This window comes from Papaver somniferum, chromosome 2 (assembly GCF_003573695.1).
Source record: "Papaver somniferum cultivar HN1 chromosome 2, ASM357369v1, whole genome shotgun sequence".
Classification (NCBI taxonomy): Eukaryota; Viridiplantae; Streptophyta; class Magnoliopsida; order Ranunculales; family Papaveraceae; genus Papaver; species Papaver somniferum.
Window position 1 is genome coordinate 141,004,398 of NC_039359.1, and position 72,089 is coordinate 141,076,486.

The 72,089-nt window shown below is 38.1% G+C and overlaps 4 protein-coding genes across 4 annotated transcripts; 2 read left to right on the top strand and 2 right to left on the bottom strand.

Moving 5' to 3' along the window:
* Nucleotides 1-10,692: 10,692 nt before the first annotated feature.
* On the top strand, nt 10,693-15,661 carry LOC113349294 (ATP-dependent 6-phosphofructokinase 6-like). Its single transcript, XM_026593237.1, has 13 exons — nt 10,693-11,078; nt 11,528-11,574; nt 11,667-11,706; nt 11,891-11,953; nt 12,039-12,176; nt 12,683-12,841; nt 12,949-13,002; nt 13,367-13,435; nt 13,679-13,808; nt 13,920-14,173; nt 14,370-14,418; nt 14,507-14,661; nt 15,289-15,661. The coding sequence occupies exons 1-13, from the start codon at nt 10,965-10,967 to the stop codon at nt 15,466-15,468; spliced, it is 1,452 nt and encodes a 483-aa protein (XP_026449022.1). The 5' UTR covers nt 10,693-10,964; the 3' UTR covers nt 15,469-15,661.
* A 487-nt stretch (nt 15,662-16,148) lies between these two features.
* Nucleotides 16,149-22,185, bottom strand: LOC113352095 (MKI67 FHA domain-interacting nucleolar phosphoprotein-like). The gene is made up of 9 exons (XM_026595966.1): nt 22,120-22,185; nt 21,137-21,331; nt 20,936-21,041; nt 18,004-18,059; nt 17,887-17,934; nt 17,698-17,795; nt 17,131-17,200; nt 16,891-17,001; nt 16,149-16,342 (listed from the first exon to the last, which is right to left on the bottom strand). Exons 1-9 carry the CDS (start codon nt 22,183-22,185, stop codon nt 16,292-16,294), a joined length of 801 nt encoding a protein of 266 aa, XP_026451751.1. The 3' UTR covers nt 16,149-16,291.
* Nucleotides 21,981-26,700, bottom strand: LOC113349295. The gene is made up of 7 exons (XM_026593238.1): nt 26,513-26,700; nt 26,315-26,359; nt 25,326-25,727; nt 25,123-25,196; nt 22,959-24,933; nt 22,665-22,872; nt 21,981-22,500 (listed from the first exon to the last, which is right to left on the bottom strand). The coding sequence occupies exons 3-7, from the start codon at nt 25,705-25,707 to the stop codon at nt 22,386-22,388; spliced, it is 2,754 nt and encodes a 917-aa protein (XP_026449023.1). The 5' UTR covers nt 25,708-25,727; nt 26,315-26,359; nt 26,513-26,700; the 3' UTR covers nt 21,981-22,385.
* A 150-nt stretch (nt 26,701-26,850) lies between these two features.
* On the top strand, nt 26,851-29,414 carry LOC113354038 (AP-4 complex subunit sigma). The gene is made up of 4 exons (XM_026597489.1): nt 26,851-27,029; nt 27,253-27,339; nt 28,848-28,916; nt 29,045-29,414. The coding sequence occupies exons 1-4, from the start codon at nt 26,889-26,891 to the stop codon at nt 29,177-29,179; spliced, it is 432 nt and encodes a 143-aa protein (XP_026453274.1). The 5' UTR covers nt 26,851-26,888; the 3' UTR covers nt 29,180-29,414.
* The last annotated feature ends 42,675 nt before the right edge of the window (nt 29,415-72,089 follow it).

A 72,089-nucleotide genomic window follows, 5' to 3' on the forward strand; every position in this document is an offset into this window, starting at 1 on the left:
ACCTTCTTCTTCGTATCCATCCATTTTTGTAGTGATAAAATGGGTTTTCTCTTTTTTTCCTTCACCTGCTTCTCTATAACTCTAACAACTCAAAAATTAAAAAGAAATGGAAAAAATGAAACACAAATCATTCTAATACTGCACCGACTACAATCGGAAGTATGGGAAAGATTTTGGCTTCCGATTGCATTCGGATGGTAACAATGTTATCATATCCTCCGAATATATAAGGGTAATTTCGCCATTACTAATTATGCGAGATAAGGGCTGGCTACATTTTCCCTTTGGGTGACCTTTTTTGTTTTATTGTTGGCCCCTAAATCCTTTTGAGTGGCCCCTAAAAACACCAGGAAATTTTTTTTTCCCCACACTGCATAAAATATATGATATTTGATAGACACACTATTAGTGATATTTGTGCTATAAATTTTCCCGTTACAAGTTCTGATATAATTAGATGGAAGCCGACTAAAAATGGACTATTTACAGTTAAGTAAGCCTATAGGGTTATAAGTCATGCAGCTTCTGGCGGTATTGTTTTTTTCTTTTCCGTGGAAGAAGATGTGGAAGTCTAGTTTAGCACCTAAAGTCATGAATTTTATATGGAAAATAATAAATGATTGTGTTCATGTGAGGGACAAACTTTCGAGATATGCTCGTACAATTGAAAACGTCCATCCTTTATGTAAACAACATAACGAAGCTATTCAGCATTTGTTTATAAACTGATCTGTCAATTAGAGAATATGGTTTGCACTTGAAGCTTTTTGCAGGTAACCTATATGGGAAAGCAATTAAAGACGGGATTACCAGTTGATTCATTAATGCGCCTAACTCAATTGCTAGTCAGGTAGAGGTAATTGTGTTTGAAGGGTTTTCTTTATGGCATATATGCACTCCCTCTATTTCAAAATAATATGCCGGTTTTATGTAAAATTTACACATGAAACCAGCCTATTATTTTGAAACGGAGGAAGTACATGGAAAATGAGATGCGTTGTTGTTTTTTAGAATGCTTTATTGCAAGTTGATGCCTTGGTTAGGAAAATCAACCAAGAAATAATTGTACATGAAACAACATATTATTTTAAATCGGAGGGAGTATATGGAAGATGAGGTGCGCGGGTGTTTTTGAGAATGCTTGTTGCATGTTGATGCGTTGGTTAGGAAAATCAACCAAGAAATAATTGCACATAAAATCAGCATATTATTTTGAAACAGAGGGAGTATATGGAAGATGAGATGCGCCAGTGTTTTTGAGAATGCCTAATTGTATGTTGATGCCTTGGTTAGGCAAATCAACCAAGCAATTAATGAGTGGGTAAATGTTAATATAATGCATTCAAAATCGTTATCGGAAACCAAGGTAACAACCAATATCGGTTGTAACAACCAATATTATAGGTGTTTATCATATATCGGAAAAAATCGTTACGATATCTAAAATATTGCCGATACAAGATGTGAACAATAAAACGCTCATATCGGCCGATAAAAACCGATATAGGTCATCGATACACTGATAATATAAGTAAGGGTAATTTGGTAGAACAAATTATTTATATTTGACAATTTGTAAACAAAACCCTTACTACGAATAATTTTCTTTTTTTTTGTACCCTTGAAAACTCAATCCATTTAATAAAACATTTCCAACTAATTCATTTTTTAAGGAGTTTTTTATCCTTGAAACAATTGTGGTTCTTTATTGCTCATTCTTTTTCTTCTGAAGATTTGTCAAATGAGGATTCCTTATCGGTGACGCTTTTATCTTGAAACCTAATACAAGGGCTTCACATTTCAATAGAGGGGATTCACTAATAAGACAAAACTAGGTCACCAATCCATTTATCTAAATATTTTCCATAATGGCTAAACAACTCTCATTTAATTAGTTTTAATCATATAATTATATTAGGTAATCTACCAATAGCTATTAGATTAGATTTATGATTTTGATTCATAGTTAGAGAAAGAAAATTAAATTTAGTGTTATGGATTTTTGAAGGGAAGAGAAGCAAAAGAAATAAAGAGAAGATTTTTTTTTTGAAAAACCCTAAATTTTGATTCACTCAACTAAAATACGTGACGAAATTTCAGCTATATGACAAAGGAAACCAAATTTGTTAAAGCACGTAAAGAACTGAATTTTTTAGCCAGTTTAGAGTTGGTTTTTATCTTCGTAACCAACCGTAAGATAAACTTACGTTTAGGTAAAGATGAACTCCTAACCGTAACTAAGGAATATTAGAAAAATCCAATTTGGAAAAAAACCAGTTACGGTTAGGTTAATGAAAAAACGAACCGTAAGTTTGCTTACGGCCAAGTGTGGTTGTTATATTACTGTTAGAGCACTGCTATCTCAAGCTTGTTTGTCAAGTTTAGGTGATCAAAACTAGAAGTCTTGATTTCTAGTCTACTTATAGATATGTCTCGGATTATGATAGAGTGTGTAGTTGAGCTTTAGACTTCACGACGTTCATCGATTGAAGACGAAGATATACTGAGGAGAGCTTGGAGGAACTTCATCAACAAAAGGTATGTGGAGACTAAAACTTATCTATCACTCAGAAGTATATTCTATTCTATCTCCTATTGAGACTAAGTTGTATAACTATATAGATTTTTACATTATACACATTTGATATTTCGAGCTGAGTTTAACTCGGTTATTAATTTATTGAAATATGTGTTGGAAACTTTTTGCTTTAGCTATGTTCATCATTATTCTTGACGAGTTTAGTTGGAAACAATTTATTTGTTGGAAACTAAATAATAAGTCAAAAGATGATCATGTGAAAATTGCCTTGAAACATCTTACATGATTTGTGTGAGAAAGTCATTTGATGTCTACTGAGGAGAGCTTGGAGGAACTTCATCAACAAAAGGTATGTGGAGACTAAAACTTATCTATCACTCAGAAGTATATTCTATTCAATCTCCTATTGAGACTAAGTCGTATAACTATATAGATTTTTACATTATACACATTTGATATTTCGAGCTGAGTTTAACTCGGTTATAATTTATTGAAATATGTGTTGGAAACTTTTTGCTTTATCTATGTTCATCATTATTCTTGACGAGTTTAGTTGGAAACAATTTATTTGTTGGAAACTAAATAATAAGTCAAAAGATGATCATGTGAAAATTGCCTTGAAACATCTTACATGATTTGTGTGAGAAAGTCATTTGATGTCTACTGAGGAGAGCTTGGAGGAACTTCATCAACAAAAGGTATGTGGAGACTAAAACTTATCTATCACTCAGAAGTATATTCTATTCAATCTCCTATTGAGACTAAGTCGTATAACTATATAGATTTTTACATTATACACATTTGATATTTCGAGCTGAGTTTAACTCGGTTATAATTTATTGAAATATGTGTTGGAAACTTTTTGCTTTATCTATGTTCATCATTATTCTTGACGAGTTTAGTTGGAAACAATTTATTTGTTGGAAACTAAATAATAAGTCAAAAGATGATCATGTGAAAATTGCCTTGAAACATCTTACATGATTTGTGTGAGAAAGTCATTTGATGTCGACTCGGAATGTTTCGTATTGATCATTTGATAACTTGAAAATTACTTATAAGCTAATAGTTTGTGTGAGACAGCTATTATCGTCATCTTCTAAGGATGTTTCAATAATTGAAATTGGAGTTTAGAACAATTAACCTTTGTATGGATATATCACAATATACATACCAGTATGCAAACTGTTTTGGTATGATTCAGGTCCGCAAACCAAGTTTGCATACCAGTATGCGAACAATTTTAACTGTTAAAGTCTATGAACCAAGTTTGCATACCAGTATGCGAACGGTTCTACCTAAGTTACGGTCCGAGACGGAAGTATGCATACCGGTTTGCAAACTACTGGAAAAGACCAAAGTCTGGAACTTAAGTTTGCGTATCTGTTTGCATACTAAGTGGTTAAAGTTCTAAAATCGGTTTAGTATGATTTCATACTCATGAAAAAGTAATTTTATAAATTAAGGAATGCAATCTTTGCAAATCGTGGCTTAATGTTCATGAATTGATTCTTGAATAAGTACTTTGTACAATCATGAATCAAATCCGATTTTACTTAAATTGTGTCTTGTATACTTATATGAGAATAAAAAAAATTGAAAAACTCTATGAATAACACAATTAGATTCACTTGATTATCATTCATGCTTGATTGATCATCATATTTGATCTAGAAGTGTTAGATGAATGTGGATAATACAAAATTGTTCATATGGCTAACTTAGGTTAACTATTGTTGAGACAACTTAATATACACATTTACGTATGGTTACCCATATATAAATGAAGGTATATTTCATTTGTGTGTAACAAGCTAAGACCATCTAACGGTGGAGAGATATTGCTTTGATTTAAGCAAATTTAGCTTGAATCTGAAATCAGGTTTTCATCTAACGGTGAATATTGATTTCTTTGTTTTTAAGCTATCAAACCTTGATTTGAAGACGATATAAGAGAGAACTCTAGAAAGAGAGAAACCTAATCCCCACACCTCATGTGTGATACTAGTTGTGACTAGAGTCGATTCTCCTTTAACCTAGGGTTTTTCTAAAACCATTATATGTTAACGACTTAAAGACTTCATTGGGATTGTGAAGCCAGACCCAACTATTTTCTATGTAGTTGCATGTTCTGATCTTACTTGTTCTATCGTATTGAGTACTATCTTCTCTAGGATTTTCTCGAGATTTATCTCTGATAGGTAAGGTATAACAAATAATCACAAAGATCTGCGTCTCATTCTTTGTGATTCCACAATAAGTTCTTCTACTACCATATAGTTAAGTTAGTATGAGGTGGTTGATATTTCTAGGTTGTTCTTCGGAAATATAAGACCGGATTATCAATTGGTTCTTGTTCACCTTGATTTATCAAAAGACGAAATAAAACTTCATAGGTACTTCTGTTGGAGAAAGATTTGTTTGTCTTCGACTTTGGGTTGTAGCAACTCTTAGTTATGGGTGAGATCATCTAAGGGGATCAAGTGCGTAGAGTCCTGCTGGTTAGAGACGTAAGGAACGCGACTATACCTTAATCGGTGAGACTTTGTTAGGTATCAACTACATTCCATTCTGAAGTTAACTTGTAGTAGGCTAGTGTATGTAGCGGATTAATACAGTGTGGTGTTCAAAAATGGACTAGGTCCTGGGGGTTTTCTGCATTTGCGGTTTCCTCGTCAACAAAACTTCTGGTGTATGTGTTATTTCTTTTCCGCATTATATTTGTTTACATGATTGAAATATCACAGGTTGTGCATAATTCAATCAATTGGTAAATTCAACCTTTAGTTGTTGATAGAAATTGATTGACACTTGAACATTGGTCTTTGGTATCGTTCAAGTGTTTCTCATACCAATCAGTTCACGGATTCCATCTTGTTGATCTGCTGATTGATTTGAGAAAGAGATATAACACTTGGATATCTTTCCTTGATTGAGTTTGACTGTCTAGTTGATTCTCTTGGAATTATATTGGACTTAGTCCATACATATTGCCCAACGAAATATTCGGTGTGGTTGTTAGACCCCTGCTTTTTCAATTACAATAGTAAATATTTTACCATTTTTAATCGATTTCAAGCATTAAAATTAAAATGTGTGCTACGATATTTGACATGGTTAACGTTTTTAAGTAAAACGTATCTACTTAAGTAATTAAAGATCACATTTTTGACTAAAACGTGTTTAGTTTTGTAATTAAAGATAACAATTTTGACTAAAACCTGTTTTGTTAGTTATTAAAGATTCTTATTAGTTTGTTTAGGGGAAATCTCATGAACTAAAAATGAGTAAATCTTGTTATTTATTGTTCATAAAATATCTCACCAAATATCCGTTCATAAAGTTTTAGAGACTAATTACTTTCCCTATTTATTCATATAACACTAAAAGAATCTTTAAGGTTAGTTAAAAGTACCTAAAACCCAACCGAAATCCATTTAAAATTTATAAAAAAAATTATAACTTTGGAATTTTTACGGTTAGGTTTTATGAGAGTGAACACATTTACGGTTACATACCTAACGGTAACAAAATAAAAAAATAAAATAAAAATCGATTTACGGTTAGGAGTTCTTAGTAGCCTAACCGTAATAGCTTCAAAAAAATTAAGAATACCTAATCACAAGTGAAATTACGATCCTAATTTTTTCATAATTTTAACCAGTTTAACCAAAATTTCCCAAGATCTTAATGACTAGTTAATTGATTATGGTTATAGAGATTTACATCGATGATCATAACTTTTTCGAATCGTCAATTAATCGAAGACAAAAACTCTATGAATAACACAATTAGATTCACTTGATTATCATTCATGTTTGATTGATCATCATATTTGATCTAGAAGTGTTAGATGAATGTGGATAATACAAAATTGTTCATATGGCTAACTTAGGTTAACTATTGTTGAGACAACTTAATATACACATTTACGTATGGTTACCCATATATAAATGAAGGTATATTTCATTTGTGTGTAACAAGCTAAGACCATCTAACGGTGGAGAGATATTGCTTTGATTTAAGCAAATTTAGCTTGAATCTTAAATCAGGTTTTCATCTAACGGTGAATATTGATTTCTTTGTTTTTAAGCTATCAAACCTTGATTTGAAGACGATATAAGGGAGAACTCTAGCAACAGAGAAACCTAATCCCCACACCTCATGTGTGATACTAGTTGTGACTAGAGTCGATTCTCCTTTAACCTAGGGTTTTTCTAAAACCATTATATGTTAACGACTTAAAGACTTCATTGGGATTGTGAAGCCAGATCCAACTATTTTCTATGTAGTTGCGTGTTCTGATCTTACTTGTTCTATCGTATTGAGTACTATCTTGTCTAGGATTTGCTCGAGATTTATCTCCGATAGGTAAGGTATAACAAATAATCACAAAGCTCTGCGTCTCATTCTTTGTGATTCCACAATAAGTTCTTCTGCTACCATATAGTTAAGTTAGTATGAGGTGGTTGATATTTCTAGGTTGTTCTTCGGAAATATAAGACCGGATTATCAATTGGTTCTTGTTCACCTTGATTTATCAAAAGACGAAACAAAACTTCATAGGTACTTCTGTTGGAGAAAGATTTGTTTGTCTTCGACTTTGGGTTGTAGCAACTCTTAGTTATGGGTGAGATCATCTAAGGGGATCAAGTGCGTAGAGTCCTGCTGGTTAGAGACGTAAGGAACGCGACTATACCTTAATCGGTGAGACTTTGTTAGGTATCAACTACATTCCAGTCTGAAGTTAACTTGTAGTAGGCTAGTGTATGTAGCGGATTAATACAGTGTGGTGTTCAAAACTGGACTAGGTCCTGGGGGTTTTCTGCATTTGCGGTTTCCTCGTTAACAAAACTTCTGGTGTATGTGTTATTTCTTTTCCGCATTATATTTGTTTACATGATTGAAATATCACAGGTTGTGCGTAATTCAATCAATTGGTAAATCCAACCTTTAGTTGTTGATAGAAATTGATTGACACTTGAACATTGGTCTTTGGTATCGTTCAAGTATTTCTCATACCAATCAGTTCACGGATTCCATCTTGTTGATTTGCTGATTGATTTGAGAAAGAGATATAACACTTGGATATCTTTCCTTGATTGAGTTTGACTGTCTAGTTGATTCTCTTGGAATTATATTGGACTTAGTCCATACAGATTGCCGAATGAAATATTCGGTGTGGTTGTTAGACCCCTGCTTTTTCAATTACAATAGTAAATATTTTACCATTTTTAATCGATTTCAAGCATTAAAATTAAAATGTGTGCTACGATATTTGACATGGTTAACGTTTTTAAGTAAAACCTATCTACTTAAGTAATTAAAGATCACATTTTTGACTAAAACGTGTTTAGTTTTATAATTAAAGATAACAATTTTGACTAAAACCTGTTTTGTTAGTTATTAAAGATTCTGGTTAGTTTTTTTAGGGGAAATCTCATGAACTAAAAATGAGTAAATCTTGTTATTTATTGTTCATAAAATATCTCACCAAATATCCGTTCATAAAGTTTTAGAGACTAATTACTTTCCCTATTTATTCATATAACACTAAAAGAATCTTTAAGGTTAGTTAAAAGTACCTAAAACCCAACCGAAATCCATTTAAAATTTATAAAAAAAATTATAACTTTGGAATTTTTACGGTTAGGTTTTATGAGAGTGAACACATTTACGGTTACATACCTAACGGTAACAAAATAAAAAAATAAAATAAAAATCGATTTACGGTTAGGAGTTCTTAGTAGCCTAACCGTAATAGCTTCAAAAAAATTAAGAATACCTAATCACAAGTGAAATTACGATCCTAATTTTTTCCTGATTTTAACCAGTTTAACCAAAATTTTCCATGATCTTAATGACTAGTTAATTGATTATGGTTATAGAGATTTACATCGATGATCATAACTTTTTCGAATCGTCAATTAATTTAAGATCATAAAATGATTTCAATTTATAAAAGGAGGGGAGGGATTGATGGAGAAGAGGAAGTTTAGAAGACAAAAAAGAGCAGATTTTTTATTAGAATTAGGTTTTGGTTTTTGATTTCTTTTAGTTGGAGGGTAACTTAGAAATTTGCAATAGCATCAAGACACCCCATAGCCAATCTTTCAGTCACTAGGAATCCATGTGAAGCCCCTTTATTGAAATGTGAAGCCCCTATGTTAGGCTTATTTATCTTGGACATCATTAATTCACGTTAGTAGCAACGACAGGGTCATCAGAAATAGGAGTAGCAAATATGGGACAAAAAATGGAATGGGATTGAATTTGTACTCTGAAGCTTTTGATGAGAATTGACATATCATATGGCACAAAATTTTATAAGTTGAAACATTTATAAATATTTAAAATTTTGATCTTAATGATGTATCATCGATAAAGACCGATAATTTTTTCTTGTAGGTGTATCGGACCCAACCGATACGATACACGATATTAACTATTTTGGTTTAGGCAGCGCAACATAATGGCAATGTGAATGTATGGAAATTCCCATGTGGGAGATTTGTTAAGATAAATTTTGATGGATCTTTTGTAAAAAAAAACAAAAAAGAATGGGAGTAGCAGGACTAATTATGTTTGATGATACATGTTTATGCAGAGGAGCCGTATGCCTCTCAGGGCTAGCCAATGATGAGGAAAAAGCTTAAACAAAAGCAGCATTTTAGGCAATCGGGTGGACTAGAGAAAAAGGAGTTCCAATGGGAATGAAGATTCTCTCGATGTTATTATTGTTATCAGAAGTAATACTAAATCTATTAGGTCCTGTTTGGTATAGTTTTCAAAAACAGTTTTCTGTTTTTAAAAACAGAGAAAACAGAAAACAGGAGAAAACGCGTTTGGTAAGGACATTTTCAGAAAATGTTTTCTATCTGTTTTCTGTTTTTAAAAACAAAAAAATGAAAACAACAAATTATTGTTTTCTGTGTTTTCTCTTTTTTTCTTTTCTTTATTCTTTTCTTCTTTTCAGAACAAAGTAAGAGATGGGGAATGACTGCAAGTGAGTCATGGCTAATATCACTATCTCTTAGACGAATCTTTACATTTGATCCGATTTAGTTGGTTTTCCTTGTTTTCAAAAACAGTTTACCAAACAATTTTTAGAAAATGAAAACAAGAAAAAAAGGGTATGTTTTTAAAACAGTGGAAAACTATTTTTGAAAACTGTTTTTCAAAACTGTACCAAACAGGCCCTTAGTTTATCTTGTAAGCTTTTACTTAAGGATTTTGAGAAGTAGAAACGCTTACACGTCCACAAAGAAGGGAATACTATGGCTGATTATCTGGCTAAAAAGTGAAGACAGAGTATGCATCCTCTGGAATGGGATGACCGTTTTCCTCTTTGGGTTAAGCAGTCTTGTTAGAGAGAACAACGACTTACAATAATACTTGTGCACTCATGCACAAGTTAACAAAACCCTTATAGCGTGTTTCGATACAAATCTGTTTATGATTTTCGCCGCTTCTCCAAAAGTCGAAATCAGAAATAAAACTATTCTGCTTCACAAAAAGTTAACTTTTCTATTTCAAGAAGTCATTTTGAAATTTGACAACTAAACTGACTTCTAACTTTCGAAACACTACTTCTATCCAAACAAGCAATTAAACTTTTAACATTTCTCCTTACAGTCTTTGTTAGAGTCTTGCTGTAAATGTCGGTGGCCATCCTTCCTGCCTATGAGAAACGAAACAAGAGAAAAACGTACAACATACCAACAATCATAATCCAGTGGGAGGAAGTGGAATGCATAGCCGCCGTCTCCCCTATTGGCCAGATGCAGAATTCATACCTTTTTTTGTGAGTTAAAAAGTGATTGTCACAAAAATAAAATAAAATGAAAAACCAAATGATTCCCACTTTCATGTCGACAGTCATTTTTTTTAACAAGTAAAGAAAAGTACTCAGTAGAAAACCACTCTCGCCAAAACAATGGATGGATTTCCAGAAGGTCCAACTTTGTTGTCTAGTCCAGAACTCCTGGTACCTGGTTTTCTAAGAAAATCAAAAAGATTATCTAATTGCTTCTGACGAAAATATGACACGTGGAACCTCAGACTTGAACCTTTAGTGCACAGCGGCGAGTTTTTTTGGCACAGTCTCCTACTTTCCAGAATCCAGATCGTAGTCGAAGAATCATAATACTTTATTTCACCTTTTAGTCCCTGAAAAATTCTTCTATAATCCTCAGTTGCTTACGTTTTAGCCCCTAAAGTATTTATTAAATCTGTTTCAGATCCTCTCTCCGACTCCCCCCTGTAATAAAGCGGTTCATCTTTTTGGTTGTCGGGCTTTTTGTATTGAAACGCTCTTCTGAAAAGAAAAACCAGAAACGAAAACATAAATAAAACCAGAAACCTCTAAAACTTGATCGATTTTGATCAAAAACGTTAACCCTTTTCCGTTTTGTTGTCAGTAAGTATGGGTGATTCAACGACAGAAAACCCAGAGATTCATCCGAAGTTTGTTACTGGAGAAGCAGGATATATTCTTGAAGATGTTCCTCACTTGTCAGATTACATTCCTAACCTCCCTGTAATTACTCCTCCCCCTCCTTCTGTTTCTTGATCTCTATTTCTTACTCATTATGAATGTGTAGATTTTTGTGAATTTTTGAAGCAGAAATCAGAAGATGTTCCTCACTTCTGTTCAGATTTTTCGTGTTTGTTTCCATTCAATATTGTTGTTACCTCCATTTTTTTGGGTAGAAAGTTGGTTTAGATGAATGGGTTTTTTGGCTAAGTTGAAAATGAGGGTTAAAAGGTGGTGATCTGAATTAAAGTTGTTGTGAATTCTTAAGTCGGTTCTTGGATTTGTGTAGTAGCATGATAGTGATTTTGATTACTGAAGCAAAAGATAATACGGAATGTGTATGTGATTTTAAGGTTTTGCAATGATTTTGGTGAATTTGGATTGTTGAAAATTTAGAGGATGAATGTACTATTTTGAGGATTGATATGTTGGATTTTTTGTAAATTTTGCAGACATATCCCAACCCATTGCAAGATAATCCAGCATATGCTGTTGTAAAGTAAGTTATTGAGTTCAATTTGTTGTATATATCCTCAAAAGTTTCTTAGTATTGCTGATTATTCATTAATGTGATTCTTTGTTGTTTTGTAGGCAGTATTTTGTTAATGTGGATGATACGGTTTGCCAAAAGGTGAGTAGTTTAATTTTACATTATTTCAGTATGGGAAACCATTCTGCTAATATTAGATATTTATAAGAGAATGAAATCGTCACTGGTTTTGTGGATTTGTTTGATTTAGTGCGGACTTATGATACTACGTAGTAACTTTTGTATTGATTATCATTACTTACTTCATTCATTGTTTATTTTGTAGATTGTTGTGCATAAGGATAGCCCAAGAGGGAAACATTTTCGACGTGCTGGTCCACGTCAGAGGGTATGTGTAGTTGGCTAATAAATGCATGCAAACTTTATCAACACTTCAATCTGAGACTAAAACAGATGTTCTGGTACAATGACAGGTGTATTTCGAGGCAGATGACGTGCATGCATGTATTGTAACATGTGGTGGATTGTGCCCTGGGCTGAACACAGTGATTAGGGAGATTGTTTGCGGTTTGTACCACATGTACGGTGTCACGAAAATTCTTGGAATAGATGTAAGTAATCATTGTAAAATCTCTCCATCCAATAATTTACTTGAAGTATAGCTTCAAAAAAAAAAATCTGGTTTGCTTTTACTGGACACCTATATAAGCCTATCTTTGTGCTGGCGTTTGTTTTATGCTATGATCATTTTGATTAATGTGCATCCTAGGGTTGAGGCTTCTTGGGAGTGGTCACCGTGCAATTGTATGCACATATTTCATGATAATAATATGCTTTGGCACCTAAGATGTGTAACAGGACTGTTGCATGCCTTTGGCAATAATTTTCATCACCTTTTCTGCTCCTTTCTCATTCTTTTTCTTTCCGTTGCATGCACTGTATAGCCAAGCAATCGTATATTGTATTGTAATTCATTTCAGTAGCCAACTTGATTCTGTTGAAAGATAGATTTAGTTGTTTATTTGCTCATTCATTGTAATCATGGTTAACGCCAGGTTGGTAAGCTTGTCTCGCATTGATTTATTTATCTAACTGGTTCTGGTACTGGCATCTGTAGGGAGGATACAGGGGTTTCTATTCTCGAAATACCATTCCTTTAACACCAAAGGTTGTAAATGACATCCACAAACGTGGTGGCACTATCATAGGAACCTCACGTGGCGGCCATGATACCTCAAAAATAGTCGACAACATCCAGGACCGAGGAATTAATCTGGTATCTAAATAAGGGTTCGTTTATTTGCAGGTTTTAGCTTTACAAATAGGACTCTGTATTATATAATCTTGCCAATCTAAATCTTTCTCTTCACGTTGTCCTGTCAGGTCTTCATTATTGGAGGAGATGGAACTCAAAAAGGAGCATCTGTGATTTTTGAGGTAATATATTCTCTTAAGTAAAATGGAAAGTATAAAGTGTTCTGATCTAAAATCTACAAATGTACACCTATTGCGTCCAGGTTATGAACTTTTGATGGCATATAGCGCATTAAAAACGTAGTAGTGAAGAATATGATGTTGTTTGAACAACCATACTAGAGGATCAATCCATTCTAAAGGAAACAAGCAGTTTAGTCATCTCGTTCTTTGGTTTTACGTTTTTGTTTAAGCCTTAAGAGCAATACGCAAGTTACCTTTTTGATTATCTTGTCAAAGATTCTGCATTTTTTTATTTGATTATTGGGATGACGGTTGCATCACATCTATTTAATGTTTCCTGCTAACACTATTCTTCATTATGCAGGAAATTAAAAGGCGAGGTCTCAAAGTTGCTGTTGCTGGAATTCCAAAGACCATTGATAATGACATTCCGGTAGTTCTTTTAGCACTGAGCAATCTTTATAAAATTCCTTTTGGGTTGCATATGATCAATTTGGACATATAGTGTTGGTAAGGGCAGATCTGGAACTCAGAATTTGAACTCAGATCTGTTCTTACTCTGGGTTATTATATGCAAAAGTTGGTCAGAATAACTCATTACGTGGACTATCATCAATGTCAAAACTGTGAGACATCTTACGAACATTTGTGTCTAATTGGTATCTTCTTTAACTAGGTTATTGATAAGTCCTTTGGTTTCGACACTGCTGTTGAAGAGGCTCAACGGGCCATAAATGCAGCACATGTTGAATCTGTTAGTCAGGAGAATGGTATCGGTCTTGTCAAGTTAATGGGTCGCGACAGTGGTAAGATTGAAACCCCTATTATGGGTGAAATTTCATCCACAGGAGTTCAATTTAATTCTGGTACTATATCTTGGTCTTGATTTTAGTAATTTTGTTGGACTTCTGATGCAGGGTTCATTGCAATGTATGCTACTCTTGCCAGCCGAGATGTGGACTGTTGCTTGATTCCAGAGTCACCTTTTTATCTTGAAGGACCCGGGGGACTCTTTGAATATATTGAAAAACGTCTAAAAGAGAATGGACATATGGTTATTGTGATAGCTGAAGGGGCAGGACAGGATGTTCTTGCTAAATGCATGGAGCATGATGCTTCAGGAAACAAAGTTCTCCAAGATGTTGGACACTGGTTATCCCACAAAATCAAGGTAAATAATTTTGATTCTTGGGTTCCTGCCTCTACTATTTTCTATTGAAATCAACGACATACTTTCACCTCTCGTTGGTATGGGTTTAAGGTAGCTGTTTGGTCATTATAATATTTTCTCTGTTCAGAGTTTTCCTTGGCGGGTCTTCAATAGTTTTCGTCTGATGATGTAACAAATTTTTCTTTTGTTTTTGTAGGATCATTTTACAAAAAAACACAAGATGACCATAAACCTCAAATACATAGGTTAGTCTCATGTCTGCTTGACTTTCTTCCTGCTCTAGCGTTTTAATTTTATCGAATAATTGATGTCAGTGCACTTATTATTTGGCAGATCCAACATACATGATCCGTGCTGTTCCTTCAAATGCATCTGACAATGTGTACTGCACGCTACTTGCTCACAGTGCTATTCACGGTGCGATGGCAGGGTACACTGGTTGTATTACTGGACCTGTTAATGGCAGACACGCTTACATACCGTTCCAAGTATGTTATCACATTACCTTAACACTTTCTTACCCCAGGTGTTCATATATCGTTAAAAATCGAATGTTAGGGTGTCCATACTCTAGCTAAACGTCCACGTTTCACTTGTAATTTGAGTACCCACATCTTGATATATTTCGGCATGGTTCAGTATGATGTGTCGAAAAGAAACAAAGTGATATATATGTTGAGTGCTATCAATTCAGTTCTGGTCCTAGCTAGACTCCAAAACCTCAACTTGAATGTTCAATGGCTTTAGTTCTTGGCAGAACAGGCTCCTAAGTAGTAAGATCCAAACATGGGGTGACTGTTAATTGCGTCCCTGCTTCGAACTGTGTTTTTTGCGTTTCACTTGATATTAAGCTGTCCTGCACTGTGCTGATGGGGTGGAGAGATGAGTGACAATTACTGTTGAGAAAAATCTCGTCACTTGGGATGAAATACATCTTCTCTTTGGGGCTTGAGGAAATGAAACTTTAACAAAAAAGGATGGACAGGCTGGAGAATCATGATCGTAGACCATAGTGCGGAGTTGCTGGTTTCATTATATTAGTCGCTGCATCTTCATTTGTTTTTGGCTTATCTTACATTTTCTCATTAAATCATTAACTTTTTTGCTTTGACCAGCGAGTAACGGAGATCCAGAATAAAGTTGTGATTACCGATAGAATGTGGGCAAGGCTACTGGCTTCCACAAACCAACCAAGCTTTATGAGCACACAGGATATCACGGAAGAGAAGAAAGTGGAAGAACCAAGACCAACACAGCTTTTGGAGGGGGAAAATTGCCAGGATAGCAAGTATTGAGTAGACTTCTAGAGAATTGCTGGGTTATGTTGAGTGTTTGTGTTTTTTTTGTTTTGTTTTTTTGTGTAGAAAGGTTAAACTTGTATTAGGAGAAAAATAGTATCAGTTACAAAGATTTGAAGTCCCCTGAAAAACGGAAAAAGCAATGAACTATCTACAATCTATGATGACTTTTAACCATTTTTCTACAGAACCCCATTGGTATCTTTATGCCTTTACTTCTTTTATCAAGGTTTCCCCACTTCTAGTGTATCTTGTGGAGTACCCACCTACTCTTTCTTTGGTTAGACTGATAAAGGAGCAAATTGTTTACCAGTCAGCAATATCCATCTCAACCAGGTGATTTTCTTTCCTCTTCTTCAATTTCTCTTTCAACCCACACTTTCTCTTCTTAAGATATATCTTATCATCCAATTGGAGCCTTGCAGGATGATTGTCTTAAAAGAAAGTCTGAAAGTAGTTTGATATTTCTTGTTTAATGTCATCTTGGCAAAAAATGACCAGCCACATGCATAATACTAGTCAAGATCTGCGGATTCTTAGTTATTTCAAAGTGGCGCACACAAGTGTTGGACATATTCTACATGCATATATAGATGAAAAATTGTTTTGAACTAAATAGTGACTTCCAAAACGATCAAAATCGAATATTACGAAGAATTTTCATGCTAATTCTATCACAGTTGCATAACTATTGGGTGTTCAGGAAACTAGGACCGACTCATACCAACATAGAACAGAGCCAAGGAAAGGAAGAAAGAGATTGGTAGGGTGTGTGTCCGCCACAAGTCACCAACACTGAATGATTTTGTTAGTGAAAGTCCTAATCTTCGGCAAACTTGATCTTCTTTGGAACAGCCTGGACGCTACCCACCTGAAAAAATGCAAGGTCACACACATAAGAAAAAATACGGCTAAATATACTGGGTCAAGTCAAAGCTTAAAGCCAGGTTACTTTGAACTTTGAATTGCATCTGAGGAAAAAATTATATTTGGATATCCAAACTAGCAGATATACATTTGGTCCCGGATAATCAGCTTTGTATCATAGCTAACTTAACAGACTTGAATACATTAAAGTAAAAGTAATCCAAGGAAGACTATAAAATTCAAAACAATTGAGAGTGATCCAACTCAGAAAATCAATTGTTCAGATCATCACAATGCTTGCTGCATGCAGTAGTTAGACATAGTAGGTTGAATGACATAATGTTATGATTTTGACATTAGTAGCTGAGATTATGATTTTGAGGCAAAAAACGAAGTCAAGCAATTAAAACGAGATAAATAAGGTCATTAGAGGCGAGTCTAATTTACTTTCATTTACCATGCAATAGGAAAATAGAGTATTGATCTATTAATCCCAATGAAACGCAAAACGAGAAAGAAAAAAACTAGCAAAGCAAATAAAGTGATTCTTACAATTTCTGGGCATTCGTAATCAATACCAGCAGCCTCTATCTTCAGTTGTCGTTTCTTGTCTCGCTTCATGATTCGCTCCACCAATTTTCTATGTTCTTCCAATGTTCTTTCCTGTACGCAAATCATGATAAAGCGATAAGAGTGACATGAAAATACAGTGTGAAGTCTGCTTTGGTAGTGTTAAGCTTGGTTGGATACTAGTACTTGCTGTCAACAATGTGTAGTTCAAAATTACAATACCTTGTTATGGTGGTTGCGTTCAATTTGAGTCCAGTTCAACGGTTTGTATCGGTGGGTTACACCATACCATCTATAAAAGAACACCACAAGATTGGCTTTCCAGTAACGCAAGAAAATTATTGGTTCAACCCAAAGTAGGGCCTTGCTAATATAAGACTCGGGGTAACCAGATATGGCATGGGCGATGGTCATGAAGACAGGCAAACAAAGTTATGTGTGACAGTAAAATAACACATTTCAACATTGCAAAAGTTTTATGACAAGAACAACAACAACCGAATTCCAAGGTTCTTCTCTCATTTTCACCAATAAGATAGTTTCACATGCTTACTAAGATTGGTAGTATTATGATGTCTAACAACACAGGACCCAAGCCATGGGTTGAGCTCTCAAAATAAGGATCCAGACCTCATAGGTCATGTGTAGGTTCTGCTATTCAGGGGCTTGTTACATAACATCTTAGATAACTCAGTATCTGATACTCTTAACGCACAACGTAAAAGCTTCATACCCAGCACAACATCTTGTTTTATAGCCAATACCAAATAAATCGTAAGAATTGCTTACAGTTTAGGATGAACTTTCTCTGTTGGAATAATATGAACTTGCAACGAGTGCTCAAAGAGCAGATAATTATGCATACATTCTGCAACAATCTTCGCCACCTACATTTGGCAACAGTTACAGTCAGTTCCAACAACACAAAGTTGAACAAGTTATAAATGGAAGCGAAACACATCAAGTACAAGTACAAACCTCAGGAGATTCAAACTCGATAAACCCAAAATGCTTAGACTTTCCTGCCTGTAAAACACCCAAAACTCAACAATCACCCAAATAATCAAAATCCCTAAACTTATAAACCGAACAAACCTTCTTATTCCTCGCGATTCTCAACCGCTTAATAGAACCAAATTGCTTAAAAAACTCTACAAAAATAAAATAAAGGGTTAAGTGGCAAAATGCCCCAAAATAGACCTCAAGGTTGTGAAAATGCCCCGGACGTTAGGCAAAAGATGAAAATGCCCCAATCCGTTACTTTATAGTAAAATGGTCAAAATGGAGCCTTTTGACTAGTCAATGCCTGTGGAAATGTCCAACGTACCCTTTGGCAAAAAATAAAAGGTGTAAATATAATTTGTTGACACGTGTTCAAATCTCAGATACTACGGATCTCGGTAAAAATGGACGGTTAGATTGATTAAAAAGACACGTGTGCAAATCAAATGGTAGTAACGTGGACAACCTAGATTGTCGACGCGTGGAAAGTGACTTCCACCTAACCACACATGTGATTAACACGTGCACCTCCAATCTTATCTTCAACCATAGTCGAGTTTCAACACAAATTTTTTTGATTTGTTTTCTTCACCAAATTTTCTTCAGCAAATATCGACAGACAGAGAGACAAGAGAGATCGAGAGACAGAAATATATCGAGACATTGATAACGATAAGAGAGATAACTTAGATCGAGAAGGGAAGATATAGATGAGAACTGATCAAGAGACCGTCGTCAAGGCTAAGTTATGAACCCGCGAGGTTGGTAGGTGTTGAACAGAGGGAAGAACTGTTTTCTTGAAACCCTAATCTTCTTTTGCTTTTTGTTTTGATTTGTGATTGAAGGTTGTTTTTTTTTATTCGCCCTTGTAATTGAACGATTATGGAATTGAAATTAGGGTTTTGAGAAACAGAATTAGGGTTTCAGAAAAACGAATTAAGGATTCTTCTTTTGCTTTGATGTTTTGATTTTTAATTGGGTCGTGTTTTTGATTCGCCGTTGTAATTGAACGATTTTAGAATTGAAACTAGGGTTTCTGAGAAACAAAATAGGGTTTCAGATAACGAATTTAGGGATATAATTTGGGTATTTTTCACTTTTGTTGTAATTGATTGTTCATAGTAGACTCTATTCAATTGGTCGCACATTACTGCAATTGAATGAGTAAGGATTTGAGGTTCATAGTAGGGACAATATATTTCAGAATTTTAATAGTGGGGTTAGTGGGTTTGATATGATAGACGTTTTATAATGATATTTGAGACTCTATAATGGTATTTGAAGCCATATCTTAGTGAAATTATATGGCCAGTATGCAATCTTCAAACTATTAGTTGTAGCTCAAGTATTCATCGCTTGTATAATTCTTTCTTTCTCAGTCTTCTTAGATGATCCCGTTTGTTGAGTTGAGTGGTAGTGATGCTGATCAGTGTTGTCTAGTGGATGTGGCTATGACTTAACTTAAATGTATAAATATTGATGGCCTTCACTAATCGATAAAAGACAGTATGCATGTGATATTGGCTTGGCCATATACATATGTACACCCTGAAAGAATCCCTGATGGCTTGATGTATGTATATATTTTGCAAATTGAAATCTGAATTGTTTTTGGTTTCTTTTCTTTCTTGGATGTTTTATGCTTCTAATTTTCAATCCCATCAGCTCGTGCTCGGCTACTCGTGATGTGATGAAGCCATTATTTGTATATATATGACTTTGTATATACAAATAATGTATATGAACTTATCATGAAAATAATACTTATCACATAATGTATATGAACTTTTTATATGGACTTGTTATATTTTTTATTGATTTGTTTCTTTTTTGTTAAATGTTTCAGAATAGGTAGTGAGGATAGGAATTTCTGGATAACTGACATAGGTGGCCGATTTAGGGACTCGTATTGTATTGGTTGTAAAGCTGGTACCAGTGAAGGCCTTGTTTGCACCAACTACTGCAACAACATCTGCATCAAAGAAATCTGGTGATATACCACCATTGTCAAAGGGCAAAGCAGCTGTTACTATGCCATCTTCTTCTTCAGCTGGTTCCCAAAAAAAGGGTAAGACAACTACACCATCCTCCTCTACTGCAGCTGATGTTGGTGCTAAAAAGAAGGTGACACATCCATCTACTTCTTCTGCGCCTTCTACTGCTTGTTTTAACCGGACATACAATAGCACAGTGAATATCTCTAGCCAAACCATCAATATTACTGAACCATCATCTAAAAGGGTTAGAATGCTAATTCAAAATATCAGTAGGTTTAAATGCTTTCACTTAATGACGGTTAACTATGGGATCTTCTTTTTTATGCTTTTGTTTGTAATGGCGGACATCTTAATCACTATATGTTTGCAGTACTGATGGTGTTTTTAACTATCATTGCTTATGTAAGTGCAAACAGTTTAGCAATTTAAATTGTGCAGTGTTGTTTTTTTTGTTTTTTTGGGTAAGAATGCAGTGGTTTGTTATCTCGTTCTAATTTCATTTAATATTTCTAAATTGCTAGCATTATGTCCATTGAAAAATGGAATGTAAATGGCTTCGATATGTGGCCGTCCATTTTTAATCACATGCCACGCGTCTCAATCTAACCATTTAGGACACGATGGGCATTTCCGAAAAAAGACTGCTAGAGTCAATAAAATACACTCTCACGTGAGAGTCATTTGACTCAAATTTCATTGGATAACCGTTGGATCAAAATGCCACGTGGCGTGCACTGGTTCAACCTAATTCTAAAGGTTAGAAATGTAAATGTTTCACACGTGAGAGTTACATGTGTGGCGAATTTGACCATTTAACTCTTTTTAACGGCTAAACTAACATATTGGGGCATTTTGATAACATTTTGGGGCATTTTCATCTTTTGCCTAACGTCCGGGGCATTTTCACAACCTTGGGGTCTATTTTGGGGCATTTTGCCACTTAACCCTAAAATAAAATTTTAAAATCACAAATTGCAATCAATAACAACTTTTATGCTGAAAATAAAAAAGAGATAAAAAAATTATACCTTCCATTTCCTTTTCATAGAACCCATGAATATACAAAACAGCAGAAGAAGTATCCAATGGTTTTCCACTCTTTGGTAGTTTTCTAGCTGGTCCACCTTCTAATGGCTATATCAAACAATGAAATCAAAGTTAGGGTTCTCCATAATCTTCAAAAATTAACTGAAAATATCTGATTTTGAATGGGGTTTTGAGAAACATACCAAGAAATCAGCAGATTCGGGTTTCTGAGCAGCAACCACCAAATCTAATGATTTTGACTTAGACTTACAGATGCAGTAACCCTTTTGAGGGTTTTCTTGTTTGATGCTGTCTTTGCTTTGGCACCCATTTTCTTTTTGAGTTACCGGAGGCAGAGCAGACAGACAGAACGAAAGAGAAGAATAAGAAATGGGTGGCTATATAGGCGGGCCACCCATTTGAAATTATATTAAGGATGGCTATTTCTCACGGATGTTGAGTCAGATCTGACTCAAAATGCAAAATAAACTGTCTGATTGCTAAGTCAGGGATAGACTCAGATCCAGACACCGAGTCAGCTGAAAACAAACAAGGACTTCCTTATATTGACGTGCTTTGGATCTTGTCAACTATTACCTTGCATTTTCTAAATTCATTTGTTTGAGTTGAGATCCCAATTCTACTCTTTCACTTAAAAGATTGTTAGACAAAGCGGTATGTACTTCAAATGCATTAAGAGTATCTATTTCGGAAAATTGGTCATTTGACCAAATATTTTTGAAAACATGGTCTTAATGGACGAGTAAAAATTAGTATGGGTGAAATGGACACCAAAAAAAAATAGGAAGAATGAAACTGGATTCATCCTGATTTAAACTTAAAAAAAAGCGAGGATGAAACGGGATGCATCCTGATATAAATTAAAAATAAGAAAAAGTATTTGAAAATCGGTAAGATGAAACTGTTTACATATGGCTGTTTTTACATTCTCGTCCATTTAAACGGTACCAAAATTTACATGTCTTTTTCACCCGGAAATTATCGTTATTGGGTTAATCCACCAATTTTGTGTATCTATTTTCATGGTTAGTTCAAGTTTCTGGAATTAAAGATTAAGATCTAGAGTTGATAACCTGATATATTTTGTTAACATATTCCCCTGCACTTACCATTATTTACATGAAAGTCCATAGAAATTACACACTCTAGCATAACACCACTATACATTATACGGAATTTGTTGCCCTAATAGTTCCCTAATGCCCCCTGCTTCCCCATCAGGACCGGCCATATCTCAATATATCCTGCCAACTGATGATTGCCTAACAGATTTCATGACAAATTTAGTTTTCATTAGCCTTGTACCCAAATAGGAATGAGCTGTCTTGTCTAGTCAACAACTTGGAAAAGGTTTGGGGTTCTGAACTAAAATGAAGGAAGAGAACACCTAGTTCCCCGTTTCTCCACATTGAAAGTAGCTATCTTGTCTAGTCAACAGCTAGTTCCCCATTCCTCGATCCAATCTCCTGCATTTCCATCCGCCCCCTCCAAGCATGTTGGATCTTCATTGTTTCTCAATATATCCTCTCTGCCAGCTGATGATTGCCTAACAAATTTTATGACAAATTTAGTTTTCATTAGCCTTGTACCCACCATAAGAATGAGCTATCTTGTCTAGCCAAAAACTTGGGAAAGGTTTGGGGTTCTGAACTAAAATGAAGGAAGAGAACAGCTAGTTTCCCATTTCTACACACTGAGAGCATAAATTACCTCGCTTGAAGCCTTAGATTGTAGTGGACAAAGACTAGGTCAGTCAACCTCTTTCCTTCCAGTCGATTCCTTTTCATAAAATGGATATTATCTAACATGCTGCTACAGTTCCTCCCAGAACGGACCACACTGCATGTCTGACTTAAGATCCTGAGAGCAAAACGTTGCAAATCTGGGTACTCTGCTGCATAAAGGGACCACCAAGCAGCTAAAAAAACAGAAAGACAAGTTAATGACTGCTACTTCACTTTGGTTCATACCTAACATGGAAAAAAACAACAACTTAAAATTCACCTGGGGCCAATGAATCTCGAGCTTGTCGTGCCATGGGTTTACCAAAACTCCCTTCAGCATCCTCATAAAATTTCATGTGTTTTATAAGTATATCTTGGGCTGATGGGTCAGTCTCTAGGGTCTCAATGCAGTCAAGTAAACCCTTCCGCATCACCTTGCTGTTGGAGAAACTAGGGTTGTAGAATATTGAAGGATTAAGATAGTATCCAGCTGCATGAAGAGGGCTATGAAGCTCTTCTTCCCAAATATGATCCACCACTTTCAAGTACGACGAACATTCAGCTTCTCTGTTGTTAAAGGCTACTATGATGCCGTTTCTTGCATTTTCAATGGCATCGTATATGAACCCCATCGATGACCTCTCTTCACTATCAAGTAACTTCAAAATGGCAAGAAGAGGTTTTGCTACCATCAAAATTTCATCACATGCTGTCCAAAATAGTGGATCTACAACAATTTCAGACACGTTAATTCCTCCCCTTTCATTAGAGAATGATGACTGTATCCAAGTCTTACTAGTAAACATCTGATGTAAAGGTTCTTTTAAGCACATGAGATTTTCCAGTGTTAAAAAGTTAGTTGTAAACCTTGTAACCGAATGCCTAACTATATCTCCTCCTCCAATTTTTTCCTTCATCAAATTGTACACCCACGAGTTATTATAAATGAATTGGCTTATCCTTTTGGCCTTCACAAATATTTCTCTTACATATTCAATTTTACCCAATTCCTCGAGCATTAAATCAATACATTGCACAGCACAAGCACTCCAGAAGAAGGTCTTATATCTGTCGACTAACATATTTGCTGCTGCTTTGAAGTTCGGTGTAGTGTCCGTCACAAAATTTACAATATTCTTAGGTCCCACATCTTGAACAACAGTATCGAATAGATCCAACAGAGCCAAGGGAGATTCTGAGATCTCTGACGCATCAAAAGCTTTAAGAAACATGGTACCCTTGGAACAATAAACAAAAAATTTAACAACCAAATGTCCTGTTCTGTTTTTTGACCTATCTGCCATCACTGAACACCCAGTCACCTCCCAGGATTTCCTTAGTTCCTCGCAGAGCCCTCCTGCTTCTTTTACACTCTCGTTCAGTAACATACCCCTTAAAGATTGATATGAAGGCATTTTATATCCAGGACCTGCTGCTGTAATCGAATCAGCCATTTGTTGAAAATACAATGAATTTGCTGCACTGAATGGTAACCCTGCATCGTATACAAACTTAGCAACAGCCCTATCTGCTTCATCTATGCTTTCTTTGGAAGCAGAAGTCAGAAGCAGAGGGCGCTGAGTTATAGGAGTAGCAACTAAAATAAGTTCCTCCTTTTGTTTACTCTTCCTACTCCAAGTTTCTTCCTTTACCTTCTTTGAATTGCTTCTACCACTATTAGCTCGAGTCTGCATAACCTCAGGGCTCATATCCAAACCACCACTAATTTCTTCTGGCATACCTTGCAACCTTGGGATCAATGTATCTGTGATTTTAATTGCCTTCTGCTTCTTTGGCCTTCCTCTACAGCTTAAACTCTGCAACAATTTTTCTCTAACATCTTTGGGCACATTCTCACATGGGGGAATGTTTCCATTTAACCCAGCTAAATGTTGCTGTAGTGTAGAAACTCCACCCTCATCTATTACCCTGTTACACCATTCACATTTGGTCTTTTCCCCACTCCCATTTTCTGTTCCATGAGCCCAACCAGTGTCTTCTAATTTATTCTGCTTCCTTTGCCGTTCCAAACCATTACTGCCTAAATGTTGCTGCATTTTAGCTCTAACATCTTCAGGCACATTCTCGCATGGGGCAATATTTCCTCTATATCCAGCTAAATGTTGCTTTAGTCTGGAAATTCCACCCCCAAGAATTACCTTGTCACAATAGATGCACTTAATCTTCTGCCGATCCTCATTTATCATTTTTCCATGGGCCCAACCAGGATCAGTAGCTCTAGGAGGTGCCGAACCCTGTAGGGAAATCACAATTCGAAAAAAAAAAAAAGAACATAGAAAATCAGAACGTATGAATTACGTACTTACTGTGAAAACCGTAGACTAGAACATGATGAACTGATCTGGAAATCTTGAGAGGAAAATGGAGTTTGATATAACAAACCAAAGGAGGAACACAAAAAGTGCAATGGAAACATAACTAACTTGCTCATTCTTGTGGATAACAACTGATAAGGTGTCAACCACTTCCTGAGTCTCCACAGTGGGCTGTTGAGGGTCTGAATTATTAGGCATATGAAACACAAAAGAGAACATTAGTATATTACGTGAAAGAGTAAGTAAACTACCTGATATAGCAGTAATAGCGAAGTATAACGAGAAATCAAGAGTGTAAGGATGTAACAGACCAGTGGTTTTCAGTTGGCAGGTTTCTTCTGAGTCATGCGACGTCTTCAATGTCTCCAGCTTAACATCTGTCGTTCCTTGATCTGATTCTGTATCCTTATCTTCGGACGAGTGTTCTCTCACAGTTTCAGGGTCTACCATCTTCCGCTTCTTTTCCACTGGTTTTCTCATTTTCCTAGTAGCCAAGTGTTCTTCAATGAGCTCTCTGACTTCCTTTGGGACAGCCTCACATCCTTTGATTTCCCCCTTAGTACTCGCTAAGTGCTTTTTGAATCGAGTAACACCTCCAATCATGGTCCTATGACAATAATTACATTTCACATGGTGCCGATGTTCTCCTACCATTGTCCCATGTTGCCACCCTATGTCTTTGGCACGCGGCATAATTCTATGCAAAGTTATAACTACAACAAAAACAAACAAGTTTTCGATCAAGAATCATGCTGAATTGCAAACCTTGAAAAGTAATAGGTTTCACTCTCTTAGTAGGAAAATATTTGAACATTAGACAAAGAACTACAAGAAACAGTCCTGTGGAAATAGTTGACAGAATTTCAGGTACAATTACATGGGGTGAAACTCTTAATCCTGTGGAAATATGGGAGTGTATGTCTAACAGACATTGTGGACAAAGGGGAGATACTAAGTTTTAGATATATACTGTACCTACAGTTGAAGTCCTAGATCTAGTAATTATGGAGGTGAATTTTGTTACAGGGAGGTGAAATGTATTCAGTTTTAGTCATCTAGGTTAGTACAGTTAACAACAATTTCAATAATTACTACTAGAAAAGAAGTGGTACAGAAGTATCATGAGCTCACTGAAATCCCCTATCAAGCTCATCATGAAGAAACTGACATGAATTACAAGAAGAACAAAAATGTGGTGGATCATTCTCACAAACAAACTAGGTTTGAGCTCAGAACACACAACTTACACCCCAAACAGAAGAAAGAAAACCCTTAATTCTGACATAAACCTCCAATTTACCTGTTTTGGAGCTGAAATTTCAGAGAGAGGGAGAGAGGGGAAAATCTGAAAGAAAACAAAAACCCAAGAGGTGTTTAGTAGATCTTTAGACAAATATTATTTCTAAAAATTCAGAGAATTGATTATGAAGAAGATCTGTGGACTGATTAACAGTAGTGATAAAACAAGTGATAAAATGGTAAAAATTAGGTCTCCTACCTTTAACAATTGTGAATCATCTGGAAAATATGGACAACAATTTCATCACAAACACAACATCAAATCAAAATGTTGAGACCAAAATAGTGAAGGTAAGGAGAGACAGAGGCTACAAGTTGTTGAAGAAGAAGAACTGGTTACTTCATTAATGCCTGGATCGGACTCTGGACTCTCTATGTACATTTTTTTTCCAGTGAGATAATTGGTGTGTCAGGTAAAGGCATACTACTTAAGGGCGTGCCGCGTGCCCGGGGAACATATACCATAATTACTATACTGCCCTCGCAGCATTTTTTTTCTCCTATTTGAAATCAAATCCCCAAATTTAGACCAGAGAGTCTAAGAGGAGTCCAAGTTTTTGAATCTCTCTGGAAAAATGGGGATCAGATTCATATTGATGGTAAACAAACAAGGTCAAACTCGACTCGCTCAGTACTATGAGTATCTTACGATTGAGCAGAGAAGAGCTCTTGAAGGTGAAATTGTAAGAAAATGTCTTGCTCGTACTGAACAACAGGTAACATTTTATCTATCTGTCTCTTAATCTCTCGATCTGGGATGGATTCTGTTTAAATTATTGTGATTTGGTGATTTAAGTTTCGGATTCTTCTGATTTATGGATAATTTCATAATTTATGTACACCAAAATCTTTAAGGTTTGCCCTAGATCATAAAAATAATGCTACCTGATCAAATATGAATGATACTGATGTTAAAATTTTATTTCTGTTTGAATTAAGTGTTCGTTTGTGGAGCATCGGAATTACAAAGTTATCTACAGGCGTTACGCATCGCTGTTTTTCTTGGTTGGTGTAGACAATGACGAGGTAAAGTCTTTCTTTACTCAGTGATAGATAGACCTGGAATTGCTCATGTGAATATGTTTAATTTGTTTTTCAGTGCATGAATTATGTTACACTCTTAGACATAGTAGTATGTTTAGGGTTATGAATTTCTGATTTTTGACATTTTTATCGCATTGCGGATTAGAATTTTACTTCAATTCATATGTATAACTGGTTACGTAAGGTATTGATATGCGAGCAGATAATGAAAATATAGGATGAGAACCTTTAGTGTCAGATTAATGAGAAGTCTTTGGTTGCATTTGTTCGTGTTGCGGTTTAGAATTGAGATTGAGTTCTAGTAGCACCTTTTGTTTTTGCATGACCTTCTCTTTGCGGACAACTCTGTCATAACACTGTTAGTGTCACTGACCTCCTACTTCATTCCCAGAATCCATATAAGTTATTTTCTTAAACACCATTAGTATGCTTAGGAATTTAGTTTGTAACTTACAGGTGTATATTTGTCGAGTATATCTGTTGAAAATTTGTGTTCTCTGAAATTATATTTTTGTAAGCGCATCCTTAAGTAGCTTGCAGGAGCAGAATTTTGGCCATTCCCTTCTTAAAAAAAAAAGACCTTAGAAAAGGATTTACCTTATTCTTGATCTACACGTAGCTAACAGACTCTCGTTCCACCTGCCATCATAGCATCATGTCACTACAAACTTTACCACCTTCATGTAACTAACATTACCCTCAACCTTTGCTGCTCTATAATCATCACAGAACTGTTTCCCACCACAAAGTCTCATGAAGTCACTTCCCCCTCACTACCCTTTCATCACAAAGACCACCGATTGCTAGAAATGTTGCCACCTCATTCGCATCAAATCTATCATTACCATATGTCAGCCTGTCTGCTCACATAAACACCATTATCACCTCACCACCCACTCCACTGTGTGGCAGTCGGCATCCCTTCTACGTACCCTGTTATGGTTGTTGTGTATCAGTTATCATTACCTCTTGATTGGACTTGTATTACTTTGTAGTTCATACATCATAAAATTAATCTGTGATTACCACCTCTCGATCCTCGTCTTGTTGTGCTCCTTAATTTTCAGATGAAATACGAATGGGCATCCTGTTTGGCTATTCTGTATATTTAGTAGTTTCTCATATAAAGGTGCATCCACCTAGGTCTCTGTCAAGGATGACTTCCATATTCTGTTTAACTTCACTTGACAAACTTTTTTGCATATACTATTGCTAGGATCACCCTCTTTCAATTGAGTATCTCCCCATATTAGGTCTCTAAACTAGTCCACGTAGTCACCAATTAGGTTTCATAACATATCCTCTCATATCTAGGAGACATTTGTCACCACGTTCACCACGTGTTTTTCATCCTTGATGCAAGAACTTTTACCTTTACAGTTTTAGGTCTCAATTGATCTATTCTGCAGAAAATTTCTTCTTTAGTTATTGTTATTCTCGTTTTCATCCCGTCTTTCCTCACATGTCCATCTTCTTCTTCACTTTTGTAGAATGAGCTAGCTATTCTGGAATTCATTCATCTGTTAGTTGAAACAATGGACCGCCACTTTGGTAACGTGGTAAGTATCTTGTTCTACACTGCCAGCTTTGTTTTGTATCTTATATTTGTTCATCCACTTGATACTCGTACTTTGTTGCCGGCTCTTTTCTGGGTGTATTTTTCTGCAAAAACTCAAAACACTATCAGTGTGAGCTGGATATCATGTTCCACCTAGAGAAGGCGCATTTCATGCTGGAGGAAATGGTGATAAATGGGTGCATCGTTGAAACAAACAAATCGAACATTCTTATGCCCATACAGTTGATGGATAAAGCTTCTTAGTCATTCCAATTCCAGGAAATCAATTTAAGGAGTTTTCAAGTTAGGTTTATTACTTCCCTGTTTCATTTGTATTATTAAACAGATGCCTGTAGGGCGTAATTTCTTCTTTTTTTTTCATCGACAGATTTGTTTGCGAGATGTTATTCTTGGGGGTTTACTGTGTTTTATAGTGATTGGTGTAACCGTGTAAGATATTAATTTTCACTTGAAAGTAGAGAGCTATGTTCTAAGAGCAGTAGAGCACCACTAAAGCATGCCTATTCATGTAAATGGCATTATCACCATTAGAGAGAGCAGTACTCTATTGCTTTCGGGCCTGCTCTCAATCTTTTTAATCACGTGATCTTTGTCAAGTTAGTCGGGAAGTATTTGCGTTCCAATTTTGTGAACTGTGAATGAGAAAAAATGGATGAAGCATCGTCAAACTTAAGCTGACGTCTGCGTCGATCTTAAATTCTAAAGATTGTCCTTTTTTTAGATTGAATTTCCTCTGTCAAGGTCAGTGGGCTTGGGATCAAAATACTTCACCGGATCAACGAGGATCCAAGAACCATGTGGTTGTAGCTGGTAGGATTTGATAGCAGTATTTTGTGTTCTCTTACTCCAAGAAATAACTGACTCTGTTCGATGACAATTGCTATGGGAGTGTAGGAACAACCAAGTTTTGGGAACACATTTGGGCCGATAAAAAACTTCTTCTTGCCTCACTTTTTCTGGTTGATTGAAAACGGTAAAGGGAAAACTATGCTTAGGCCCCACCCATGGATAACCCATAATATGAGGCCCTTAATTAAAAGAAGTTTAAATCTAGGCCCCAAATTATTAAAAGACCTTGATAGCCTTATGCATATTGTCAAGCCCATAATTAAATAAAATTTAAATCTAGGCCAGAAATTATTAAATATAGGCCCGAAATTATTAAAGTACATTGCGAATGTGTAAATAGAAGTTACACATGCATATGGCAAGTGTAACCAAAAGTTACACATCCTTACGACATGTGTAATGCAAAGTTACACTTGTATATATATGCAGAAAATAGACATCAAAAATAGAACACAAAAAAAATACATGTATTACTTTAATATTCATTAACAACAATTTTTTAGCATGTGTAACTAGAATTTACACACACATCTGTCTAATGTAATTGAGAGTTACATATGTGTCTATCTAGTGTAATTGAGAGTTACACATGCATCTGACTTGTGTATTCAGCGTCAACTCCAGTTCCAGCGAGACCATTACCACGTTTAAGCAATTAGCTTTTATGAAGTTATCTGAAACCTGAAATATAACAACAAGCAATCAATATTTATAAGATCAAAATGAACAGTACATACACCAATGTATATTCAGTTTCACAAGCATCTGACTAGTGTAACTAGTAGTTACACATGCATCTGAATTGTGTAACTGAGAGTTACACATGCATATAACATGTGTAACTAGGAGATACACATGCATCTGGCTTGTGTAACTAGGAGTTACACCTGTATATGGAATATGTCATTCATCATGAACTTGCAAGCCTAAGTTACCTAAAGCAAAGTATGTGTAAGTAAAGGTTACACATCTAATTAGCATGTGTAACTAGAAATTACACATCTATTTAGCATGTGTAACTAGAAATTACACATCTAATCAACCATTGCTGCTCCCCCATTGCCTCAACCATTGCTGCTCCAATCAGAACGTGTATCTATAAGTTACACATCTAACTAACTAGTAATTCAATTAGAACGTGTATCTATAAGTTACACATCTAATTAGCATGTGTAACTCTTAGTTACACATCCATTTAGCTTGTGTACCTAGAAGTTACACATCTAATTAGCATGTGTAACTAATAGTTACACATCCAAAAAAAGTCAGATAACTTACAAAAGAAGACAATAACCAACCTGATTAAACTTCGGCAAGTCCCCAGCTTCTAGAGCAAAACCCCTTAAGGCATAAACAGAGATTAGCAGAGCACAGTCGCTGAAAGCAAAACTCAGGGATGTCAAAAACATTTGTTGCAATATTTTCAGCATATAGAGGCACAAATGACGAAGCTTCAGTTGTATTTATTTCTTTGTTTCCAATGCTTTTGTAGTCATACCATACTAAGCACATTGCAGCAAATAGGTTGTTTATGGTAAATGGTATATAAAATTATTTAGACATCAATCCAGTATACTTACTGCTTATTGTAGCATGATAAGACGTAGTAAGGAGACAAGGTAAAATGAATTTGTGTATACAGATGGTGCTAAGTTTCACATAAAGTGAAGAAAGAAGAAGAGTAAGCTTTTTTTTTCACCTTGTAAGGTGTCCAACACAGTTGCTGCCTGTGCAGGATTGATAAAATCAACAAAACACGGGACAAGTGGATCTTCTCCAGACTGCAACAAACAAAATTATCCTGAGACCACGAGTACGAAAATAAAAACTTAACTATGTACAAGGATACTGGATTCACTTACATGACGAGACTCCTTGCTCACAAGTCTCACTTCTTTAAAACCTACAAAAGGAAGAAAGATATTTGCAAGCCCAAATGAAGGTCTAACAACTGATGACAAGATGAAAAAAAGCGTAACAAAGAAATACATGAAGATATAGTCTGCAGACAAAAGGATACGAGACACTTCGCGTCGTGTACAAAATGCAGGCAACCCTTCCACAAATAAAGTGTTAGATGCATCTAGAAGAAGGGGAATCTCTTGTTTGATGCTTGGAAGTCCCATATACCTGCTCTTAGGAGGAACCATGCCTGGAAGAAGGGGAAATCTCCGAAGACCAAGCATACGTGGATCATCCATCTGATGACCAAGCATTCCTCCATCACCTAAAGATCTACCAGATTCTTCACCACTAAACGACGGAGCTTGCTGAATGAAAATTCAAAACCATACAACTCAGTACCATACCGAATATCCAGAAAACACTCTTTTGTAATGTAATGTAATTTACTTACTCCTCCACACCGCAAGTAACGATCATAAGCTGATCCAAAGGACTCAGTATCATTTTAGAGTACCTAATTTATGTAACTTCATCAAGCATATAATACCGCATAAACAAGTGTTTCTAATCTAAACAACAAATCCAAACTAAAAACATATCCAAGTAAACAAACCTTGTACTTAGCCACTTCCTCACTCACCTTAGTTTCCAGTCTTTTCAGCATGAAGTATAACAGAACGCTTCATCATAGTGTTCTTTCCCATCAATACAACAGAATCACCACGTAGACCTTTACGGATACCCTGTAACTGTTTGGATCCAACTTGCTTAATAGTTCACCAAGCATTCAACAGAGTATTCATAGATATAAGTGCTTAGTAATCCATATCAAACGGCAGGCACACACACCACAAAATCTATATTCTTAGCTGATAAACACAATAACACAGTATAATTTCTAGTTTAACCAACACCAATATCAGATTAAACCTACTAATAATCTGAATTGAGAATCATTTTAAAGATTCGCAATACCAAAAAATTGAAATTAAACCTAAAATTAGATCGAAATTTAAATAAACTTACTTCCGATTCTGAATAGTATGACTCATGTAATCAAATAATTGAACCACAGACCCCTTACGAATATCGTCATTGAACAGTTTCTCATTCAACTGAGTTTCTAACACAGCATAATGAGTCGAATCTGAGTCAGAAACAAGTAATCAAAGCCGATCTTGTGATATTACCAGTAGATTTTATATCTAAATACTTGAACTAGAGGTTTTAAGTTTGTATCGCCTCAAAGAATAGATGAAATCGCATTATGAGTTCATTTCACAGACATTTTCAAATTGAAATGTAAACAACAACAAATAAAAACATCAACAATAACAAACAAATTCGTGCCTGGATTCAATTTACTTATTTCTTCACCACTCATACTACCTACAGCTCCAGCACCACCACCAGCTCAAAAATCCTTCTCTAAATCCTTCACCTCAACTAAATTCCTACCACCATTTCATGTAATCTATCATGTATAAATGAAAATCAAAAACTAAAAGTGAAAAAAATTCAAATCAAATCTATGGGTAATAGAGAGGATGATTTACTGATATCGAATCTCAAATCAGTTATTAGATCGAAGATAGAAATAGAGGTATACAACGATTTTGACGATGAACAGATCGGAAATTTTTGTTCAATTTTTTTCCGAAAATTCTACATCAAAACAACCAGAGTAAGTAGATGATGGTGAATCTAAGCTCTGATGTCGATTCAGATAAGTCGATTGAAAAGCATCTGAAGATTTAGGTTTTGAAATACTTTTCTGAAATTTGAATCCAAAATAAATCAACTAAAATCTCTAAACCGAAGCATCATCACAAAGAGAAGAGGACACTTACCTGTATAATTAGCTTGTTGATGAATCTGAGTTGAATCTGCAGATTAGTTGATTGAAATCTTCTCTCGGATTCGTTTATTCTACTGCAAAATCATACAATAAAACTAGAAGAAGCGTTGAATTAAACGTCATCGACGGATATCGGTGGAGCGAGAATCGTTTTCTTGCTCTCTACAATCGTTTTCTTTCGGCATGATCAAAAAACCCTAATTTTCTTCAGAGCAGAGACGAGAGAGAAGTAAGAGAAAGTGAAAATGAAAATGAATCTGGAAATGAAACCTATAGCCTATTTCATTAGGTATATATAGTAAAGGGCATTTTTGGTATTACGAATTTCTCCCAAACCCTAAACTTTATTACCAAGCCCTGAAATCTAAAGTTTTGGGCCTAGAAATATTAAAAAGTGAAAGTATGGAGTTGATAGGGGAGGATCCATTTAGTGGGGCTTCTATATATTGAACCCATACAGTAGGGGGTTCTAGTATTTTTCACAACGGTAAAACTATAGGATAGTACTTTCACTTTTTCGGTTTTTATCTAAAAATGAGCATTTGTCTTAATCTTAAATAGGAAACATTTGAAAAGTGATATTTTCACTTTTCATGAGACAGGAGAGAGTATTATTTTTCTTGCCAATTTGGGGTACAAATGCAAAGAAAATATTAAAGTAGCACAGATCAATCCATGACTAATTATGAGATGATCAATCATTATAACAACAACAACGGTATCGAGTTGGGATGTCTCTGTTAGGATCAATTTGCTCCTCACTGTTCGAAGAAGGTGCAGGAGGCCAACATCTACTCCATTCATAGCCTAGTGGTATGCACTTTTTACGACATTCCGGAGGATTTACACAATAACCTTGGTAGTAACAACCGGAATAAGTAGCAACATTTGCGGGTGCTGCAACATATACGCATATCTCCATTAGTTATCGATTAATAATAGATCATATATTAGGTAATATTTAAATTGAATGAGTTTGAGTTGTATGCACTAACCAGTAGTAATAGTTGATCTTTCAGTAGCCTCGGCAGAGTAAGATAAGCTCAAAAGAATCAAGCATAATCCCAAAGCGACAGCCAGCGAGTGGTAGTAAGATTAGATATCTTCATTATTCAAAGCTTAATAGTTTGTTCTCCCTTGGATAATTGGGCGAGAAGGAAGACTCTGTATTTATATTACGGTACGATACATAGGTATAGAAAGAAATAAGAATGCATTTACACATAATTACATAAAATTGGAAACATGAATATTTTCCTTAATGTCAGTATAATCTTGTTTCCACTTCCCTGCTAGGTTTCTTGTTGTGGTGTGAGTGTCTTACCTACATATGTCGACACAGACAGAAGAAAAAAGCCTTTGATCCATATGTCGGCGTTCCAATTACAGTCAGCTGTACAAATTGATCAAAAGATCAAACCAGAAAGAAGAAAAAAGCCTTAATTAAATAGCAAGCACATCATCCCAGTAATGAATAATGTGATCCATCGAGAAGTCCCGGAAAATATGCGTATCCATGCTCCACAAACATATATTCAGCTTCACTGCATGAACCAATTCTTCCTTGGATTTAATTATGCCTCCATGAACCCTGTTGTTTCTCTCCAACCACAGTACTCACACAATCGAGAAAGGGAGAAGCTGCCACACTATTTTCCTTCGCCTTGAGACACTGCAAACACCCTGAATTGCTGAGTTTATGAGTTTATGTGCTTGAGAAGTGTTTGGGTTTATATGGTTCTGTATTATAGTTGCTGACACTAAGTTATTGTGTTTGTAGGTTCGGGGTATTTTTGTCTTTTTTGGCACGTGAGAACTCGCACACCCGGAGTTAACTGAGATTTCTAACAGTGGGGCAGTTTTCCAACTTTTTTTAACGTTGGGGCAGTTTTCCAAGATTGCAGTCCAAATTGGGACATTTTCCCAATTTTCCCAAATTAATGAAAATATAAACCTAGTCCAAATGGTACTTGCCCAACTACAATGTGAAAACAGGTGCGCGATACTTTCCACCTCTGCATTACAAAAAACACATAAATTGGATTGTATTTGAACTCTCCTGTGTTGCAGCATATTCCTTGTTGGGATAGAGTCGTACAAAAATGCCCATACCAGAACAACACCTTTGGAGGGACTAACTTGGTTTTGAGAATTCTATTGTACTCCCAATCCGGTTCCGACTCTGTGAGCTTACCGCAGAGTGCTTTTTCCGAACAATCACCCTTAATTCCATCATCTTCCTCCACCTGTAGAGCCACATTGTTGAGATCATACTTAATCTCCAAAAGATCAATTCCCTCCGCTGGATCAATCTTGTCAGAAACGTATCAAACCACCACTGTATAGATACCGAGTCATAAAAATCTGAATTAGTCTTCAAAATTCCAAACCACATTGTTAGAGCGTAGCTCGGTTGAACTCGCCAATTGTTGGTATGTCAAGTTTGATTGTCATATTTTTGTATCAAAACTCATCTAGATTCGCTTGATTAAATACTACAGTCAACTTCGTTTAGGTTAGACTAGAAAGTCTAGGAATTGAGACATACAAGTATTACTCCGAAGACCTGAAGAATGAGAAGAAATAACGACTATAACGACGACATCATCCTTCCACTAGAGGTTAGTAATATTGACTTGAACTTGTTTCAATTCTTAATGTATCTTTCACGTCGTGCTATATTGAAAACATAACATGCGAAGCTGTATATACTGTATATATTGTATATAATATTCTAGTGATGAGACATGATCATAATAGTATGGTCATAGTATTAAAGAATTAGATTATGAAGTATAACGCTTATCTTTTGAACTTCGTCGATAGTATTAAAGATATGACATCGACATAATCTTGTATATAGTTTTATGATTATGTGTATGGTGTATGGTGAAGATTTCATCCTAGGAAACAATGTTTTACATTTCTTTAAAGGAAGTAAGTTTGTGAACTTGTTTCACGAATTGAAAGGGAAATCAATAGGAACATTGGTCCGGCTATTCATTGCATATTTTTTGGATGACCAATATGTGTGAGTTGGTTGAACTGGTCTTAATTCAGGTTATGTATCTTGGTATAACCGATCATAATACCTAGACTTATGATTTGGTATGAACGTTCCTGGTAATTGGTGTAACCGATCCTAAGTAATCACCATGAGATGGTATGATCGATCCTTGTAATTCGTGTGACCGATTCTGGTAATTGGCGTGACCGATCATAAGTGGTTGTGTGACTGATCCTAGTGATGGGTATGACCGATCAAAAGTAGGTACATGTTTAGGTAGATACGATCCTAGTGATTGGTATAACCGATCAGAACCCATGTGTGTGACTTGGTAGGACAGATCACAACTAACCATTGTGACTTGGTTTTACCGATCACATAGTAGTCTTGGAATTCTGATAGAACCAATTCTAAACTTGTTTGGAAGTATGGTAGAACCGATTCCAAGATGCAAATCCGTTTTTCCATGAGTTACCTATTTTCTTCATGGACAAAGTATCGACGGGATCTTTAGAACTATTGTTAGATTTAAAGACATCTTGTGATAATCCATTGTTAACAGATTCCTTTCTGTGTGTGATTGACCACAAGAGGATTCAATTGGTGTTGTGCAAGTATTTGAAGGAAATAGAAGATTTGAAGACGAAGAATAATTCTTATTAGTTTTCGTATCTTGTGGATTTAGTGCACAAACCTTGATCGACTGAGATCCGACTAGAATCAGTTTATCTTTGGTAGATTTGATTGATTAGTTACGGAGATTGGCATCACTTTATAGTTTTCTCTTCGAGATCTATATCGACTGATTGCAAATCTAGACTTGACTATTTCAGCAGTTATTGGATAGATTGGTCTAACCAGACAAAAGAGTTTATTAGATTAAACATAAGAGCCTTTGTCAACAACTCATCTTATCTTCTAGCAATATTTATTAGAGTGGTTACCAAACAAGTTCTTCCTTTGTTGTTTGGAATACGATCCAAAGGACTTGCTATTCACGTGCGTGACTCTAGAAGTCGAAGGCGCAGGGATACTGAGGGAACTAAGTATCTAGGGGTAGTCTGCTTGGTAACAACTGTACGAAGTTGGTATTTTATTTTGTATAGCGGCTTAGTTCTGAGAGTATTGAAAACTAGACTAGGTCCCGGGGTTTTTCTGCATTTGCGGTTTCCTCGTTAACACAATCTTGTTGTGTTTTTTGCTTCGTTTTCCGCATTATAATTGTTATTATAATTAAGTAAAATACAAAAGTACTTTAACTATGTAATACTTGATAGTGATCCTATAGAGTTTCGTTATTTCTGAACCTATTATAAAGTACACACTTTGTTGTCATATCGTCTCGATCTTGTATCCATAGTCAATCACACAAGTGATCTTGTTGTTGTATTCTCTCGATCTCGTATCCATAGACGGTCACACGAAGTGTGAACCAAATTGTTGTAGTGTCTCGACTCTTTCCATAGACGATCACATTCGGAAGAGGACTTATAGGTTGATAAACAAAAGATTGTGGTGTATTTGGGTACCCTCGTCTTTTCACACATGCTTCTACCAATGGATTCTTTGTACTGGCTTGGTAACAAAAATAGATCATCTGACTTTGTTTTTCGCACATTAACTTCCGCCACCAAGTTGTAGTTTCTTTATAGTATCGAGCATGCCATTTATCCAAGAGCGATCTATTAATTTGATCAGGTTTTAAACCATTATTTGATCAGGTTATTATTTAAGTTTTTCACATAAGCCTTGATTGAGATGAGGAAGATCATGAGTCAACCACCTGACTTGATCAAACAAGACAATACCCAAATTCTAAAATCACTGTAAATTTATTTGAGTAGTTAAACCGAACACCTATTACTATTAGACAACTTACATGCTCATCATCATCTTTACAAGAAAATCAACTTTAAATTCTAGAAAAATGTTTCATAGTAAATACAAAATGTCATCTGTTAAATATATTGAAAATGTTCATGATATATAGAACTTCGTCAATTATATACCCGAATGTATTGATATACCCAGAAGTATTGAAAAGTGTTTGCATCAGTGAGCGCATATTTCTACAAATCTATATAAGACAGTCATACTAAGGAAGCTTAATACTGCCTTCATGGCCATGCATGACTAAATAGACTGCAATCATACAAAAGAAGTTCATTACTCAATAATCATATTAAAGAAGCTCGTTACTTATATAGTGCATTTTCTATAGATTTAACAGTTGACGTTTTGTATTTAATATGAAACATTTTTCAAGGATTTAAAGTTTATTTGCTTGTAAGATGATGATGAGTATGTAACTTGTCTAATAGGCGTTCGGTTTAACTACTCAAATACGTTTACAGTGATTTTATAATCTGGGTACTGTTTTGTTCGATCAAGTCAGGTCGTTGATTCATTAATCTTCCTCATCTCAATCAAGGTTTATGTGAAAACTTAAATAATAATCTGATCAAATGATGGGTTTAAATATAAAGGTAAGAAGTCACAATCCCAAATTCTCTTACTTCATAAAGAACATTAAGAATCTTGACAAACAAAATTTTCGCACAAGCAAAATCAATTAATTTACTGGTATGAGTTAAAGGGATAAGGACTAAATAAATAATAGTCGCACAATTAATGAGTGTTAACGATAAACAAAAAATTATGATAATCTGAAAAATAGTAAATTTCGGATCTTTAAATTTTGTATCTTTAAGAAATCACATCCGCATGGTGCAGGGACAAATTCAGAATAACTTTCACGCGGATACGCGGGTGACAACAGGACTCGAGGATATTGTGTCGACGTCAATAGGTAAGACACTCACACCACAACAACTTTCAGGGAAATGGAAACAAGATTATGGTGACATTAAGGAAAATATTCTTATTTCCCATTCTATGTAATTATGTGTAAATACATTCTTATTTATTTCTATACCTATGTATCCTACTGCAATATAAACAAAAAGTCTTCGTTCTCTCCCAATTATCCAAGGGAGAACAAACTATTAAGCTTTGAATAGTGAAGATATCTAATCTTACTACCAGTTAGCTGGCTGTCGCTTTGGGCTTATGCTTGATTCTTCTGAGATTATCTTACTCTACTGAGGCTACTGAAAAATCAATTACTACTACTACTGGTTAGTGCATATAACTCCAACTCATTCCATTTAAACATTATACAATATATGATCTAGTATTAATCGATAACTAATGTAGATACGCGTATATGTTGCAGCACCAGTACCTCGAAATGTTGCTACTTTTTCTGGGAGGGGGTTAAAGAAGTCCCCGAACGTCGCAAGATTGTGCCTATGTCGGGAAGTGTAATCGAGAATTTGATAGTGTCCATTATCGTTGTTTTCCACGGAGAATATCAATGTAACTAACCCTTCCTAACAAAGTAACTAACCATCCATTATTCATCCACAACAATTTTTTTTTAAATATAATGAAGTTAACAAGCTATGAAAAACTTTAAATGTTAACTTTATTATAATGATTTAGTTCTTTTTATTTATATACATGCTTCAAAAAAAATAAAAAATAAAATTGATGTGATGAAATATGTCCATATCCCATTTTAATAGTTCAAAGTAGAAGTAAGGAAACTTAACTTGATTGAGACATGAAACCATAGGGGAGATATCTTCAGTTTGTTACTCAAAGAGGTTAGTGATTTTTTAAACAATAATTCTAAGGTGATCAACAACATTAACAAGTGCTCTACTGCACAATGTTTCAGTGTCCTGTACCCTAAAGCACATGAAATGATGCTTTACTAGAAGAGAGAACAAACATATAAGTTAAATATTCAAGACAAAATCCACTGATATTGGACGCTTAATATATAATATGGAACTATAAAATTATATATGTCAACAAGCCCCGTTGCCAGGAATAGGCACATTGCGGATTGTGGTGGTGTAAACATTAATCAATGTAACGAACATAATGCATTAAGCATAAAGATGGTGGGGAAACTGGTAAATAAGATAAGAGTTCTCTCCATATTCATATATGCAGAGCAGAGGTGAGGCCTTAAATTCTTTAGTTCCTGAAACAAACAAATGACAACAAATACCAAATTTGAGTTACTGATAAACAAATATAGTTCAAAACAAAGCAAGAGAATGGAAAGATCATAATAAGACTTTCAATTCCTAAAACAGTTAACATTTAAATTTCTATAAATTTTACAGATGAATAAATTTCTTCTCCGATCAAAAAACATCTATATATTTTGAAACTTTTGATTTCCAGATTGTTGAAATCTCTAAGGCATATAGTAAGTGTGAAAACGCGGGGTACCAAAATACACCACCAACTTTTTTTAAAGCAATCTGTATGGAAAAACTCAATACAACTCCGAGAGTTAAACTCAATCAAGGAATAATATCCAGAGTTATCCCTATCTCTCTCTCTCTTGCGATTAGAACGTTTATAGAATCAAATCCGTGAAACTAATCACAAAGAGATTACTTGGACGGTATAACCAAAGACCAATATCTAAGAATCAATCAAGTCGTATCCAACAAACTAGGTCGGATACTATGATTGATTAACGCACAACCTATAATATTTAAATTATAAAGATAAATAATATAATGCGGAAAAAGAAATATCACAGACACCATAAGTTATGTTAACGAGGAAACCGCAAATGCAGAAAAACCTCGGGACCTAGTCCATATTGAACACCAAACTGTATTAAGCCGCCATAGACACTAGCCTATTACCAATTGATTTCGGACTGTAATGTAGTTGAGACCTAATCGAGTCTCCCACTAATTAAGGTATAGTCGCACTCCTTACGCCTCTTGAATCCCAGCAGGACTCCTCGCAGTTGATTCCCTTAGCTGACGTCACACCAACTAAGAGTTGCTTCAACTCAATTGATGACTTTTAACCAATCTTCCTCCCACAGATTAATCCTATATATTATTTCCTTTACGATCAAAAAGATTTCGATCAAGGTGATTCAGAAATCGATAGCAATAGACGAAGTCTAGCTAACTTAAAAATACGGAATTACGCAACCCGAAGTGCACCCTAGATTATTATTCGCCTCACAAGTATAAAACTTGTAGAATCAACAAAGTTTGAGACGAAGAGAAATTTGATGATTTCTATCTATCTTTATCGAGTAAGCAGCTCAACAACTTATCAAGATCAGGATACTCGAGTTATCAAGTAAAGATAACTGGACATGGCTTCACGAATCCCTATGAAGTCTTTGTAGTCGCTAAACCCTAAAAGGGTTAGGAAGAAGACGACTCTAGTTCCAACTAGGATACACCAAAGTAGTGTCGGTACTCAAAGATCCCAATTACTTGAAGTTCCCCTGTTTGTACCCTAATGTTTCACACTAAGAATGAGCTTACTTTGGATTAATATTCTCATCTTATTACCCAAGTATGGCTAACTTGGGCTCACAAACACCTTAAATATAAGCCCATGTACATAGGTCCAAATCAAGCAAGTGAAGAGCCCCATCACCACTGCCATGACAGCATGCCACGTCGGCATCCAGGTCCAATCAGAAAGTGTCGCGTCAGCAGTAAGGTGCCATGACTGCATGCCACATCAGCAAGATTAGATGTCACGTCAGCAGCCTTGGCCAATCAGAAGGTGCTACGTCAGTAGGTTTGTTACCACGTCAGCAACCAGGGCCAATCAAAAAGTGCAACGTCAGCAGAAGAGCACAGTCAGCAGTCCAGTAGACGGCGACGTCAGCATGCCATAACGCTGTAAGCCATGTTATGACGCCACTATAACGCCGTCCTCTATCTTGACGCCATTAACATCTAAGCCAATGCGGATCGTCCAATAAAACGCCGTTATAACGCCGTCATCTGCGACGGCATCTTCTCTGGCACAGTCGTCCTCCCCGGTGACGGCATTACCGGCGGCCATGGCCGACGGATTTTTCCGGCGACCTTTGTCGGCCGGCAACAACAGTGATGTTCATATACTTCGCGGTTCAGTTTACTTCCATGGTCCCTGGATTATTCCGCCCCACTACTTTACACTGCGGTATATTTACACCCCTCCGAGCCAAGCCAAATTGGCTCAGTCAGCTGAGCCGTTATCCGAGTCAAGCGATGGCTCGCTGGATGTTTCAGTCCTATGCTATTATTATTGCAGATTTATACGCCCCACTGTGGGCTTAAGTAAACTACTTGGGCTTGAAATTTTACACACATTTGCTTGGGTCAACCCTTTGCACCCTTTTGCTTAGCTAATTCCATAGTGGGCTTAAGCAAACCTAATGGAAGTTTCCGGAATATTCCAGGAGGCATGCAGGGAGCCATGCAGGGAAAATAAATGCAGAGCGGCATGCAGGGAAAATTAATACAGGGAGGCATGCAGGGGAATTAATACAATTTATATTTACCTCGAAATTAAAGTAAGGCCCTAATTCACAACATATAAATACAAGGGTTCACAACCCTAAAAGGTATGCAATCTCCCCTACTAAAACTCCTGTGAAAAACTCTAGCTAAATTAAGCATCGGAGGTTTTTTTGCAGGTACCCCCCCCCCCCCCCCCAACCCCAATACTGTTCACGTGAAAGAGAAAGGAAGCAGTTCGTTCAATATCAACATCATCATCAGATTCGTGTTTGGAGGTGAAAATATTTTACCATCCAAACATTGGCGCCGACCTAGGGAATAGAGAAAAGAGATCGTGTTTTTTCCGAATCGAGTTATGGCAAAAGTCAGACAAACTGCACGAAAGATCGTTTCTGCCAGCAATCCTAGACGCTCAGCAACTGAACGAAATGAGGTTCAATCAGCACCCCGCAGTGCTTACTGGAAACAGACGAGATCGAGATCGTGTTCCTGACAGAACCCCAGATCAAAATAATCGGAAGGGCGAAAAACGACCAATGATCGAGGATGAAGGAATGGACGTTGACTCCATATCTGATGGAGAAAACCCAAGAGTTCGAGCAGACATAGGGCGTGTATTCGGCAGCCCGTCAAGGAGGAATAACGATCGACATGACCTGCGAGATGGATGAACCGCGACCCCTAGTACGGAGGGAGAACTGTTGCGCCATCAGCTGGACGAGGTGGAGAAAGAGAACGCTCTCTTGAGATTAGAACGTGAGAACCAGTCTCGACCAAGGACTGTTAATCTGAACAACCAAAAGGGTCGGTCTGTATGGGAGCGCCTTGGAAGTCGAGTTAGTCCTCGAGATACAGACCGAAACACAAAAGTGATTGATCTTGATAGACCAGGGAGAAATTAGTTGGTCACTAGAGATCTACCTAGACGTAGGCGTGTATGAGACCGGCGAGCAGGAACATGAGCATGGCCAACTACAACTCAGCAGAGTACGACCAGAACCTCTGCCCGCTTAAAACGCCTCAGGAATGACGAAGATAAAGTTTGAGATCGGTACGATGAGAGAGAATTCTCGCGTAATCACTATGCTCCTTAAGAGCAAGGCAGAGTTGGAAGAGAGTCCACTGGACCCCAAAGGAAAAGAATAAGATGAAAAGTTGATATTCCAGAGGATCAGGATTATGAGCAGGAAGACAGTTCCTCTGATGGCGACGTAAACGAAATAACGGATGCTCGCCTTTGCAAGATGATCGAGAAAGTAATGTCGAGAAAACGCTCCAGAGAAGAAAAGATAGACAGGTTGCATCGAGCCGCTAGAGCTCCTTTCAAACTGAATATCAGAGAATTCCGGCAGCAAATGAATTTTCAAGTTCTCAAGATGCCAGAGTTCAATGAGAAAACAAATGAACCAGATCAGCATGTTTTACACTATGAAACTTCCATGACTCTGTGGTAGTACATCGATGAGTTGATGTGCAAGATGTTTCCACAGTCACTGACTGGTGGAGCAATAACATGGTTCAATCATCTCCCGGCACGGTCGATCGGGACTTACCATAAGCTGGTTGATGAATTATGTTATCACTACAAATACAATAGAGGTGATCGGAAGGGATGCCACACATTGTTCCTTCTGGGAGTTTGGAAGGAGGAAAGCATCAGACAATTTACTCGACGCTTCAAGCAAGAGTTTGCTGATGTGGATGGTGCCAACGATCAAGTTGTCATCGCAGCTTATAAACATGTATACCAGTATGATCAAAGAGGTGAGTACAGTTCCTTGGTCAAGATACCACCAAAGACTCTGGAAGAACTGTATGATCGAGCAGAAGAATACGCTCGAGTTGAAGATGATTCAAAAGCTCTAGAAACAAGAGATGTTAACAGATCATCCAATCATCCAAATGATGGGAAGAAAGACAAGTCGAAGAACCATTCGAGTGGACATCATAACGATCGAGGTGAAGTTCGAGAGAAAAATCACGGGGAACGAATGATATGAAGCTGACACCATTGAAAATACGGCTTACAGAGTTGTATGAGAAAATAAGTGAGACTTGAACCCTTGACCATCCACTTGCATTGTGCATCCCTAATTATCATGGGGCTCTTCACTGCAAACACTCGCCCTCAAATGCTTACAGAGTTAAACGTGACAAAAGAAAATACTGTAATTATCATAAAGATATTGGTCACAAGACTGAGAATTGTCGCTCCTTACAGATCGAAGTCCAGCGAATGATAGATGTTGGAAAGCTGCAAGAGTACGTGAAAAAGGATTTCGGGAAATGCTCGGGACAATCTGGAACATCACATATGATTAATGTCAGTCATGCCAGGATCCATTCAATGACCAGACGGGCATCAGAAAATGAGACAGGAGAAAGCTCAGGCAATTAAAGGAATGGTACGTGAAAAATGACATCGATTTTCTCAATGGAAATGGTGCAAAAATTCTGGAGATTGGATGCGCAAAGATCGAGTTCTCTGAAGCAGACATGATAGGTGTATATGCTCCCCACAATGATGCTATCGTTATAACAACTTGGATTGGTATGTTCCGTGTACACCGTATTCTAGTGGATACAGGAAGCTCGGTGAGCGTGTTGTTTTCAGGAGCCTATACCTATATGAATCTCTCACACGACTTGATCAAGGAGGATGAAAATCCAATTATCGGCTTCAGTGGCGAAGTTACGAAGGCGATTGGGAAACTAAAATGCATATAATTATGGCTGACAAGTTCGTTCTATGCAATTTCTTGTTGTTGGATTGTCGATCTCCCTATAATGCGATCGTAGAACGAGACTGGATGCATGCGGTCGGTGCAGTCACATCCTCATATCATCAATTCCTGAAGTTTATTACCTCTGAAGGGGTCGTGAAGGTGAGAAGAGACCAGATGGCCGCCCACAAGTGTCACGAGAATGCTATGGATGAATACAGGAAATCAGAAGTTAGCGGGAATCATATCCTACGAATATAACAGAAATAGCAATTACAGAATCCTATCCCTTGAGAATCATACATGGGAGAGGATGTAGCCGAACCCCCAACAGTCGGGAAACTGATCGAGGTCCAGATTGGGGGTGAGAAGTACAAAACCACGTTCGTAGGGGCAGATCTACCTGCGCAGGAACGTGATGGTTTGATTACATTATTAAGAGACAATGTTAACGTTTTCGCATGGAGTTTTGCTGAAATGCATGGGATAGATCCGAAAGTAGCCTGCCACAGGCTAAATATCGATGAGAAGTTTCATCCAGTTCGTCAGAAAATTAGGAATATGTCGCAGAGAAAAAAAGATGGAGTTGCTGCAGAAGTCGAGAAACTGTTGGAAGCAGGCTTTATTCGACCAGTACAGTATCTTTGTTGGCTGGCTGTCCAATGTCGTTCTCGTTCCAAAGAAGAATGGTAAAATTCGTGACTGTATCGATTTTACTGATTTAAATAAAGCATGTCCGAGTGATCCGTACCCACTTCCGTGGATCAGAGATTTGGTGGATGCAACCTCAGGGTACGGGAGACTGTCATTCATGCACAGTTTTTCGGGGTATAACCAAATACCTTTGTTCGAGGGAGATCAAGAGAATACTGCCTTTGTGACGGACAGAGGATTTTACTGCCATACTGTAATGCCGTTCGGGCTAAAAAACACAAGGGCGACTTACCAACATTTGTTAGACCATATGTTCAAAGATTTGATTGGGAAGACAATGGAAGTATATATCGACGATATGGTAGTGAAATCTAAGCATAAGGAGTCACATTTTCTTGATCTGCAGAAGAAGTTGGATATTTTGAGGCGATACCGTATGAAGCTCAATCCAGCAAAATGTTCATTCGGGCTATCATCAGAAAATTTCCTTGGATACTTTATGACGCACAAAGGAATCGAGGCGAATCCGGAGCAAATCAGAGCCATTAGAGAGATGTCCTCCCCAAGAACGAAGAAGGAGGTCTAGAAACTAGCAGGATGATTAGCAGTTTTAAATCGTTTCATTTCATGCTCGTAGAATCGATTCAAACCATTCTTTGACGCTTTGAAGAAAAAAGTGAGTTTTGGTTGGACGAATGAGTGCGAAAGAGAATTCGATGAAATCAAACAATATTTGTCAACTCCCCAGTATTGGTGAGTCCAAAAATTGGGCAACCTGTCGGAGTGTATCTGGCTGCAATAGAGAATGATGTGAGCGCAATACAGTTTGTTACTGACCCACACGAAAAGCATGTTTACTTCGTCAGTAAATCTCTGACGGGGGCGGAAACACGGTACAAAAAAATTGAATTTATAGCACTTGCACTATTGCATGCATCTCGTCGCCTCAAACCGTATTTGTAAAGGAGACAGATCGTAGTCTACTCTGAGTATCCGTTGAAGAGAATCCTGGAATGTGCTGATGATTCCAGCCAACTAGCCATATGGTCGAATTTTCTGGGGGCGTATGAGATCAAGTACGAAACCAGAACTGTAAAGAAGGCACACACTCTGGCTGCACTGTTAGCAGATTTTCCTGTGGACGATGAAAAAGCGGGGATCTAACAACCACACCCAATATTTCGATTAGCAATCTGTATGGACTAACTCTAATATACTTTTAAGAGAATCAACTAGACAGTCAGACTATATCTTAATAAAAAGTATATCAAGGAGTTACGATCTCAATATCTCGATTTGATCTATACTCAAGCAAATAGAAATATGCGAGTCTTTATCAAATACAAGAGAGATATAAACTTGGATGGTACGAAAGACCAATATTCAAGGATCAATCAATTTCCAATCAACAACCAAAGGATGGATTTCACAATTGATCGATACAACACACAACCTGTGATATTTCAATTATATAACAAAATATAATGTGGAATAGAAATAACACAGACACCAGAAATTTTGTTAACGGGGAAACAACAAATGCAGAAATACCCTGGGACCTAGTCCAGATTGAACATCACACCGTATTAAGCCGCTACAGACACTAGCCTACTACAAACTAACTTCGGTCTGGACTGTAGCTGAACCCTAATCAATATCACACTGATTCAAGGTACAATTGCGCTCCTTACGTCTCTGATCCCAGCAGGATACTACACACTTGATTCCCTTAGCTGATCTCACCCACAACCAAGAGTTGCTACGACCCAAAGTCGAAGACTTTAATAGACAAATCTGTATCACATAGAAAAGTCTAAGATAATAGATAAATCTGTCTGCCACAGATAAACCTACAGTTTTGTTCCGTCTTTTGATAGAAATCAAGGTGAACAGGAACCAATTGATAAACCAGACTTATATTCCCAAAGAACATCCTAGTATTATCAATCACCTCACAATAAGCTAAATCGTATGGTAGCGAAACTAGATATTGTGGAATCACAAACGATGAGACGAAGATGTTTCTGATTTCTTTTTATCTTACCATATCGGAGATATAATCTCAAGTCAATTATTAAATTAAACTCGTACGATAGAAAATGGCAACATTAGATCGCTCAACTACAAGAGAAGTAGTTTCGTCTGGCTTCACAATCCCAATGAAGTCTTTAAGTCGTTAACCGACAGGGTCTCGAGAAGAAACCTACGGTTAAAGGAGAATCGACTCTAGCAAAACCAACTAGTATCACACAGGAGGTGTGGAGATTAGTTTTTCCAGTTGCTAGACGTCTCCCTTATATAGTTTTCAAATCAGGGTTTGCAATCTAAGTTACCTTGGTAACAAAGCATTCAATATTCGTCGTTAGATGAAAATCATGACTTATCCAAGCTAATATCTTTCAACCGTTAGATCGAAACTTAGCACGTCTCACACACAAATGAAATGTATTCATTTAGGTTTGAGTAACCGTACCTAAACGTGTACATTGGGTTGGTTCACAAATAGTTAACCAATGGTTAGCCATATGAGCACTTTCATATTAACCGTATTCATCTTTCTCATAACTAGTTCAAATGAATCATAAGAACTAGTTTAAGAGTTGTTCAATTTCTTAGATCTTTATACATAGACACAATTGAAACAAAATTAGTTTGATTCACTTGAATCAATTCATGAAAAATATAACCACGATTTGCAAAGATTACATTCCTTATTGATTTATTGTTTAAGTTCATGAACTTTCGATTTGAGAAATATAACCAGCTTAGGTACGCGTACGGGTACGTGTACCATAGCTACCGCACTTGAGTTTGGAAACTCAGCAGAAATTTCGGTTTGAAAACTTTTGTGGGTACGCGTACGGGTACGCATACCTAGGTGACTGGTTTTCAGTTTGCAAACTTTACAAACTACATCAGAAATTTTCGGTATGAAAACTTCCGCCAGTACGCGTACCTAACGTGTCTCCTTCACCAATACCGCATGCACACATATGCACGCACTTGGTTTCCGGCACATGGATTTATACACTAATGTGCGAACACATTATATATGCTTATATCCATAGTTGGTTACATAATCTCAACTCCACGTTTCAATCATTGAAACATTCTTCTATAATGTTATAATAGTCGTTAGACAAAAAAAATCGATTATCGTCATCAAAGCTATTTTCAAGATTGAAACGTCATCATGACCTTCGTCACGGGGAAAGACGAAAATGGTTAAATCAAAAGCTTACCAACACATATTTCGAGAAAAAAATAGACGAGTAAACTCGGCTCGAAATAGCAAATTTGTACATATGAAAACTATCATACTTATACGAATTTTGTCTCAAGAGTAGGAGATAGAGTAGATAGACTTTTGAGTGACAGATGAGTTCAAGTATCCACATACCTTTTGGTCGGATGAAGTTCCACTGGTTCCTTGAGTAGTTCTTCGTCTTCGTAAGATAATCGTCATAGAATATGGAGCTCAACTATACCTAACTATCCTAGACCGAGACTTAGTCCTAAGTAAACTAGAAATCAAGACATATAGTTTTGATCACTAACATTGAAAAACATGCTTGAGATAGCAACGCATGTGAGTTCGACCGAGCAATGCTCTAACAATCTCCATTTGTCAATTTTAGTGACAAAACTATCAATACATATGGATTACAAAATAGATAAAACTTTGTAGCTTCTCGTCCACATGCTTGATCTCCTTGGTGTTTCAACATTACTCGAAAACTTCGTCTTTTCCAAGTACTCCCGTGATTCCATAGATGTTCAATTCAATATCATAGTTGTTGAAGTTACGTATCCATAACAATGACAAAACAAAAGCTCTCGATCATTGTTATACATTGTCATCGTATTATTACACAACATCAAAGTTCTTATATCACAACTTCGACAACAATACCATGGTGATATGTATCACTCCCCCATATTCAATACTTTCGTCTCAATATGAAAACCACTCCCCCTTACATAATGACCCGTAAAACACGTAAATCATATGTATTTGTAGTGTGAACTACATATTAATTCTCCCCTTTTTTGTCAATAAAATTGGCAAAAGTACGAAAATGGGATCCTAATGAAATTTCCACGAAGACGCTTCAAGACAAAAGAAAAGTACATATCAACTTATTTAGATGCAATCATAAATCCGAAGCTAAATGCATTCATCAAGGAGTTTATAAAGATACAAGATAACCCCTAAATAATTCTACAACCGTACTCCCCACAAAGATATGGAAATTAAGCGCAAGTTCAAAAGAACTCTCCCCCATTTGATGTCATTCCCGAAAGAACAACAAGAGCGACCTTACTTTTACAAGAAAAGAAGGATTTTATTGGACGCCAAAAACCATAATGAAATGATTTTCTATATCCAAAATTCTCAATTACACTAACCACAAGTAAACCCATGATTAATTTAATTGGAATACTCAACCAAATTAAACACAAAATTGATCAATTTAATTGAACATGCTCGACATAAGAGATCTTACGGAAGCTACGACTATGTTAACCATAAATGAATGATCAACTCAATCGTTTTATGCTCAACACAAGAAAATCTTATAGAGCATTGCAGTATACACATAAAATATGGATCAGGGAAAGATCAATACTGCGGCGTATACAAAGATTCATTTTATTTTCATCACTATTTGCATAACGACTTATAATAGACATAATCTTTCTTAACAAAAGATTTTAACCTATCTTCCATCAAAAGTTGACATAATAGGCTTAACTTTTGTTTGTCAAAAGTTCATCGATCTTGTATCAATACTTGCATATCGACATATAAAAGAGATAACTTTTGACATTGTATGGGACAATAATAGTTCACGGACGCAAACACACATATCCCATAACATATTGCAATATATAAAACCATAAAGATTAATACTGCAAACATCATCTTCCAAATCACTTTAGAATTTAAACAAATAAATCTAAAAATATGAAGATGAAAATGTTGGACATAGCTATGTGTAATCACAATAATGTCTATTCCAAACTCTAGTTATTCCAATAAACCTTCTTGGATGATGATGTAGAACCAGGGCCTTCTGAATTTCCAATGATCTTAAAACACAAGCCTTTATTTGCAGGCCAGCTTCAACTCTTCAAGAACATCAGAAAACTTCTGAGAGTTTGAAGGAACAACTCTTGGCTTCCTCACATTCCTTCTTTTTCTTTATAAATTTGGAGGAAATTGAGATTTCTCTTTTTCCTTAGTGATTGATGGCTTAACAATCATATTGACATATTTTCCATCAGAAGACATGATGCTTGGAGTTTCCATGAAAACACGGTTTGTGAGAGGAATTCACAATCAAAACTCAACAAGCAGTCTTAAGATATAAAGAGTATCAGAGAAGGAAAAAGGAATGTAGGGTTTTGAAAACTTTAAATAGGTTCGTACACGTTCAACTCACAGCCCTATAAAGAGTAGATTGTCGATAATAACCCTCTTCTTTTGGCAAACAGGTCCTTTCCAATATCAACAATGATATGAAGGAATTCCAAAAACCAAGCAACACAAAGCTAGAAAATAAAACAAAAACTATATAATAATTTATTTATTTTTTTAAAGCCTGAGGTGTGCAAGATCTTGTCTCTTTACAACAGGCGCATGAGACAAGATGCACATTACAACACAATCAATTTGTGACGTGGTGAACAACAATTTATCCACATGACCCTTTTGGTTGGAATTCATGGAACCCTGCCTTTTTGTATGTTTAGACCATGTTTTCTTCTCTAATGGCCTAGTTCTATCTTTGGAAACTAATCTCTTCGAGGAATATAAGATCTTACATACCTCAGCTGTTTTCTCCGCGAGTTTAAACTTGGTGGGTAGATGATCTGCTCTTTGTTGAAGCTTGTTGACATATCTCATCTTGTGTTTGTACTTGAAACACTTTGAAAACTCATGCCCCTTGAGAGACAATAGGAGCATGTCAACGCAAAAGATGATTCAAGCGCCTTTGAAACATAAGCTGATAGGCACAAGGTGATCCTGAAACATTAAACGAAGGATTTCCAACAGAGGGTTCAATTGATTCTTCCATCTTGATTGGGATCTCTTATAAAAGATTATCAACATTGATGTATGTATTGCTACAATTATCAAAATCAATATTTTCACAAAGAAGAGCAACACTTGATTTTTTGTCTTCATCAGAATCATAATTGTCAGACATCTCATCAAGTGTCGCAGCAAGACCTTTGTTCCCAGTGTATTTTCTACGATTTGGGAACTCGTTTGCAAAATGACCAAATCCTTTACACTTAAAGCACAGAGGCATATCCTCGTCATCAGTTTCATCTGTGTCCCTGTTTTTAGGAGGAATACGATTATGAGGTTTGACTAATGCTTTAGGCTTATCTTTGGAGAACCGTTTACTTTTCTTCCACAGAAGATCTCTAAACTGTCTTGTGATCATTGAGACTGATTTGTCAAGATCTTCATCTGATGAATCCGTCTCAGAGTGATCATCTTCAGGGATACACACATTTTTACTTTTATAAAGTAATTTTGTGTCTTTCAGTGCTTTGAATGCAACATCCTTTGATTTGGACGGATGTTCGTGATCAAAGATCTTAAGATTCCCAACCAGCGTATTTCTGGAGAGGTTATCAAGGTTATTTCCCTCAACTATGTCATGTTTCATAGAATCGTATCTAGATGGCAGCGATCTAATAATCTTCATCACAGTGTCCTTTTCAGGAATAGTCTTACCCAATGCAAAAGATACATTAACAATTTCAGACACTTTGTGATTAAACTCATCAAAATGAATCTTCATCTGCCATAAAAAGGTTTTCCCAATCGGAATTAAGGTTTTGAAGCCTAGCTTCCTTTTCACTGGTATTTCCTTCGAATACGGTTTCTAAGATATCCCACGCATCTTTAGACCTAGTGCAATTTGACACATGGTGCTGAATATTTGGGGTAATGGCATGTATGATGGCATTCAAACCGTCGAAGTTTTGCTTTGCAGCAAGTATCTCAGCAGCATTGTGTTCGCCAATATTTTTTGGAACATTAAAGTTACCTACTACAACAATGGGAGAATCATATCCATTAACAACATATACCCATGATTGAAAATCACGCGCTTGAAGAAAAGCTCACATAACAATTTTCTACCATAAGTAATTAAAGCCATCGAAGACTGGTGGTACGTTAATAGAGATAACACCTCTGTCCATAGAGTCAGATCGCTATAAACACAGACTTTTGAGGTCTTAAACGTGTTTGCATGCTCTGATACCAATTGAAAAAACGGGGGTCTAACAACCACACCCAATATTTCGATTAGCAATATATATGGACTAACTCAAATATACTTATAAGAGAATCAATTAGATAGTCAGACTCAATCTTAATAAAAAGTATATTAAGGAGTTAATATCTCAATCTCTCGATTTGATCTATACTCAAGCAAATAGAACTCTACGAGTCTTTATCAAAAACAACAGAGATATAAACTTGGATGGTACCAAAGACAAATATCCAAGGATCAATCAATTTCCAATCAACAACCAAAGGTTGGATTTCACAATTGATCTATACAACGCACAACCTGTGATATTTCAATTATATAAAAAAATATAATGCGGAATAGAAATAACACAGATACCAGAAATTTTGCTAACGAGGAAACCGCAAATGCAGAAAAACTTTGGGACCTAGTCCAGATTGAACACCATACTGTATTAAACCGCTACAGACACTAGCCTACTACAAACTAACTTCGGTCTGGACTGTAGTTGAACCCTAATCAATATCACACTGATTTAGGGTACAGTTGCGCTCCTTACGTCTCTGATCCCAGCAGGATACTACACACTTGATTCCCTTAGATGATCTCACCCACAACCAAGAGTTGCTACGACCCAAAGTCGAAGACTTTAATAAACAAATCTGTATCACACAGAAAAGTCTACGATAATAGATAAATCTGTCTCCCACAGATAAACATACAAGTTTGTTCCGTATTTTGATAAAAATCAAGGTGAACATGAACCAATTGATAAACCAGTCTTATATTCCCAAAGAACAGCCTAGTATTATCAACCACCTCACAATAATCTAAATTGTATGGTAGCGAAACTAGATATTGCGGAATCACAAACGATGAGACGAAGATGTTTGTAATTTCTTTTTATCTGTCCCTATCAGAGATATAATCTCAAGTCAATTATTCAATTGAACTCGTACGATAGAAAATGGCAAGATCAGATCGCTCAACTACAAGATAAGTAGTTTCGTCTGGCTTCACAATCCCAATGAAGTCTTTAACTCGTTCACCGACAGGGTCTCGAGAAGAAACCTACGGTTAAAGGAGAATCGACTCTAGGAAAACCAACTAGTATCACACAGGAGGTGTGGGGATTAGTTTTTTCAGTTGCTAGACGTCTCCCGTATATAGTTTTCAAATCAGGGTTTGCAATCTAAGTTACCTTGGTAACAAAGCATTCAATATTCACTGTTAGATGAAAAACCTGACTGATCCAAGCTAATATCTTTCAACCGCTAGATCGAAACTTAGCTTGTCTCACACACAAATGAAACGTATTCATTTAGGTTTGAGTAATCGTACCTAAACGTGTACATTGGATTGGTTCACAAATAGTTAACCAATGGTTAGCCATATGAGCACTTTCATATTAACCGTATTCATCTTTCTCATAACTAGTTCAAGAGTTGTTCAATTGCTTAGGTCTTTATACATAGACTCATAAGAACTAGTTCAAGAGTTGTTCAATTGCTTAGGTCTTTATACATAGACACAATTGAAACAAAATCGGTTTGATTCACTTGAATCAATTCATGAACAATATAGTCACGGTTTGCAAAGATTGCATTCCTTATTGATTTATGGTTTAAGTTCATGAACTTCCGATTTGAGAAATATAACCAGCTTAGGTACGCGTACGGGTACGTGTACCATAGCTACCGGACTTGAGTTTGGAAACTCAGCAGAAATGTTCGGTTTGAAAACTTCTGTGATTACGCGTACGGGTACGCATACCTAGGTGACTGGTTTTCAGTTTGCAAACTTCACAAACTACAGCAGAAATTTTCGGTATGAAAACTTCCGCCAGTATGCGTACCTGACCTGTCTCCTTCACCAATACCGCATGCACACATATGCACGCACTTGGTTTCTGGCACATGAATTTATACACTAACGTGCGAACACACTATATATGCTTATATCCGTAGTTGGTTACGTAATCTCAACTCCACATTTCAATCATTGAAACATTTTTCTGTAATGTTATAATAGTCGTTAAACAAAAAAGAATCGACTATCGTCATCAAAGATATTTTCAAGATTGAAACGTCATCATGATTTTCACCACGAGTAAAGATGAAAATGGTTAAATCAAAAGCTTACAAACACATATTTCGAGAAAAAGATAGGCGAGTAAACTCGGCTCTAAATAGCAAATGTGTATGTATGAAAACTATCATATTTATACGACTTTTGTCTCAAGAGTAGGAGATAGAGTAGATAGACGTTTGAGCGACAAATGAGTTCAAGTCTCTAACAGACGACATAGAAATGGTGACCGAAGAAGAAGAGGAGTTGGTGAACAAACCCATAGATTTAACCACTAATCAGACTGGGGCGAGTCCGCAATGGAAGTTTATACACCTGAGCCACTATGGACTGTGTTTACTGATGGATCATCAAATATTGGTGGATCTGGAGTTGGATGTGTCATCCTTACTCCCGAAGGTTCAAGGATCGAGAAAGCGACTAGATTAGGCTTTCGAGCATCAAATAATGAAGCTGAATATCTAGCATCCATTATCGGTTTAAAAGCTGTCAAACTGTTAGATGCAAAGAACGTGAAGATGGTTACTGACTCTATGCTAGTAGTTAACAAGTTTCTGGGGACCTACAGAGCCAAGGAAGAGATGATGGCCTTAAATTTAGATTGTATGAGAGAGATGGTAAATGAATTCGACCAATTCTCTATTGGGAAGCGACTACGGTTGGAAAACAGGCACGCAGATGCTTAAGCATATCTGTCTTCCGCAGTCGAAACTGATACCGCCCGTTTCGTTGTAGTGGATTTCCAAGAGTTACCTAACATCTCCGACAGCCACTTTGTTCTGTCTCTCGAACACGCTAGTGGGGGCGATAGGGTAACTACATCTGCACAGGAACATATGGAAAACGTTGACAGCAATATGGACGTTGACAGTCCAGTGATAGACGATTCAGGAAATCCCGCTGAAAACGCTTTAGACTGGCATCAACCTTATATTCGGTATTTGACAACCAGTGAACTCCCAAAAGATGAGAAACTCGCTTCAAAAGTGAAAAAGAATGGATGGAGATAATCAATGATCGAGGGACAGTTATACCGCAAACCTGTAACTTTGGAGTCATTTTTACGATGCATATCAGCCGAGGAAGGACAACAGATATTGGCAGAGGCTCATGAAGGAATATGTGGCAATCATTCTGGAGGGCGCAGTCTCGTGCACATGATACTTACCCAGGGGTACTTATGGCCATATACGCAGAAAGATGCTAAAGAATACGCGCAAAAATGTGTGCCATGCCAAGAGCACGCTCCAATTCCTAAAAGTCCCGCCAACGAATTGCACCAAGTTTTTAGTCCCTGGCTGTTAGATAAGTGGGGACTAGACATCGTCGGACCACTCCCCCGAGCTCTTGAAGGAGTGAAATATGTACTGTCCGCAACTGATTATTTTACAAAATGGGTTGAGGCAATGTCATTGGTACATGTTACCAAATACGACGTAAAAAGGTTCATACTGGAGAACATCGTCTGCAGATTTGGAATCCTACACGAGTTGGTGTCAGACAATGGAAAGCAGTTCGATTCCGGAGTAATCAAAGAATTCTACGAGAACCTGAACATTCGCCATAACTTTTCTGCTCCATATTATGCTCAAAGCAATGGGCAGGGAGAAACAACAAATCGTGTTATTATGGACAATCTCAAGAAAAGGCTATAAAAGGCGAAGGGAAAGTGGACAGAGGAGTTCCCTGGAGTCTTATGGTCTTACCGGACAACCGCAAAAAGATCCATTGGATTCTAACCATTCACACTGGCTTATGGAACAAAGGCAGTCATACCCACTGAGGTACACATGAAAACTATCAAGACCCATGCTGTCGAATTTGGAAACAATGAAAGCGTACTGGCTTTAGATAAAGAAAAAAAACGCACTGCTATACTGTAATGCCGTTTGGGCAAAAAAGCACAGGGGCCACTTGCCAACATTTGGTAGACCATATGTTCAAAGATTTGATTGGGAAGACGATGGAAGTATATATCGACGATATGGTAGTGAAATTTGAGCAGAAGGAGTCACATTTTCTTGATCTGCAGAAGACGTTCGATATCTTTAGGAGATACCGTATGAAGCTCAATCCAGCAAAATTTTCATTCGGGCTATCATCGGGAAAGTTCCTTGGATACTTGATGACACACAGAGGAATCGAGGCGAATCCGGAGAAAATCAGATCCATCAGAGAGATGCCATCCCCAAGAACGAATAAGGAGGTCCAGAAACTAGCATGACGATTAACGGCTTTAAATCGCTTCATTTCACGCTCGTCGGATCGATTGAAACCATTCTTTGAAGTTTTGAAGAAAGTAGTGAATTTTTGTTGGATGGATGCGTGGGAAAGAACATTCGATGAAATCAAACAATATTTGTCAACTCCCCAGTATTGGTGAGTCCAAAAATTGGGCAACCTGTCAAAGTGTATCTGGCTGCAACAGAGAACGCTGTGAGCGCAATATTGTTTGTTACTGACCCACATGAAAAGCATGTTTACTTCGTCAGTAAATTTCTGATGGGGGCGGAAACACGGTACAAAAAAATTGAAAATATTGCACTTGCAGTGTTGCATGCATCTTATCGCCTCAAACCGTATTTACAAGGGAGACAGATCGTAGTCTACTCTGAGTATCCGCTGAAGAGAATCCTGGAACGTGATGATAATTCCATCCGACTAGCCATATTATCGAATTTTCTGGGGGCGTATGAGATCAAGTACGAAACCAGAACTGTAGAAGAGACACACTCTGGATGCACTGTTAGCAGATTTTCCTGTGGACGACATAGAAATGATGACCGAAGAAGAAGATGAGTTGGTGAACAAACCCATAGAGTCAACCACTAATCAGACTGGAGGCGAGTCCTCAATGGAAGTTGATACACCTGAGCCACTATGGACTGTGTTTACTGACGGATCATCAAATATTGGTGGAAATGGAGTTGGATGTGTCATCCTTACTCCCGAAGGTTCAAGGATCGAGAAAGAGACTAGATTAGGCTTTCGAGCATAAAAAAATGAAGCTGAATATGAAGCAGACATTATCGGTTTAAAAGCTGTCAAACAGTTAGATGCAAAGAACGTGAAGCTGGTAAATGACTCTATGCTGGTAGTTAACAAGTTTCTGGGGAACTACAGAGCCAAGGAAGAAATGATGGACTTATATTTAGATCGTATGAGAGAGATTGTAAATGAATTCGACCAATTTTCTATTGGGAAACGACCACGGTTGGAAAACACACACGCGGATGCTTTAGCGCATCTATCTTCCACAGTCGAAACTGATACCAGCCGTTTCGTTGTAGTGGATTTCCAAGAGTTACCTAGCATCTCCGACAACCACTTTGTTCTGGCTCTCGAACACGCTAGTGGGGGCGAGGGGGTAACTACATCAGCACATGAACATATCGAAAACGTTGACAACAATATGGATGTTGACAGTCCAATGATAGACGATTCAGGCAATCCTGCTGAAAACGCTTCAGACTGGCGTCAAACTTATATTCGGTATTTGATAACCAGTGAACTCCCAAAAGATGAGAAACTCGCTTCAAAAGTGAAAAAGAATGCATGGAGATATTGAATGATCGAGGGATAGTTATACCGCAAACCTGTAGCTTTGGAGCCATTTTTGCGATGCATATCAGCCGGAAGGACAATAGATATTGGCAGAGGCTCATGAAGGAATATGTGGCAATCATTCTGGAGGGCGCAGTCTCGCGCACATGATACTTACCCAGGGGTACTTCTAGCCATACATGCAGAAAGATGCTAAAGAATACGCGCATAAATGTGTGCCATGCCAAGAGCACACTCCAATTCCTAAAAGGCCCGCCAACGAATTGCATCAAGTTTTTAGTCCCTCGTCGTTCGATAAGTGGGGGGCTAGAAATCGTCGGACCACTCCCCCGATCTCCTGGAGGAGTGAAATATGTAATGGCTGCAACTGATTATTTTACAAAATGGGTTGAGGCAGAGGCATTGGTACATGTTACCAGATACAACGTAAAACGGTTCATATGGGAGAACATCGTCTACAGATTTGGAATCCCACACGATTTGGTGTCAGACAATGGAAAGCATTTCGATTCCGGAGTAATCAAAGAATTCTTTGAGAACCTGAACATTCGCCATAACGTTTCTGTTCCATATTATGTTCAAAGCAATGGGCAGGCAGAAGCAACAAATCGTGTTATTATGTACAATCTCAAGAAAATGCTAGAAAAGGCGAAGGGAAAGTGGACAGAGGAGTTCCCTGGAGTCTTTTGGTCTTACCGGACAACCCCAAAAATATCCATTGGATTCTCTCTATTCACACTAGCTTATGGAACAGAGGAAGACATACCCACTGAGGTATACCTGAAAACTATCAAGACCCATGATGTCGAATCTGGAAACAATGAAAGCGTACTGGCTTGAGATAAAAGAAAAAAAAACGCACTGCTATACTGTAATGTCGTTCGGGATAAAAAAACGCAGGGGAGACTTACCAACATTTGGTAGACCATATGTTCAAAGATTTGATTGGAAAGACAATGGAAGTATATATCGACGATATGGTAGTGAAATCTAAGAAGAAGGAGTCACATTTTCTCGATCTGCAGAAGACGTTCGATATCTTAACCTGAAAACTATCAAGACATGTGCTGTCGAATATGGAAACAATGAAAGCGTACTGGCTTTAGATAAAGAGCTGCTGGAAGAACAAAGAGAAACAACCTTGCAACAATTGGTTCGATATCAGCAGGCCATCAAGCTGAGTTACGACCGAAAGGTCAAAGAACGAGCATTTAATCCAGGGGAATATGTCTTGAAGAAAACTTAAGCATCCACGATGGAACCAAACTGTGGAAAGCTGGGAGAAAATTGCAAAGGTCCATACATAGTAGACAGGCCCGTGTCTCGTGTTTCATACTACCTAAGGAACCTCGATGGAACTCAAGATTCAAAACCATGGAAGCCATGGAATTCGTTCAACTTAAAAAAGTTTTATCATTATCTAAATTCGCATAGGAGTAGTTTCGTTCAAATCCTGCTGTGCTGCACTCTTTTTTCCTTTATGATGGTTTTATCCCACTGGGTTTCCACGCAAAGGTTTAAACGAGGAAGTTGTTGTTGGGAAGTAGGTACTTATCTTATTATTCCTATTCATATATTTAATTCAATATTATTTTGGTACTCCACACTCTATCAAAAATTTTCGTGTTTAACTATACGTTACTGCGGATGGTTCGAATCCGCAGTCAGTCCCAAATGACAAAGCAGTGCAGTTCGAGCCTGCTGTCAGCAACATATCCAACACCTTGCAAATAAGGCGAATGTACAATTCGAGCGTTTTTACCCTATTTCAAACGTACCCCCATCATATGGGACGACAACAAACGCGAACATTTTTTCCTGTCCAGGCATGGGAAAGTGTACACATCTCAACCCTGCGCGCATCTTGAATAGTGGGATTGGCCCCCTGCGCGAATTCAAGATAGCAGAAAAACAGAAATTTTCATTCGATGCGCGAGCAAACTGCAGTAAGGAAGTGCATCCTTGCGCGAGCATTGAGCTGCATGACACAACTACATACTGGGGGAAAGTTTTATATCCCCTCAATCACTTGGGGCGAGATATAAAACACCTTTGCTCACAAAAAAAACAATACCTGGGGGCGAGTTGCATAACACTCCATAACGCGCTTGGGGGCGAGTTATGTAACACTCCTGAAAAATACGAAATTTAGTCACAGACAGAATTGGGGAACCCGAACTTCTTAACCCATAACAAGTTATGGATCAAGAAGGGCGATGTTTGTACCCTAATGTTTCACACTAAGAATGGGCTTACTTTGGCTTAATATTTCCTCTTATTACCCAAGTATGGCTAAATTGGGTTCACAAACATCTTAAATAGAAGCCCATGTACATAGGTCCAAATCAAGCAAGTGAAGATCCCCATCACCACTGCCATGACAGCATGCCATGTCTGCATCCAGGGCCAATCAGAAAGTGTCGCGTCAGCAGTAAGGTGCCATGTCCGCATGCCACGTCAGTAAGATTGGATGCCACGTCAGCAACCTTGGCCAATCAGAAGGTGCCACGTCAGTAGGGTTTGTTGTCACGTCAACAACCAGGGCCAATCAGAAAGTTCCACGTCAGCAGAAGAGCACATTCAGCGGTCCAGTAGACGGCGACGTCGACATGCCATAACGCCGTCAGCCATATTATGATGTCATTATAAGGCCGTCCTCTATCTTAACGCCGTTCACATAAGCCAATGCGGATCGTCCAATAAAACGCCATTATAACGCCGTCATCTGTGATGTCATCTTCTCCGGCACAGCCGTTTTCCCTAGCGACGGCAATTACCGGCGACCTTTTCCGGCTGGCAACAACAGTGATGTTCATATTCCTCGCGGTTCAGTTTACTCCCATGGTCCCTGGATTATTCCGCTCCACTACTTTACACTGCGAGATATTTACACCCCTCCGAGCCAAGCCAAGTTGTCTCAATCAGCTGAGCCGTTAGCCGAGTCAAGACGATGGCTCGCTGGATGTTTCAGCCATATGCTACTAGTCTTGCGGATTTACATACCCCACCGTGGGCTTAAGTAAACTACTTGGGCTTGGAATTTTACACTCATTTGTTTGTGCCAATCCTTTGCACCCTTTTGCTTAGCTAATTCCATAACCCTAGTGGAAGTTTCTGGAATATTCCAGGAGGCATGCAGGGAAAATCAATGCAGGGAAAATTAATACAGGGAGGCATGCATGGTAATTAATAAAATTTATACTTACCTCGAAATTAGAGTAAGGCCCTAATTCACAACATATAAATACAGGGGTTCACAACCCTAAAATGTACGCAATCTCCCCTACTAAAACTCCTGTGAAAAACTCTAGCTAACTTAAGCATCAGAGGGTTTTTTGCAGGTACCCCCCCTCCTCCTCCTCCTCCTCCAACACTGTTCACGTGAAAGAGAATGGAAACAGTTCGTTCAATATCAACATCATCATCAGATTCGTGTTTGGAGGTGAAAATATTTTACCATCTGTTGATGGTGGTTTTTAGTGTAGGGCGAAAACTGTAAAAGTCTATCTACCTGACCCGATATCAGATGTAGTAGACACTGATATGTCTATATTCCGCAGGGAATTTGGAGAATATATCAAAATCTGATGAGTGCCTATGTCTCTCTTCATATTATATTGAAACTCAAGCTCCTAGATGAATTTTTCACTAGTATAGAGCCTAATGAGTGTATAAGCTCCTAGCTGCATTACTCACTAATGTCGGAGCCTGCCGAGTATTTTTCCTATGTTATGTTCCCCGACTGAACCTTTAATATTGATATGACATGACAATTTGTGTTCACTCGCAGCAGAGTATCACGAATTTCAAAGTATCAAGGTTAAGGTCCTTGCATAAAAGTACTCAATCGGAAAGCATACTGCTCTCTGGCAATAAACTTAAAGAACCCTGTGACAACACATAGAATTCAATCAATTTTACGATAATCCACAAGATTCAGATATTACCCTGACTAATTTGCAAAAATTAGGGTTTTGCGCCATGCGCAGTATAATAGACCTTGCCTGTCGAAATTAAGCCTAGTTAAACTAGGCAATTAATCCGTCATGGATTAGTAGGTGCAAAATCCTAACCACAATCAAAAAACAAGGAATAAAAGGAACCGCATAATATGAGAAGCAACAAAGGGAGGTGTGGCCATGTCATAGGCCAGCCGGCGCCACTTGCAAGTGGCCACACACCATGCTGCTCGACCGACCCTTATTTCCCGTCGACCAATTAGGTCGCCTTAAACCCGCCACACACACATGAGTTGTGGCTGGGCCCATACTTGCCGGCACTATTTCCCACCGACCAATCAGGTCGTTTTAAATCCGCCACACACACACACACTAGAAGTGTGGCCACGCCCATGCTTGGCATGCCCCTCTTTTTAATCGACCAATCAGGTTGCTCTAAACCTGCCACAGTATCAAAAGAGGCAAAGTTGCGCCAAAAGGTCACAATGCCAAATTGGTTTTCCAAAATCCGCGCCAACATGCTAATTAGCATGGAAAACATGCCAAACGTGCAGGCCAAACGTGCCATTCCGCTCCGGTATGCTAGTGCCATGCCGAACATGCCATGTCGCGCCAATACGCTAATTGGCATGCCAAACGTGCCACTTTTCCGCAATAGCATGCCGAACATGCCAAACATGCCAAACGTGCCACTTTGCCGCAGTAGTATGCCAATCGTGTCAACATGCCATAAACAGCGCGCCAACGTGCTAACCCATTTCTTGTTCGTGGCCAAACGCCATAACATATTCCAGTTAAGGTATTCCAAACACGGCTCTCCCTTAGTGGCATTAGTTGAAACCCTAATTTCCAGTCGTGGACCAATTACGCCACTTGGGCCCTATAACATACCACGAGCCATGTGGGACCCGCAAAATCCTAAAAACGGTGCCATTCTATAATCACCCGTGCCCATCCTTGCGCCTGTGGTTATTCCTGTATTATGACATGCCGAGTTCCTTTAATGTGGCCATGGCACCGATTGCATAAAGCGTCACCGTGCCGCGGCCGTGCCATACGCTCTAATTAGGGTTTCGATATGCCAAACCCTAATTTATCTAAAGTTGCCACGCCAACTAAGTCAAGTGTTATAGAAAACAAGGCCAATGTTTCCAGAGCCATACTTGGGTCTAACACCAATATGAAAAAATAGTTTCCATGGCTACGCCAGGCGCCACTATGCCACTGGCATGCCGCTATATGCAACTACACCATTGGCATGTGCCAATGACACCATTGTGCTACCATCGGGCGCCAAAAGAATGTGGCCATAATCAATGGCCACCCTTTCTCATGAGTTACGATCTCAGACGTCCAAATTCGCCACAGAATTGACAGGGCTATGAAAAGTTTTGGGCGACCAACTAAGACAAGCCAAATAGCATCACGTGCTATTCTCTTGTGGCAAGTCTTATGACTTTGACTTGCCATACATAACAACCTGCTACATGTTTTCCATGAAAACACTCGAGATATCAAACATGTTACAAACTGGGGGATGCTCATCAGGGTATTGGTATGGCGGTTTACAATGTATGGTGTGCAACACGCCCATTATAAGAAAGTGTCAGAAAGTATGGCAGTTAGTGGCGGCAAGAAGTAGTGGATGTAAACTAACCGGTTTCCTCCGTAGTGGGAACATGGTTTCTGACAGTTACACATAACCCCACTTCTCCATCACTCAATCACTCCTACTTTCTACGAGATTAGGGTGCGTTCAATATGACGTGTATAAATAGGTTTTACCTATTTTCGACCAGAAAACAAGTTTTGGGGATAACAACAACACAGTATCCAGAAAAACACAAAGAAATGATAGCTTACATTCCGCAAGCTAGTTCCAAATTCTAATACAAGTAATAAAATAGCCATACCTTCAGAATTAACCCTTATGGTCTCAGCACCTTCTTTGCTTCCCTCCCTAAGACCAACCCTTCTCCTTCACTTTGTGACCGAAACAAGACTGGAACGACTATTTCTTGGTTTAGGCCAGTATTGTACAGATTGATCTCTCGAATCTAAATTACTCACATGCAGTGCATTTGTTCCAGGTTTAGATTTGTTTCTCATCCATACACCCAGATTTTCCAAAACCAGCAGAAACAATTTTTACCCATAAACTATTGGCGACCACAGTGGAAGATTAAAACTCTCGGTTTCAAATTCAATTCTCAATTTCATTTCCATCCCAATTGGTCTTATGCCCAATTCAATCGTTAATTGAAACTCATTTAAGTCAAAGATTCTTTCCAGATGTATTCGGGTCATTCGAACCTTGCAGAAGCAACGAATAGCTGGAAGCCAACTACCACGGAAGACATGCCAAAAATGCTAGAGGATATGGTTTCCATCCAAGTCGATATTATCAGGAGGCAAAACGAAGTATGTTAAATATTTTGATAAAGCCTGCGCATCTACCAATGAGGATGCTGACGGAGCACGTAGCCACATCATAAAGGAACAGCAGAAGAGCGGCCAATTGGATTTTGCCAACACAAAGAGCCAAGACAATTTCAAAAGACTGGGGGAGGAGACTTTCCAGGTGTGCCACAACATCTGCAAGACAAAGGAAAAGAGCCTGCCTATAAAGCCTTGCTGGAAAACATTTATCTCCAAACCCTCGCAGAAGTTCAAAGAGTTGTCCAACAGTTTGCAACCATGACTGCTTAGCTGAAAAGAGAAGCACCTGAAGAGGGGGAAATTTACCAAGACGCTTATGGAAACGAACACAAAGCCAATGAACAATATCCATCTCAACCACCATGTATCGCCGTCGCTGACGCAGGCCCCTCAAAAGAAATTACCTTTCACCAATACGGTAGAAGTAAATGGTCCGCTCATGAATCAATGATCGCTCAAGTTCCGTCCCTCAAAGAGAGATTCATGCCAAAGCCTGCAAGAATTTCCGCCACAGCAACTACTGATGTGGGAAAAGCCAGACTCAAAATATCCACGTTTCCCATTGCCTATCAGAAGAGTTATTGAGTTACTGGAAATTTGGGTACGAGAGGGAGTAGTCCAACTACCCCCGGTAGGGCGTCCATAAACTGATCAGGAGATTCTAGATTCAAGATATTGCCACTATCACAGGTTTATTCATCATCCTACCAAAGAATGTAACGCTCTGAAGCGCATTGTCCAGGAAAAGATTAATATATGGGAATTACGCCTGGGGACTGGAGGTTCTCCGCCTTGCTGCGGATTGACATAGAGATGTTACAGAGACAATAAAGGATGTCCGGGACTTCTCGCGGTCGGGATTGCGTCCCACAATAAACTCTGATTTGCAACCTGAAAATTCAGTTTTGTGGAGAGACCCCTAAGCTAATAAAGTATGTGGTCGTATCGGGCGAGAGCGAAAAGGAATGGCCAACACCAATGTACTATCCGCAAACGCAGTCAACACGTCCCATGGTGTTACATCCTCTACCACCAACACCAGCAGCACCGGAAGCATCCCCTATGACGTGACACCTCTTATTACCAGAGCCAGAGCCACCGCTGCTCCTAATATTTCTTCGAGCATGACGCCTCCAATCATCACCATGGCTGCCACCAATTCTTCTTCAGGACGAGAAACTGGAGGAGCCAGAGGAAACCAACCTTCCCATTACCATTATCGATTTAATGGAGAGACAGGAAGTTCTTGCCAAAACTCAGACGGACATGGCCACAACTCAGAAGGAGCCTCTTCAACATTTCACTCCAGAAGCCGCTCCGCTTCAACGTTTCGATCCAGGGGCCGCTTCAACGTTTCGCTCCAGTTGCCGCTCCGCTTCAACGTTTCGCTCCAGAAGCCTCTTCAATGTTCTCTGCAGAAGTCGCCATGCACTCCTCCCTGCCAAGGATCGTGCCGTAGCCGCCACACTCCTCCCCGCCAAGGATCGTGCCTTAGCCACCACACTCCTCCCTGTCAAGGATCGTGATATCAGCCAACTAAGGTTTGTAGTTATGGACATTTCATGATCCAACTCGCCAAAGCTCGTGGTCGTGGATAGTTTGCTCGCCTAAGCATCCAACCAATCCCTTTGCATCCATGGACTCCCATGCAATTCCAGCTAACCAATTTTGGTTCCCCTGAAAATGTAGTCTCTTCTGCTGCCATGAACTGTTAGTGTGCATTTGTTGATACCAGCCATAGCTTTACCATAACAACAACTACTACAAAGGTAATCCATACTTCTCCATATTTTGGTTTCACATGGAAGAAGTAATGGAGTCACCAGTACAGATGCAAATGATATCTTTATCATGGCCAACTCACCGATCATACAAGATAGAAACATGTAAACCAAACTTGGGGACTGAGGCTCTACACGGAATCCCTTCACTGTCAAAGCTCAGGAGACACGTTCAGCCCAAAAGTCATATCCACGACAAGGTAATCTACTCTTAAAAGGTGTAACGTAAGGATATCTTCACCTCTCCGTCTAGAAGGAGCCTGCAACACTTTACAAGGCCCACGACGAATCCCAAGCCTACTCAGAGAAAACAACTTTAGTGACCGAAGAGAGGTGCGACTGGGGACTGCTCATCGCGGTCCATCCCTGAAAATAATCAAGCATTCATGAGATAACTCAAGAGACGCGGCTAAACATTTTTCTTGAAAAGACAGAGGGATCCACGATTAACGACATAATTCTCTCACTTCTACCTTTTCGTTATCCAAAATGTTTCGTCCATGTGATGTTCCAATAATCCCAGCATCACATCCACGAGATTACAATAATCTTGTATCAAATCCCATAGGCGTGGATTCAAGGCGATGCAATTAAAGTATGTTACACTTGGGGACTGAAGCCTCCTTTAGGTTTAGAAGTTTAAACGCAGTCACCACCTTACCAGTGAATGCAGTAGAAGCATATCTTCCGAGAGAAAATAGCCTCAGGATAATTATACATGGGGACTACCAGCATGGGATGCCTTCACTTCCCTCAGCCAGGTTATTTCTGATTTCAACATCATCATTGTCGAAGCTTTACGAGCCGCAGGAATTTCTCAACATGAAGCCGTACACATGCATCAAAGACTCCAAAAGCACGCCAAAGAGATACATTCACATATTCGGCCACGCCATCAGATCTAACAGAAGTATAACTGGGGACTGCTCATCCCATCCCATTCTATACAATAGTCCAAGATTCAGAAGATGGTTCAAAGGATGTCGCTTGGAACGAAGTCCTTGAAGACTTGATAGCAGCACATCGGAACCAGAACGCCTCTCAACTCGTCTATTTCATCCAATGACTCCGGAAGATTTCGACCATACAAGCATAAACAAATGATCATCCTCGCAATTAGAAAGTCCAGGCACTAAATAACCTAAAGTCAAGGATGAACCAACAACGCAACCACAATCTACAAGATTATCCCTGACATGATCATTGCCGAGCATATATTTCACCCATCCATCCCAATAGTGCAATGGGGTTTGGTAAATTTTGAAATCCACTGGAGAGGTTAGATACTCATTCTTCTGGAGTCATAACCTTATTACACATTCTGGAGAAGATCGATGGTATTGTTGAGTGGCGACATGCGCAAAATAGGAGAGAACACCTACCTTGAATTCTCCTGGCTCGCCTTGCTGCTGATTATAACTATTGGAGATTTCTTTGTTGCCGTTAATGATCGCTCTACCACCGCTAACAAATGACGAAGAGGAGCCAGACGCTGCAGACGAAAGCACGGAGCCGGACGAGAAACAAAAACAGAAGAGGGTCAATACCCCTTTTCATACGAACGGATTTTCTAGAGTTTGAATAGAAGAAGTATTCCTTCTTGCTCCATGAACAAGAACAGATGACTGGGCGCACCACACTCATGCTCCATAGACGAACAAGCAGCTCGCTGAGATCACCGCTCCATAGCCGAACCAACAGCGCATGAAGATCGTTGCTCCACGACCTAACTAGCAGCGTTCCAATATCACCAGCCACTCAGACTTGTAACGCTCCACAACACCAGCATCATGTGTCCAAACTAGAAGTACGCCAACGCTCTATAGCATCAACACCCTGTGGACAATCCAGAAGTACTCCAAGCTCCAGTACCGTAGCAAATCCAGAGGTACGCCAAGATCCAACACTCTATAACACCAGTACTCCGTGGCCAAGCTAGAGGCGCGTTGACACAAAGATCACAGACTGTTCATGCCTCTTGCCAAAGGTCAGTCAGATTTTTTCCTGGTGATCTCTTCATGTCCTGCCCTTTCGATTTGTTATCCTTGACTGTCATCATCTCATGCTTACCCCGCAACAATGCCACTGTTACGTGCTAAGCAGGGGACTTAATGTTGATGGTGGTTTTTAGTATAGGGCGAAAACTGTAAAAGTCTATCCACTGACCCGACATCAGATGTAGTAGACATTGATATGTCTATATTCCGCAGGGAATTTGGAGAATATATCAAAATCTGATGAGTACCTATGTCTCTCTTCATATTATATTGAAACTCAAGCTCCTAGATGAATTGTTCACTAGTATAGAGCCTAATGAGTGTATAAGCTCCTAGCTGCATTACTCACTAATGCCGGAGCCTGCCGAGTACTTTTCCTATGTTATGTTCCCCGTCTGAACCCTTAATATTGATATGGCACGATAATTTGTGTTCACTCTCAACAGAGTAGCACGAATTTCCAAGTATCAAGGTTAAGGTCCTTGCATAAAAGTACTCAATCAGAAAGCATACTGCTCCCTGGCAATAAACTTGAACTCTGTGTCAACACATAGAATTCAATCAATTTTATGATAATCCACAAGACTCAGATATTACCCTGACTAATTTGCAAAAATTAGGGTTTTGCGCCCTACGCAGTATAAATGTAACACCCCGTGTTTTTAGCATGGCGCATGCTAAAAGATGCGCCATTTTCTTGTGATGAAGCTTCATACAAAGCTTCTGTTGCGTTGGAAAAGTAAGATTGGCCCTTGGCCAATGCGTTGACAATGTTCATCCAACATGGCTGCACATCGGGTTGGCAGCGGACAGCCAACATGGCTGCACATCGGGTTGGCAGCGGACAGCCAACATGGCTGCACATCGGGTTGGCAGCGGACAACCAACATGGCTGGACATCGGGTTGGCAGTGGACATCCCACATGGGCACATCGGGTTGGAAGCGGACAACCAACATGGCTGGACATCGGTTTGGCAGTGGACAGCCAACATGGCCGGGTACATGGCAACGACCATGAATAGTAAAAGTGGGGAGTTGATGAATGATTTTTTTCTCCCCTAATCAAAGTTGTAAAAATGTTTAGTTAACATATATAGGAGGGGTACTTGGTTGAAGGTGCATATACGGACCATGCACCAAGTGAGATAGCCTTAGAGATGTACAACCATCACGACTGGACATTGGAGTGGCCTATGGGCCAAAGATGGAAGTACAGCCATCACGGACCTTCGCGGGACATGGCTCAGTATATGTTCAGCCGTCATGGCCGGACATTAAAACTGGCTTGTGAGCCAGAACTGAATGTACAACCATTACGGCCGTACATCGCAGTTTGCTAGAATGGTAAGGTGCAGCCATCATGGCCTGGGGAGTTGATGAATGATTTTTGCTACCCCAATTTGAGTTCTAAAAATGTCAAATTAACATATATAGGGAGGGGAAGTTGGTTGATGGTGCATATGCAGACTATGTACCAAGTAAGCTTCATAGCTTAGCCGGAAGAGTATAAATGATGCCTAAGGCTCATTTATAGTTGCGTAGCCTTTCAAAGAGGGCATTTGATGCTTACACATCACTATTCCATGTCGCAAACCAAGTATTCATCACTTGGATGCATTTTGATGGAACGGCCTATACGGACTAGGCCATTACCATTATTGCTTGGCTACGACCATACAAATGAGTTAGCTTAAGCTTATGTCCCTTCGGGATGAACTACGGTCTGTGATTGATCCCTTTAGAGTAGGGAAGGGTACGTAGGCAGCCGCAATGAGTTGCAGCATTCCCGGTCCATCACTCTGTCGCTCATATCTTCTAATTGTGAGATGATTGCGACATTCTGGCCCCTCATATCATCTAAGATCGGTATCTCGACGCAAGAGATGATTGTGGCCATACTTAATGAGGCTTAGTTGCATGACAGCAAGTGGATGCTCATACTTCTTATCAAGCTACAAAGAGCAAGTTATAGCCTATCTGGTGGCTAAAAACCCGAGTGTCGTAATTTAGCTCAAGAAGAGTCCATTTTGATGGGAAACGACCCAAAGATCATGACATGTCGATCTTAAGATCCACAGGGTCACCAGAATTTAGCCGAATTCCATCATTTAAGGCCTCAAAAAGCCGTTTTAGCCGTTTAAAGAAAGTCTTTATTTTCTTAATGAACCCTTCGCGGAACGAGGGTAAGTTGGAAAGGTATGGAAGCTAATTTTGCCGCATCATGCTCCAAGAGCATGCTTGCAAGGGACAATGGACGTGCATTTTCCTAGATTGAAGGCCCGGAGTGTAGCTTCATCATGGCGCACCGGGGGAGTTACGGCCTGCGTGGCAACGCGCCAAAGGCGTAATTTTCCGGTCCGTCACAATAATAGACCTTGCCTATCGAAATTAAGCCTAGGAGAACTAGGAAATTAATCCGCCATGGATTAGTAGGTGCACCACTTGCAAGTGGACACACCCCATGTTTCTCGACCTACCCTTATTTCCCGTCGACCAATCATGTCTCCTTAAACACGCCACACGCACATGAGTCGTGGTTGGGACCATACTTGTCGGCCCTATTTCCCGTCGACCAATCAGGTCGCCTTAAACCCGCCACACGCACATGAGTTGTGGTTGGGACCATGCTTGGATGACCCCTCTTTTTAATCGACCAATCAGGTCGCTCTAAACCTGCCACCGTATCAAAAGAGGC

What these genes read in the sequence shown, in the direction of transcription:
- LOC113349294 (XM_026593237.1), top strand. Translation starts at nt 10,965, where the DNA reads ATGGGTGATTCAACGACAGAAAACCCAGAGATTCATCCGAAGTTTGTT. An exon ending in GTGCTGGTCCACGTCAGAGG is followed by an intron (nt 11,954 to 12,038) that starts GTATGTGTAGTT and finishes GTACAATGACAG; the next exon opens with GTGTATTTCGAGGCAGATGA. An exon ending in CCATTGATAATGACATTCCG is followed by an intron (nt 13,436 to 13,678) that starts GTAGTTCTTTTA and finishes TTCTTTAACTAG; the next exon opens with GTTATTGATAAGTCCTTTGG.
- LOC113352095 (XM_026595966.1), bottom strand. Translation starts at nt 22,185, where the DNA reads ATGGCCGGTCCTGATGGGGAAGCAGGGGGCATTAGGGAACTATTAGGG. An exon ending in CTATGAAAAGGAAATGGAAG is followed by an intron (nt 18,060 to 20,935) that starts GTATAATTTTTT and finishes TTATTTTTGTAG; the next exon opens with AGTTTTTTAAGCAATTTGGT. An exon ending in ATTACGAATGCCCAGAAATT is followed by an intron (nt 16,343 to 16,890) that starts GTAAGAATCACT and finishes GCATTTTTTCAG; the next exon opens with GTGGGTAGCGTCCAGGCTGT.
- LOC113349295 (XM_026593238.1), bottom strand. Translation starts at nt 25,707, where the DNA reads ATGCCGCGTGCCAAAGACATAGGGTGGCAACATGGGACAATGGTAGGA. An exon ending in TTATCCACAAGAATGAGCAA is followed by an intron (nt 24,934 to 25,122) that starts GTTAGTTATGTT and finishes ATTTCCCTACAG; the next exon opens with GGTTCGGCACCTCCTAGAGC. An exon ending in TCGAGATTCATTGGCCCCAG is followed by an intron (nt 22,873 to 22,958) that starts GTGAATTTTAAG and finishes CTGTTTTTTTAG; the next exon opens with CTGCTTGGTGGTCCCTTTAT.
- LOC113354038 (XM_026597489.1), top strand. Translation starts at nt 26,889, where the DNA reads ATGGGGATCAGATTCATATTGATGGTAAACAAACAAGGTCAAACTCGA. An exon ending in TTGCTCGTACTGAACAACAG is followed by an intron (nt 27,030 to 27,252) that starts GTAACATTTTAT and finishes GTTTGAATTAAG; the next exon opens with TGTTCGTTTGTGGAGCATCG. An exon ending in TTGGTGTAGACAATGACGAG is followed by an intron (nt 27,340 to 28,847) that starts GTAAAGTCTTTC and finishes TCACTTTTGTAG; the next exon opens with AATGAGCTAGCTATTCTGGA.